The sequence below is a fragment of the Triticum urartu genome, chromosome 2, assembly GCF_003073215.2.
Source record: "Triticum urartu cultivar G1812 chromosome 2, Tu2.1, whole genome shotgun sequence".
In the NCBI taxonomy this organism is placed as follows: domain Eukaryota; kingdom Viridiplantae; phylum Streptophyta; class Magnoliopsida; order Poales; family Poaceae; genus Triticum; species Triticum urartu.
Window position 1 is genome coordinate 271,734,269 of NC_053023.1, and position 71,859 is coordinate 271,806,127.

General features: G+C 45.6%; 3 protein-coding genes and 1 pseudogene across 8 annotated transcripts; 1 reads left to right on the top strand and 3 right to left on the bottom strand.

Moving 5' to 3' along the window:
• Positions 1 to 17,654: 17,654 nt before the first annotated feature.
• Positions 17,655 to 22,025, bottom strand: LOC125537017. Of its 6 annotated transcripts, none has more exons than XM_048700300.1 (5): positions 21,595 to 22,015; positions 21,291 to 21,454; positions 21,099 to 21,131; positions 19,351 to 19,558; positions 17,655 to 17,881 (listed from the first exon to the last, which is right to left on the bottom strand). In XM_048700300.1, exons 2-5 carry the CDS (start codon positions 21,421 to 21,423, stop codon positions 17,755 to 17,757), a joined length of 501 nt encoding a protein of 166 aa, XP_048556257.1. In that variant the 5' UTR covers positions 21,424 to 21,454; positions 21,595 to 22,015; the 3' UTR covers positions 17,655 to 17,754. The 6 variants fall into 6 exon arrangements, 4 of the variants coding, with proteins under 4 accessions (XP_048556257.1, XP_048556259.1, XP_048556256.1 ...); XM_048700302.1 differs by having other exon boundaries at positions 19,351 to 19,587; XR_007295496.1 differs by having other exon boundaries at positions 19,369 to 21,131; positions 21,595 to 22,025.
• A 101-nt stretch (positions 22,026 to 22,126) lies between these two features.
• LOC125536183 lies at positions 22,127 to 24,149 on the top strand (annotated as a pseudogene).
• Positions 24,150 to 24,967: 818 nt separating this feature from the next.
• On the bottom strand, positions 24,968 to 29,360 carry LOC125537018 (cysteine-rich receptor-like protein kinase 6). Its single transcript, XM_048700303.1, has 7 exons — positions 28,110 to 29,360; positions 27,169 to 27,300; positions 26,583 to 26,713; positions 26,303 to 26,513; positions 25,915 to 26,152; positions 25,691 to 25,841; positions 24,968 to 25,528 (listed from the first exon to the last, which is right to left on the bottom strand). The coding sequence occupies exons 1-7, from the start codon at positions 28,942 to 28,944 to the stop codon at positions 25,187 to 25,189; spliced, it is 2,040 nt and encodes a 679-aa protein (XP_048556260.1). The 5' UTR covers positions 28,945 to 29,360; the 3' UTR covers positions 24,968 to 25,186.
• A 3,051-nt stretch (positions 29,361 to 32,411) lies between these two features.
• Positions 32,412 to 36,076, bottom strand: LOC125537019 (cysteine-rich receptor-like protein kinase 6). The gene is made up of 7 exons (XM_048700304.1): positions 35,151 to 36,076; positions 34,613 to 34,738; positions 34,417 to 34,544; positions 34,131 to 34,341; positions 33,551 to 33,788; positions 33,322 to 33,472; positions 32,412 to 33,237 (listed from the first exon to the last, which is right to left on the bottom strand). Exons 1-7 carry the CDS (start codon positions 35,983 to 35,985, stop codon positions 32,896 to 32,898), a joined length of 2,031 nt encoding a protein of 676 aa, XP_048556261.1. The 5' UTR covers positions 35,986 to 36,076; the 3' UTR covers positions 32,412 to 32,895.
• Positions 36,077 to 71,859: the final 35,783 nt, after the last annotated feature.

Below are 71,859 nucleotides of genomic sequence, written 5' to 3' on the forward strand. Positions count from 1 at the left end.
GTTTGGTCTCCGGAAGGGTTCCGGAATTCACCGGAAGGGGTTCCGGATGTTTCCCGAAATGTTTGGGTACGAGAACACTTTATTTGGGCCAAAGGGGAAAGCCCACAAGGTTTTTGGAAAGCGGAAAAGGAGGTTTTGTGGAGTCCAGGGGCCAGACGCCAGGGTCCCTGGCGTCTGGGTCCAGACGCCGGGAACCCTTGCGTCTGGCCCTGGAGTCCGAGAAGGACTCTTGCCTTTCGGGTCAAACCGACTTTGTGGAGGCTTTTACTCCAAGTTTTGACCCCAAGGCTCAACATATAAATAAAGGGGTAGGGCTAGCACCCAAGACACATCAAGAAACACCAAGCCATGTGCCGGCAACCCTGTCCCCTCAATTTTATCCTCCGTAATAGTTTTCGTAGTGCTTAGGCGAAGCCCTGCGGAGATTGTTCTTCACCAACACCGTCACCACGCCGTCGTGCCGCTGGAACTCATCTACTACTTTGCCCCTCTTGCTGGATCAAGAAGGCGAGGACGCCATCGAGCTGAACGTGTGCTGAACGCGGAGGTGCCGTACGTTCGGTACTTGATCGGGACAGATTGTGAAGGTGTACGACTACATCAACCGCGTTGATAAACGCTTCCGCTTTCGGTCTACGAGGGTACGTAGACATACTCTCCCCTCTCATTGCTATGCATCACCATGATCTTGCGTGTGGTAGGATTTTTTTTGAAATTACTATGTTCCCCAACAGCCCCTGCCTGGGTGAGCGAGTTTATTGATCGCACGATAGCAACATGGAACTGTGAGAAGCTTAAGGAGTGTTTCCCGCCGATGGATGTGGAGGCGATCTTGAACCTCCATTTGTCGAACAGGAACCAGAAGGACGAGTGGGCTTGGCACTATGACTGCAAAGGGATTTTTACAGTTCGATTGGCATACAAGATCGATGCCTATGCATACCAAGACAACTAGGGAAGCTTGACTGGAGGGGTCAGCTGCTTTGTCCGATACAAAGAAGGTAGAGAAACAATGGACTTCGCTTTGGCAAATCCACGTTCCATCCATAATAGAAGTGTCTCTCTGGAGGCTAGCAAAGCACTCTCTCCCGACAAGTGATGTTCTTGAACATAGAAATATGGCAGTGGAAGATAAATGCGCAATGTGTGGTGAAGATGACTCGTAGAAGCATTCTTTGATAGAGTGTATGATAGCTAAACAGGTCTGCGTTTTGGCTTTGGCATCGGAGGAGGTTGCGGAACAGGTCTCCATGACGCGTCAAGGGAATGCGAGGGACTAGATTTTTTAGCTCATCGTAAAATTTCCCTCACGTGAAATGACAGAGGCCTTTGTCACCTTATGGGCTATCTGGCACGCAAGGCGGAAGGTAATTCATGAAAATCTATTCCAAAGTCCATTTTCTACTCATTTTCTTCATCAAGAGTTTCATGGAGGATCTAGGAGTGGTACAGATCAAGATGAAGAAGGAGGTACAAGCAAGACAAGTAGAGACCAATGTCCAGTAGTGGATCCCCTCGCCGGCCTGGTGGACAAAGATAAACGTGGATGGAGCCTTGGGAAAACATGACGACAATGTGGCCATTACGGCTGTTGCACGAAGCTATGAAGGTGAATTCTTGGGAGCTTCTTTTGTTGTTTTCATAGGAATTTCAGATGCAGAAACCGTTGAAGCTCTTGCGATAAGGGAGGCTCTCTTGTTGGCGGATGACTTGCTTACTCGAAGAGTTAAGGTAGCCTCTGATTGCCTTAGGGTGATCAATACCCTGGATAAGGACTCCAGACCAGTATATTATCACATCACACAGGAGATTAAGGCCAGAGGTGCGCAGTTGGATGGCATTATTTTTTGTCATGAGAAACACAGTTCAAACTTTGAAGCTCACAACCTTGCTCGATCATCCCTGAGGAATACTGTTGGCCGGTTTGTTTGGCTACTAGATCCGCCTGAGGGCTTGTGTATCCCTAGAACTCTTGTAAATTAATGTTTGGAGGGGTACATTACCTCTAAAAAAACAGAGCCATTGGACACTTATGACTGCTAATAGCACCAATAATATAAGAACAAGTGTTGCCACGCTATTTATTTCCACAATACCATCTATTATATCACTTACTTTTGAATTATTTAAAAAGAAGTCATGAATTTGAAAAGGTTCATCAGTTTTGAAGAAAAAATCGCAAAATTAAAAAAGTTCATCGATTTTGAAAAAAGTTCATGAAAAACAAAAAAATAATGCTTTTGAAAACAAGTTCATCGAGTTTGACAAAAAGTTCATCAAGTTTGACAAAAAGTTCATCGATTTTGAAAGTTCGTAAATTTGAAAAAAAGGTCATCAAATCTGAAGAAAAAATCATCAATTTAAAAAAAAATCGAATTTGGAAAAACGTTCATCAAATTTGAAAAAAAAATCAGCAAATTTGAAGAAAAAATCATGATTTTTTAAAAAGTTCATGGAACCAGGAATAAGAAAAAAAGTAGAAAAGAATGAAAAAGATGTAAGTAATCATGTGGGTTTGGCGTCGGGATGGCTAGTGCGTAGTACTTCAAAGGAGGACGTTGCCGGTTTGATTCACACCACATGTGCATTTTTTTTGCGTTTTGGAAAACAGAAAAAGGTAGATGGGCCGGCGATGGGCGCTAAAGGCGTCAAATAGGGTTTGCCGTAGAGAATACCTTCGTTTGCTAGCCTCGTTGTACCTTTATTGTGTTGGCCCAGTAGCCCTGCCGCGGGGGGGGGGGGGGGGGGGGGGGGGGGGGGGGGGGGGGGGGGGGGATGCGTGTTTTGTCCCATGGTTGCGCCCAAAGCGTTGACTAGGAGGTCTCTGTCGAGCTGGGCGCCCACTTGTCAATCGGGACGAGAAACTGTTAACTTCATTCTTGCATTGATTCATTTCCACTCTGCCCACGAATATTTTTTAAAAATCATGAACATTTTTTTATATTCAGAACATTTTCTAAATTCATGATCAATTTTAAGTTCACGTTTCTTATATTTTTGAATTCCTGAACATTTCTCGAAATCCGAGAACATTTTTTTGGATTCTAAATATTTTTAAACTCATCAACGATTTGTAATTTTGATAAGATTTTTAAGATTTCGTGTATTTTAAATTCATATTTTTTTGCAATTTTAGAAATAATTTTAATAAGAAATCTTCCTGAATTAAAAAGGCGACTAAAAAAGCCATAAAAAAGCATAGAATACTTATGTCTGCTAGCCTCGTTGTCCTGAGAAGCCATACTGAATTAGGGTTTACATCCATGCTTGCAGGAATGTTGGGCCATTGTTGGTGCTAGAGTAGTAGGTTGCTTGCTTAGTTGGTTCCTTGGGTTATGAGGTATGCCTTGAGAAGTATTATTATTTTACTGTGTTGTTGATGAGAATATTGCTAGCTAACATCATGTTTGCTCAAGGAATTGCAGCCATCAAAACTTATTGAATACAATGATGAGGTCAATAGATTGGTTGGTTTGCTTCTTTCCTCTCTACTTTTATCTATTTATTTATTAATAGGATTCTGAAAAGCAACAAGATTCATAGGAGGCATCCATAAAAAATTCACCATTTTAATCGAAAATCCAGCAAATCAAGTCCAGTTCATAGATCTTTGTGTGTTTACTTTCTTACAATTAATAATGTGTAGGTTATGACCACCTGGTAAAATTGATTATGGATAAAGGGAGAAAGGTTAATGAAGAATGTGGTTAAAAGCATGTTAGTTTAGTACTCTAGAAATGTGATGAAACTATACAGTGTTGGTCATATTGCACAATTTTTCTTTATCTTCGGTACAACATAGCAGCAAAGGTGCCCCTGTACATATTTTCTGCCACGTGACATGGATCATAGAAAAGCTGCCTATGTTCATCTGTTGTGCATCTAACTGAGGGCCATTTTGTTTGTTCTCGTGGTTGAAAGGAATTTCTGCATTTTTGTTACTTGCACTTCCCTGGACCCTATTGTATTTGTCTTGCTTCTGTTATGATTGCATTTCCTTGATTTGATCTTGTGTTGTTTGATAGTTCTATGTGTTATACGGTGAACATAACTCGGCCGTGCCTGCGCCTGCAGATGGGCCCGCAATTCTGACTCCATGGGCGGTCGCCGGAGGTGAGTCTCCGTACTACCGTACATTTCAAAGTTCAAACTAATGCTAAACCTACGAAAGAGTATACGTAAGGTTACGAAACGTTCCAAACTAATCTAAACATCGCCTGATTTTCAGAGGGTGGACCCCTCACTCCCCTAAATACTAATCCTATTCTTCTACGTTGGTGAAAGTGCAACTATCCCTAGGTGGTTTTGGTAATTCATAACAACATATAGCTCATTGAGCTAATGCTATTCCAAGATGATTATTTCAGGAAAGCTCAATGATTGGCATGGCATGGATGTGAAAGTGGAACCCTCAAAATGCTAAGGACAAAAGATTGGCTCAAGCTCAAAAGCTCAAGACTCTTCATTTTATATTTTAGTGATCCAAGATCACACTGAGTCTTTAGGAAAAGCCAATACTATCAAGGAGGGATGAGGTGTTGCTTAATGAGCCTCTTGCTTCATGTGCTTAGTGATATGCTCCAAAACCCTCAACTACTTTCCCATATCCACTTATGACCTAAACCCTAAGCCAAACTCGGTCATACCGATTCTTTCTATCCGGCGCCACCGAGTTTCACTTGTCATAAGCCACTGCCAAACCCTAGCAAATCGGTTCTACCGATAGGGATCTCGGTCTCACCGAGATGGGATTGCAAACTCTCTGTTTCCCTTTCGTAACTTTTCGGTCTCACCGAAAGAGCGGATCGGTCCCACCGAGATTGCAATGTAAATTCAGTGTTTCCTTTTTGTAACTTTTCGGTCTCACCGAAAGAGCAAATCGGTCCCACCGAGTTTGCCTGACCAACTCTCTGGTTAGCTAATTACCAAAATCGGTCTCACCGAGTTTGTGTAATCGGTCTCACCGAGATTATGTTATGCCCAAACCCTAACCATATCGGTCCTACCGAGTTGCATGTCAGTCTCACCGAAAATCTCTAACGGTCACTAGGTTTACCTTTTCGGTCCGACCGAGTTTGTTGATTCGGTCCCACCGAGATTGGAAAACTGTGTGTAACGGTTGGATTTTGTGTGGAGGCTATATATACCCCTCCACCTCCTCTTCATTCGTGGAGAGAGCCATCAGAACACATACACAATTCCAACTCATATGTTCTGAGAGAGAACCACCTACTCATGTGTTGAGACCAAGATATTCCATTCCTATCATATGAATCTTGATCTCTAGCCTTCCCCAAGTTGCTTTCCACTCAAATCTTCTTTCCACAAAATCCAAATCCTATGAGAGAGAGTTGAGTGTTGGGGAGACTATCATTTGAAGCACAAGAGCAAGGAGTTCATTACCTACACACCATTTGTTACTTCTTGGAGAGTGGTGTCTCCTAGATTGGCTAGGTGTCACTTGGGAGCCTCCGACAAGATTGTGGAGTTGAACCAAGGAGTTTGTAAGGGCAAGGAGATCGCCTACTTTGTGAAGATCTACCGCTAGTGAGGCAAGTCCTTCGTGGGCGATGGCCATGGTGGGATAGACAAGGTTGCTACTTCGTGGACCCTTTGTGGGTGGTTGCTTCTTCGTGGACCCTTCGTGGGTGGAGCCCTTCGTGGACTCGCGCAACCGTTACCCTTCGTGGGTGGAGCCCTCCGTGGACTCGCGCAACCATTACCCTTCGTGGGTTGAAGTCTCCATCAACGTGGATGTAGGATAGCACCACCTATCCGAACCACGGGAAAAACATCCGTGTCTCCAATTGCGTTTGAATTCTCCAAACCCTTCCCTTTACATTCTTGCAAGTTGCATGCTTTACTTTCCGCTGCCAATATACTCTTTGCATGCTTGCTTGAATTGTGTGATGATTGCTTGACTTGTCCTACAATAGCTAAAATCTGCCAAGAACTAAAATTGGGAAAGGGTTAAGTTTTTATTTGGTCAAGTAGTCTAATCACCCCCCCTCTAGACATACTTTCGATCCTATAGTTGGCTGATACGTAAGCTTAAGTAGTTTATTTACGTAAGTGTAGCATTGTTCATCTAGTCTCGTCGTGGCATCCTTGGATACGTGGTTTCTATCAAGGGTCTATTTAGGACACATCTAGATGTGACATAGTTGCGTCACATCTAAGTTGATGTACACTTTATTCGTGGTATTTTTTTGTCTAGATTTTTTAAATTCTTGTTGTTGTATTATATATTTGTGGGAATTTAGATGTGACATCTTTAAAAAACATTTAAATATGAATTAGACAAACTATTCTACCAAGCCCATTTTTCTAATGCGTGTTTTGAGGAATAACCACCCAAAACTACGTTTGGTTAGCGTAACAAATTCCCGGATAAGTAAAACTCGTTTCCCGTAAAACCAGAAAAACGAGCTTTTGGAAAAATGACTATTAGTCGTTTTTGTATAAACGAGTTTAGCTTATAAGCCGGCCGAACTCATAGTCACATGTCCGCTGAAAGACACTACCGTCGTTTCCTGTGAACCCACGCCCATCGCTCAACGAACGCAGAGTTATTTACCCAAAACCACCACACTTGAGGCTAGGGTAACCGGTCAGTACCACATTTAAGCCATGTCACAAAAAACCACCAACTCTGGGACTAATCGGTACCGCGGAGCACTGACTGGCCGTTTTAGCCACGGAAACAGCGAAACCGACAGGTCAGGCCCACCTGTCGGGTCGACGTGGCGCGGGCTGACGGACGCCGTTAGACGGAGGGGGACGTCCGTTTCCGCGCCCGTGTATTAGTGGGCCGTGCGGGTCGCTGGTCGGACCAGACTGCACCAGAGCACATCCGACCCCTCTGTCTCGACCTCGACGACCTCCGCCGCCGCCACCGTCGTCTCGCCGTCGTCCGCCGGTCCGCCATGGTTTCCTGGAGCGAGGGGTCAAGCTCTTCTTCTTCGGACGACAAGTCAGTGACTAGCCAGGTATGTTCATTTGGGGATTCCAACATTTAGGGTTAGGGTTAGGGTTCTCGAGTTGGGGATTTCTTACCAACTCACTGATTTCTTCAATCTCTTTGGTTTTAAGCTTCCTAGGATTATCCCATGCTATGAATGGAGTGGCATTGCTCATGAGCTCTCCTCTCGATGTCTGCATCGCGAGCCTTGCCTCAGGCTAGTAGCATTTGAATCTACGGACACGGGCCGCCGTTTTCTTGCTTGCGCTGAGGAGAAGGTATGTTGGTTAGTACTGTATTTAGTTAACCTTAGTTAGTTTTTGCTCCATTCAAATGCCAGAAGGAAATTTTGCTCTGCTTATTAGTGTGAACAATTGTCACTGCCCACAGTTGGATTTAATTATGCTCTGACAATAGTAAATTATGCTATGCCAGTGTAATTGCTCCAAATAATTAAGTAGTGTACAACATTGTTAGTGCCAGTAGGAAATTATGCTATGGCAGTGTAATTTGCTCAAATAATTAAGTAGTGTACAACTAGTGTACAACATTGTTAGTGCCAGCACTAAATTTTGTTGTTATAATGACAACATATATTTAGTTTATATGCTGTTAAAAGTGACAAAAATTTCGTATTGAAAACACCTATTAATTTGATAGGCTTTCTTAATTGTTTGTGCATTTAAATGAACACAATTTCTTACTGAGAACATCTCTTGTGTAGTATGATTGACAATATTTTTTCTGAATTATAGGCTGAACTAAAGTGCAACTATCTGGAGTGGATAGACCGTGAGTGGTCAGTGGCTTTGCAGTTCTGCCTAACTGAATTGTGGAGCATGTATGACAAAGAAATCAATGACAGGCTGAGAGACAATGTTCAGCTTGGTGAACATAATTACAAAGTAGTTGGAAAAAAAGAGGAAGATGGAAGAAGAGCTGAGATTTTTCAAACTTGATTTTGCAAAAATGGTGGCTGACAAGGAGGATGCTATTACTGAGCTGGGCAATACTAGGTTGGCTCTCAATGATCTGAAAGAGGAGATGGAGAAGAAGAAGCTGGCAGACCATGGTTGCACAAACCTACATCAGTTACTCAGGGCAAAGGCAGAGAAAGAGAGGGACAAAATTGTGGTAGAGAGAGACCAAGTGCTCACAGAGAGAGACCAACTAAAGGAAGAGAAGAAAAAGCTAGAGTACATCATCTCTGATTTGCTGAAACAGAAGCATGGCTACAAGGACAAGATCGAGAAGTTGAAGGAGATCTGTGATGAATTTTAATTATGTAATGTGGCATTGTACTGGTGCAGTTGTGTTCTGTTGCACTGAATAATCAGCCCTACTAGAAGTGCACTATACTGTTGTGATGGTTAAATTTGTACTGAATTATGCAGTTTATCTGCAAGTCTAGAATTTGAACTTATGGCATGAATTTGAACTTAATTTGTAGTGCTATCTCTTGTATCATATTGAGTACTCTATTATATTTACTTCACTCCAGGTGAAACTGGTGTGATAGTCAAATTATTGTGCACAAAAAAATTTGAAATACTAGTAACTTATGGCATGAGTATACCAGGAACTTTCTGGCATTATTGTTATGCACATAATGTGATGATCAGGGAGTGCAAAAAACATAGCAGTACAGAGTAAATGTAGCAGTGCAAGCACATAATTATAGATAGGTACATGATGATTGAAGCAAGCCAACATAGCAGTACACAAGAATAATAGATAGCAGTTCCTCATAGCATAAAACAAAGATCCATACATAGGTTTAGCATAGCATTACACAACAGTAGTTCATAGTGGCACACATAGGTTCAACACATCATTACATAAGTTCAAATTTAGTCTTGGCATAGATAAAGTGCTCTAGTGCCTGATGGAGCACACATGCACTTGGATACATAGTCAAACAAGAACTCTCAGTAGTTCCCACTGGCATAGAAGTACCCCTCCATCCTTTTGCTCATGTATCTTGCCCTTTTCGGCCTATTTCCTGTTGGCTGGCTGGTTGAAGCTTCTGCAGTAGTTCTTGGAGGATTGAAGGTTCTTGCACCTGTTTTTGCACCTCTCCTTGCAGCAACAGTACCAGCACCAGAAGGAGAAGAATTTGCAGCTCTAGCAGATAAACCAGCAGCTCTAGCAGATTTGCCCCTTGAAGCAGCAGCATCAGATCCCCTTGAAGCAGATGTAGAGCTTGCACCCCTAGGAGTTGTTGTACCAGATGTTGAGCTTCCACCTTGCTGCCATGCAGGGGCTATCCTGTTTTCCTGCAATTATTTTTGTTGGATAAATTTCAGTGATACTTAATGAGTGATGAGATAGAGAAGGAAGTCAAAAATAACATACCATGTGTTTGTTCTTCCTGATTTGCAGATCTGGCCTCAATGGCTTTGCACAACTTGTGTATTTGTGTCCCTGCAACTTGCAGTTACTACAAGTTATTGTAGCCATCCTTGATGTCTGCTTTGCTTGAGGAGGCTCAAACCTGCCTTTCTTCCTTTTCTCTTCTGCTGGTCCCTTCTTGTCTTCTTTGAACTGAGGTGGGTCAATGTCAGGAGTTGCAGTTTTCACCCAACAATCAGGACTAGGAACTGGGTAAATGATAGGCTTGTATGACTCCAAGTACATAGCTTTTTTGAAGAAAACATTTACATGGTCCTCTGGTAGTTGTTTGGACCTGTAGATGGCAGAACAACCATGGTTGCAAGGAATTCCGGAGATGTCCCGCTTCTTACAACCACATGTTTTCAGATTAGTGTCAATAGAGTAGGTCTTATCCCCACTACTCACTTGGAAAAGACCTGGTCCATCTATCAATGATTTGTAGCCCCTTGCATATCTCTTGTTCATCTCTAACCTCTCAACATAAGTTGGTGCAATTTCCCATCTTGAAACTAGTCCACCCTCTCTCTTTTGCTGATACCTTACCAGAAGTTTGTCCTTGATCCCATTGATCATGGTGACAATTGGCTTGTTCCTTACATCAAGTATGTACTTATTAAAAACTTCACTTAAGTTATTGACAACCTGATCAGTTTTGCAGTTAGTATCCATTGCATGTCTTGACTAAGCTTTTGGAGGAATCCTTGACATCCACTCCCAAGCAGCCTTGCACTCAGCCTTCATGCTCTCCATTTCCAACTGAAAGTCATGTTCAATGTAAGCATGTGCAGCTGCATCCATGCATTTCTTCAAGTCTTCTCCTCTGAATCCTGCTCTCTGAAAGTTGGCATAAATGTGCCTCAAGCAGTACCTATGAGGGCAGTTGGGAAAGACTGTTGTGACTGCATTCAACAGACCCTGCAAAGGATTTTGAATTTGTTAAAATGAAATAAATTATCAAAAAAAATTAATTCAATTTAATTGTTGTAGTAATATTATATTGATTTAATATTATGTTGATTAAATTCAATTTAATTGTTGTAGTAATATTATATTGATTTAATATTATGTTGATTTAATTCAATTTAATTGTTGTAGTAATATTATATTGATTTAATATTACATTTATTTAATTCAATTTAATTGTTGTAGCTTGTTCTATGTTGGCCCATAAGGGTCACCCTAGGCTACCTTGACTGAAGTGTCGACAAGATGCGTTACCACTCGACACATGCCAACTAGGGTAGGTGGGAGGTTGGTTGGGCTATGGTGGCCCATAAGGGTCACCCTAGGTGACCTTGACCGAAGTGTCGACAAGATGCGTTACCACTCGACACATGCCAACTAGGGTAGGTGGGAGGTTGGGTGGGCTATGGTGGCCCATAAGGGTCACCCTAGGCTATCTTGACCGAAGTGTCGACAAGATGCGTTACCACTTGACACATGCCAAGTAGGGTAGGTGGGAGGTTGGTTGGGCTATGGTGGCCCATAAGGGTCACCCTAGGCTACCTTGACCGAAGTGTCGACAAGATGCGTTAGCACTCGACACATGCCAACTAGGGTAGGTGGGAGGTTGGTTGGGCTATGGTGGCCCATAAGGGTCACCCTAGGCTATCTTGACCGAAGTGTCAACAAGATGCGTTACCACTCGACACATGCCAACTAGCTAGGGTAGGTGGGAGGTTGGTTGGGCTATGGTGGCCCATAAGGGTCACCCTAGGCTATCTTGACCGAAGTATCGACAAGATGCGTTACCACTGGACACATGCCAACTAGGGTAGGTGGGAGGTTGGTTGGGCTATGGTGGCCCATAAGGGTCGCCCTAGGCTATCTTGACCGAAGTATCGACAAGATGCGTTACCACTCGACACATGCCAACTAGGGTAGGTGGGAGGTTGGTTGGGCTATGGTGGCCCATAAGGGTCACCCTAGGCTATCTTGACCAAAGTATCGACAAGATGCGTTACCACTCGACACATGCCAACTAGGATAGGTGGGTTAAAAGAAAGGTTGTTTAGGCTATGGTGGCCCTTTTGGGCCACCCTAGGCCCTCTTGACCTAATTGTCGACAAGATGCATTACCACTATACACATGCTAACTAGGGTAAGTGTTCAACAAATTAATGAACTAAATACACTAAATGCAGAACTAATTAGACTAAATACACTAAATGCAGAACTAATTAAACAAACTAATGAACTAATTAGAGTACTAATTTAGGGACAAGTGAAGATGTAGATGAACTCACCTTCTGTCTATCAGACATGAATGTGTACTTCCCAAATTTTCCCTCTTCAGTCCCTCCTAGGGCATATTTGAGTTGAGTCAAAAACCATGACCAATTTGGTGTGTCTTCAACTCCAACCACTCCAAATGCTATGGGGTACATATTGTTGTTTGCATCCCTTCCAGTAGCAGCTAGTATTTGTGCCCCACTAGTTAACTTAATGAAACAACCATCTGGGCCTATGAATGGCCTGCATCCATTCAAAAATCCCTCAACACATGCATTCAAACAGAAAAAAAGACCATGAAACCTTGGTCCTGCAGTTGGGTTTTTTCTTCTTTTTTCACTCACAGTACTGACAATGCATCTTGATCCAGGATTTGTAGCCTTCATAGTCTCCAAAAAATCTCTCAGCCTCTTGTATTGCCTCTTGTGATCTCCAAGCACAATCTCCTTTGCTTTCCTCTTTGCTCTCCATGCCATCATCTTGGGCACCTCAACACCAAACTGCCTCTTTACCTTGTCAATTATAGTAGGTACAGTAGTGTTGGGGTCTGATCTGATAGTTTCAAGCATTTTGTTGCCAAGCCACTTGGAGCTGATCCTTGTCTTCTCAGATTGGGTGGGACATGTGTGCTCCAATACCATCTTCTTAATGCAGAAAGTGGGCTCATTACTGATCTTTGCTGCAACCATGTGGAACTGACAGCCCTCTCCATCACAACACACTATTACCCCATCACTGCAGTTTCTGTGATATTTGTATCTTCTAAGTTGTTTCATGCAAATTCAAAAGAGCCTCTCTAAATTGGTACACATCTCTGAAACAAAGCCTAAGCTAGAATTGATGCTCTGGATGCATCCTGCGCTCATCATACCAGACCCTAGGTGGTCTTTTCTTAGCTCTGCTCTTTCTACCAGAGGGGATTATAAAAGACATGGGTTCATTGCCATCATCATCAGCTTCAAAGCCTGTATCATCCTCTTCTGAAGATGGATACCAGTCCTCATTCATGCTTCTGTTAGCACTAGAGTGGGACCTACTAGTAGGCCCAGGCCTCTTTATCTTCTTCTCAACAGGCTCAGGAACTGCTATCTCTTGACAGTCATCATCCTCTTCCTCCAAGTCTATGTCATATAAATCTTCAGGGTCTGTGTCTCCTTCACAGTGTGTACTGCTCATGTATTGAGCTCTCTTTCTCTTAATGTCAGCAATTGTGTCATTTAGATCACTGTCCACTTTCCTCATATGTTCTTCTTCTCTAGCTACATTATCTTCTTCTTCACAGTCCATGGAATCTGAATCTGCATCTGGGAGGTCTTCATGAGCTACAAAGTCTTCATCAAATACTGAGTCATCATCTTCATCAGATGTGTCCTCATTTCCTGCATGCTCCTCCTCATCTGTATCAAACTGGAAATCTGCATAATTAACACTAACTTGAGTGTTAACCTGCTGCAATGCATTATTTTCCTCATCTGCATCTACCATCTCTGGCTCAATTGGGTGATCTTGTGTCCCAAGCAGTAACTGGCATGGTGGAGGAACTGATTTTATTGGCATATGGTTCACACTTTCTTGTGTACCAACAAAATATGATGAGCCAACATGATCAGTGTTTGTTTTGTGCACAACACCTGACTCATTAACAGCAAATACAACTGGTGGGTCCACTGTTAAATCTTCAATTGTTTCATCTGGGTCCACTTCTTCATCTTCTGCACTTTTGTTAACTGGTGCTTGCTTTATATCTAATTTCCCCTCTTTAACATACAAACACAGTGTCTGACTGCTTTTAAACTGCTTTATCATCTCATCCACTTCAGTGTTATTTCTGATGAAAGTAATCCCTTGCAGCCCTGTGCAATCCTTCCTCAAGTAGCAAATACTGCATCACTTCCATATCCATTTTTGACCATCACATTAAGCAAACTGCCATAAGTGATGTCTCTCTCATACATCTTCACAAGGGCATATTTTTGGCAGCATCTTTAGAAGGAAACTGAAAATATAATGACCATGGCTCCTCAGGCCTACAGAACACAAAACATATTAAAACATATTAATGACCATGACATTTTCAGTAACATTTTCAAGCCTACAGAACACAAATCAAATTCATGACCATGACATTTTGAGTGCCACAATAAAAACTATGACATATTCACATATAAAACAAAGTAACAGCAATAAGATCTATGCCACAAGAGCCAACAAATGCAGAATAAACTATGATACATTTAGTAATTCAGAAAAAAAACAAAGAAAAAACTTCATCTAGGCATAGGAGCTTCCTCCCCCAACGAAGCAGTATTGCTAGAAGTAACCCTAGGCATTCTAACTAAGCGAGTACTCTAACTAAGCAGTATTGCTAGAACCCTAACCCTAGATTTTTGCACTGAGATTTACCTGGGTGGAGATGGATGCCCGGGGGGTACTTCCTCCCCTAACGAATCAGCCGCCGCCGACGCCTTCTCTGCGTCCGCAGCAGCCTTCTCTGCCTCCTCTGCATGCTGCGACGGTGGCGGCAGGACAGCTTTTCCCTAATCCGTCGTCGAGTGCGAATCGCCATCAGGGTTGGGGCCCAATTTGCCAACGGGGTCGCATTGCGGGCGGCGGCCACTGGAAGAACGACCACCGCCGCCGGAGCCGTTGAGACCTTCTCCGCCATAGCCGCCGCCGGAGCTGGTCACCATGAGCAGAGCGGGAGGAACGCGCGGGAGGAAAACTGAATCGGGGATTGGAGGACGAAACGGTAGGGGCGTGACCTAATACACGGGCGCGGAAACGGCCGTCCCCCTCCGTCTAACGGCGTCCGTCAGCCCGCGCCGCGTCGACCCGACAGGTGGGCCCGACCTGTCGATTTCGCTGTTTCCGCGGCTAAAACGGCCAGTCAGTGCTCCGCGATACCGATTGGTCCCAGAGTTGGTGGTTTTTTGTGACATGGCTTAAATGTGGTACCGACCGGTTACCCTAACCCCAAGTGTGATGGTTTTGGGTAAATAACTCGCGAACGCACAATCAACGGAGGAGCTCACCATGGACGTCTCGCAACCAGCCGATTCACACTGAATCGACCGTCAATGTGCCGATAACACCGTCATTATGCCCACCGAGCGCTGAAACACCGCCACGGGCGGCACAACACCGGAGGGGCACCCACGAACGGCAAGCGGCCAGTTAGTCCGCCCCGACAGCATCATTGTTGTGCCCGCTGAGCGCCAAAACACCATCGTCGTTCCGGCGAACCTACAGCTGCCGCGCGAATCGAACGCCCAACCATCGGAGGAGTTTGTCATGGGCGGCACAGAACTAGCCAGCTTGCCATCAATGGCAGCGATCCCATGCGCCGTCGGCGAGCTGGTACCGGATGGGATGGTACGAGAAGCATGGTGTCCCCGCCTTCGAATGCACCGCCGGCGTCCGCGCGTAAGGTTGTTGAGGCGGAGACGAGCAGCGGCGTCTAGGAGACGGCCAGAGCATCAATTAGAGATGCAGCTTTGAACGCGCAAGTTTGGGGAAAAAGACGACTTCGACCGTGAGGGGAGAATGGAATCCTCCAAACAAGGAATTGCATAGAGCTGTTTTACACTTTCCGAATCCAAATAACTTTTTCTACAAACTGATTCTTCGTAAAAAAGTAAGTAAAACAGATTTTGCAAAAAGCAGGCTAAAACTTGTTTTCTATAAATCCATGGAAGATTGTTATTAGTGCTCGTTTAGCAATCATTCAGTGGCTACTCCTATACACAAAGATTAACATGCTAGGCTGTGTCATCTCCCACTCTCCCTATCTATCCATCGTTGACAACTTGACATGCATGCATCTAGAAAAAAGAAAAATCTACGTACGCCATCTATAATTTTGTTCACACACAACATTAGACTTGCACAGTGTTAAGAAAATTTCAGCTTTTTTAAGAGGATGTACCTCGGCCTCCGCATCTAGACGATACATGCAACCATTTTATTAATTATTCTCAGGAACTTACAAAGCATTACATCAATAAGCCTGAAGCCACCATTTTGACGACACATGTCGGTACACCTATCCCTTTGATACAGGGGTGCCGAATGTCCGAGCCTAATACGAAACAGACATCGCACCAAAATCTAACATCTAATGCCGGATGCCCCATCCCAGCTACATACTAGGAATGGGTCACACACCGGTCCGGCGCACTCACCAAGGCTACCGCCGCCATCATCCACCTAACCATCTTCAGAGCAGGTACCGACGCAAAGACCTTGCCAGGTCAGCTGTTGACGCCACCATGACGCCAGACAGCACCACCGCCCTACGCTCGTCCATCCAGCCACATCTGTCGTCGATATCCAGCTGCACCATGCCGCCAAATACTCGTCGTCCTCGACATGGTAGAAACAACGCCGCACCTCCTGGCAACCTCCACATCGTCACCGCTGCTGGAGCTACACGGAGCCCATCACCCAGAGCATTTCTCCGCCGAACAGCAGAACCTCCCAAGATGGCGCCTCCATGGAGGGTACGACACAAAGGACACCGCCGCCGCCCAATCCAGACTGTATTTTGGATTTTCGTCCGGGAGGGGTTCGGAGGTGGATATGAGAGACCTCGACATCGCCTCCACGAAGGGTAACAGCGTCGAGAGACGTCACCGATGCCGGACCGAACAAGCCGATCAAAGTTTCCTCCAGTCCCCATCCTATACCATCAAACCTCTGTCGGCTCCGGATCCGGCAACGGACCACGAACCGAAAGCTGCAGAGATGAGAGCGCCATGGGGCTCAACCCACCATGAAGGAGGATTGAGAAGAATCCATCATAGATCTCCCAGCGCCGAATCCGGCGATCCGGCGAGGTCAGTGACGACCACCACCAACCCGCGGCGGCCGACGGTGTTCATGGCCAAGACCCAGAATTGGATCTGATCTGAACCCGACAGCGCCCGCGACCACCGATCTTGCCCATTACGCAGCCGTCACCACGCCGCGAGCAGGCCACCGCCGCCGCGCCGCGCACGACGTCACCAAGAAACCCGCCCGCCGCGCTGCCCGGCCCCACGCTAGCCCGACGTGTCGCCTGATCTGGCTGCCCCGCACCAGCCGCGACGAACAAGAGGGAGAGACGCCCCGCCGCCGCCCAGCCGGCCAAGCTTTGCCCGGCGGCGCTGCAGACGGCGGTGAGGAGAGGCGGAGGCGGAGGAGGGCCGAGAGGACGACGGCTAGGGTTCCCACTGGGTCGCCCGTGGGGGCGACACGAGGGTACGAGGAGAAAAAAGCGAAAGGGAGCTTTTTGTTAAAGAAAAGCTTTTAGGAGTCATGGCGTAGTACTAGTACACGGCAAGTTAGATAAAATGTTAAAGAAATTGGTGGCGAATTATCTTTGGGACACTCATTTGCGGGTGGGCATTTTGTCAATTCACAGAAAGGAAGTTCATCGTTATTGCCACGGTCCTTGTTATTGTGCTGCCTACCATCGCAGCTCTGGTGATAATCAACCTTCTTGTTTGGCTCTGTATCTGGAGGAGGATGAGGAGGCCACAAGCAGGAGCAACTCAACCATGTAAAGCCCTGCAAAATCCTCAAACTTCACAGCTTGAAAGAAATACTATATTGGAGTATGCCCTTGCAGTATGCCCTTGCATTAATAACTAATAATTAATTAATGCGTCTACCTCATCAGATTCTAGTCGTGAGAACATGGAAAGCGTAGAATCGATGCTCATTGACATTTCTACGCTGAGAGCTGCGACGGGGGGTTTCGCAGAGAGCAACAAGCTTGGTGAAGGCGGATTTGGTGCAGTGTACAAGGTACCAGAGGGTGTCGCGCGCTTTGCCGTGCCGTACTTCAGTCGGTCATGAGGTAAGATTATTTTTTACCTGGGCTCTTACGGTTGATTTCTTTGTTGTGTGCTTCACCTGACAGAAAATCTGAGTTGGCAGGCTTTTAATTATAGGGCTGAAATCAGTATTGCTCGATATAACAATGATAAAAAAAACAGTTTTGCTAAAGCACATGATATCAACAAGGTCTGTTTGTAGCCTTCCCAAACATTCCCAGCATCACCAACAGTTCATATTTGTAACAAAGTACACATAAACTTCATAGATTTGGTTAAATTTGTAGCCTCCACAAACATTCCCAATGTACATCACTATGGGTTTATAACCAGATACAGATATTGAAAAAATCAAAGTTCCTGGACAATTATGAGACACAAATACAGATACACTTGAGCTACACCTTCGGACCTCCCCATTTGACCTATCCATCGTGTCCAAGACTTGTAGTTGCTATGGCATCCGAGAGAAAGTAGGCTGTTAATTAATAAGGTCATTCATGAGATCCCAGCGACAGTACAGACAATAAAACACTTTTCTGAAATGCTATAGTTTCCAAATCGCATCAAACAATAAATCATTTTGTGATACAGAAAGGAATCTAGGATTAATTTCTTCGGCTTCATTGACGCTCATAATCACATTACTGGTGTATAAGTGATTAAGCGAAAGGAATAATCAGTAGAAGCTCTTACAAGCATTTAGCTATTAACAGTCCAAAAACTTAGGTTGCCTGGCAACATAAAGAAAAGTACTACATGATCCAAATGGTAAGTTGGCAGTTGTACTAATCCAAAAGCGGAATCTGTCTCAAAAAAGAAAGGAATTGAAATGTAATACCTGGACATTTTAAGAAATGCAGTCAGTGAGACAAAGCTATTTTTTTTTCAGAAATGCAGTCATTATATAGAGCTGAAGACTATTGCTTGATAACATAGTTGCAATTGAATGGAATAAACTTTGAGCGAAACTATGACTTAAAATTTAGGTAAGCATGGCCAATTATTTCTGCTAAATTGCAAGAAGCATTATAAGCAAAGCAAACATGTAAGGCATAATTAACACTCCTCCGCACGATACATACTCAAAGACGAGTCCAGGGATTGATGCATCGATATTTACTCATGCGTTATAACTGTGTACAAATGCTTATACTCAGAAGTTGAGGCTGAAGCTTATATTGCCTTGCTATCATCACAAATATTTTATTTCCGAGGCATGGACAAAATAATATTGCTAATGTAACTACTCTTGTACTTAAATTAGAAATGTGTCTCAATCTATTAGAATTGATTATCACTATTCATTAGGAAATACTCCCTTGGTGTCAAAAAATGTCTTATATTTTGATACAGAGGGGGTACTATGCAACATTTTCTTCGCAATTTCAAATGGCCACCAAACAAGGGAAATTTCAAATTGATAAGAGATATAAAATATGTAGTTACGTATAAAACAGAAGGGTGCCTTCTGAAATGTCAACTGAAAGTCACCCAATGATGTTGAGAAGAATTTATAGTGCAGAGTTTGATTCCTTCACTGAACAAAAGGGGCAAGCATTTGATATGATCTTTGCTGCGTTGAGTTGACTCCAAATTTCACCAATTCAATACACACTCTTACGTTTTCAACTTTGGTATCTGATATTGCACTACTTCACTATATATTCAGTTGACTTTCTGAATTACTTACACAAGCTGAAATACAAACATGTACATTGCATCTGATAAATCACTAAAAGCCTACAGTACATGGCTTTTACACCACAAGAATAATATATTTTTCTATTCTAACTATCACAAAATAGAGATGCTTACATCCCACATCAAGCAAGAACTAAGAAATCAAGAGCTGCTCACGCTGAGCTACAAATTGGCAAACTACATGGAGTTTTGTTCACCAGAAGTTCATCCATAATTAAGTAAAGAGAAGAAAGCTTGCAATACCTCATGGAGGGATGGTACCTGGCACTGGTGCAGTAATGAGGCATCTCCACCAGAAACTTGACAGGGAGCACGAGGAAGCCATGGAACTCCGACCCCACTACAAACCTCCCCATGGCCACGATCTGCTGCCATTTCTGCACATCCACCTTCTCCCGACGCCATCCTTCTTTCCCATGTAACAGCCACACGAATCTCCTGTTGCCGCTCTCTTTTTTGTGCAAAGCACGTGAGACCATACTATTTCATCAAATTTTGCAAGTGTACATTACAGTTATATCATGATTATCATTCATGAAAGTTTTCAACAATTACAACGTTTGAAAGGAGCAACAGAGAGTGACAATATTATTGCTGCACACAACCAATATTACTTTCATAAATTTTGCGGCAATTACCTTCTAGGTAAATAAGTGCGAGGTGCATTATATTGACTGATATGAACATACTCGCGAATAAAAATTGTTACAGACTACAGAAATTGTGGTCAACGAAAAAATTGCTACAGAGGTTAGCAGATGAAATACAAAACATGTAGAAAGAAAGTCAATCTTCATGTATATTCTTGTTTGTATCTACTGCAAATAAACTTGGTGTAGTACTGTTTAAATTGCTGAGAATAAATGTGCCTCTTACCTAGAGTTAGCATTCAGATAAATTGAACAATATCGATAATTTTAACTTGTAGAATAGAAAAACTCCATATCAAATTTAGGTGTTGAGCATTTATCTAGCAGTGCAATTGTCTCTTTGCCAGGAAAAACACCTTATCATTCAAATATAAATGAGGTCTGCTCCTTTTTGTAATGCACAGAAGTTGGAAGACCGTTACTAAAAGGATATTACTCCCTCTGTAAAGAAATATAAGAGCATTTAGATCACTAAAGTAGTGATCCAAATGCTCTTATATTTCTCTACGGAGAGAGTACATGAGAAGCTAGTCCCAGGTAAATAAGCCACAACATGATACTTCTGATAATATGGTTGCAAGAAACTGTCAGCAGCATGAAATCTAGCATGTCCACACGATTAACATAACCAATATACTGTAGATGCGCTCAATGCTGAGTATTAATTGCCGTGGCTGCTCTAGAACAGTTTCTTGCAGACCATACTTCATAATTTATAAGGGATGCAGATTTCAACAACAAAAACTATAGGTCTCTCAGTAAAACAGAGAAAAAGAAAAGGTTAATTAATCTACCAGAAAATCATGATGACCAGAACACATTTGCAGAGCATACCGCAATTAATGATTGAGATGTGCATATACATTATACGTTGCTTGAGGAATACTAACGACAAAAAGGATAATTACAAAAAAAAATAGTTTTCCTAGGATTGTGAGCGTAACAGTTAAGTGCTCCCCTGTAATTTTTGGCGCAACAATTTACATATTTTTAGTGCATATGTTGAGAAACATTTGAGATCATTTCTAGCTTTACCATATTACCAGTTGATTGAACGAAATCCTCAAAATTCTTCTCTAGAATTGAAGGATTGGAACGTTAGCAATTCAACAAACAAAGTACATTGCCCAGCATCCGAAAAAAGTAGGAACCGGAGAAATAGAGAAGAATCTGAACTGGACAGACAAAGTGAACTTTTGCATAATTATATGTTGGCTGGATGTACTAATACAACGCTACAGGTCGAACCCGCCTTCAGAGTTCAATTACAGTTCGGTCCGGCAGCTTGCACGGCATGTGCATGATAATATGGTGTGTATTTTCAAGCTTGCTCAAACTGACCTTGCACTGCAGACTCGTCCTCTCCTTTGTTTGCTGCATCGCCGAAGAGACAGCCCAGGAAGTGCGACAAAAAGAAAAGTTGTCTGAGAATGAATCACAGTTCTACTTTTCGGAAATTGAATTAACCCCAAATGAGCCATATCCAATTTCTAATCCGTCTGAGAGAGAGCAGGGGTAGGATGGGATGCAGACCATGGCCGGTTAAGGAAGATGGCCGCGACAGACATTCCCGCCTAGCACCGTCGGAGTGCGTCATGGGCGGCGGTGGCGAGGGCCTTGTTGGCCTCCTGCAGCTCCCCCCACCGCCTGCTCCTTCAGGCTCCATGTGTCGCTGTCAGTTGGCCATTGACTCGTCGCTGCAGTTGAGAGAGATTGAAAATACAGCAGGCAATTTATCAAACACCTAGCTGGCACATACGGGATGATAGCATGTCCAATCAAAATCTCTAGCCAAAATAGAACGACACCAAGAGGGCAGAGAAGATGGAAGGCTCACCAGGCCAAGACCGTCCGGCCCGTGGGATGGAGCAGGAAGCAGGTGCAACACACGAAGACATGGGTGATGCGGCGGCAGATCACGGACAGAAGGACGACATTCCACCTGAAAGTCGGCGCCTCCTCTCCAACGACCACCTCGCCCAAATCGATCCTCACCCAAGATGCCAAGCACCGGTGGTTGACCTCCTCCCCCAAATCAGCCCTCCTCTCTCTCTCTCTCTCTCTCTCTCTCTCTCTCTTGAAACACAAAGCACAATGCAAGCCCAACACGGACATGCGGCGTGAGGAGTTTGACCAGACGTTGTACGTCGGTTGCGTGAGCTAACGTCGGTTGCATACTCGTGCGCTAGCAGGGGAGCTGAAATCACGAGAAAAAAAAACACAAGATCGCTCCCAGTCCCAGGGCTCTATTTCCTGAGAGCTTAGAGCATTTCCAGCCGGCTCTCCAAGAAGCCTCTCAGAAACATTTTTTTAATGCCGGCGCATAAAAAAAGTTTCAATCACGTTCTCATGATCTCACTTTTTGCCGGATGAGTGCAAAAATACAGCCGGCGAGACCAGACGAAACCCATGATCCCGGGGGGCAGCTGGGAGGCACCGGCGCTTTTCTGTTTAAAAGTAATGGCCTATGTCATCATTGACTTTGACAATCACACTATCTTCAGTAACAAATTTTTGGATCCACTGACGCCTTCTCAACTCATTATGATGCGTAGATAAAGAGAAGCGCGGTCAACTTGATTAGGGAAAGAGGTACAAGATCATAGGCGAAATCGCTCGAGGCCTACGGTACCTCCACGAAGACTTGCAGCTCAAAGTAGTCCACCGCGACCTTAAGGCGAGCAACATCTTGCTTGACACCAACATGAACCCCAAGATTTCCGACTTCGGCCTCGCGAGGCTCTTCGGGGGAGACCAGACGCAGGGCATCACCAGCCGTGTCGTCGGAACATAGTGAGTAATGATACCGTAACGCACGCAGCAATGCCGCGGCAGATGTTGCTAAACTAATCTTTCCATATAGGCAACTAAACTTCAACGCCATTTTTCTTATTGACCGTCGTCAGTGGTTACATGGCACGGGAGTACGTGTTGCGTGGGAACTACTCGGTCAAGTCGGACGTGTTCAGCTTCAGCGTCATGGTTGTGGAGATCGTGACGGGAAAGAAGAAGAACGACTGCTACACCTCCCGGCTATCGGAAGATCTGCTGACGCTTGTGAGTGATGTTCGTGAACATATTCTGGATAGTTGTCTCAAGATCGTTGCAGCACAACTCTTGACTGATCGCCACGAGCTCAATGATTCAGGTGTGGGAGCAGTGGACGGCCGGGTCGGTATCCGAGCTGATAGACCCGTGCTTGGCCGGTAGCTTGAGACTCCGCGGGCCGGCCGGCGATGTCGTCGGTGGTCATGATGCTCGGCAGCGACACGGTGTCTCTCCAGGCCCCGCCCAAGCCGGTGTTCTACGCCAGGAGAAACGGCTCGGCCACGTCCTCCAGCATGTCCACGGCGTCAGCATAGGGCCCAGTCCTGCAAGTTCAGAATAATGTAGCTGCAGGCTGCAGTTGCCAAAGTCTAGCCCCGTCCAGTTTCAGAAAATGTACAGAAGGTCTGTCGTTTCAGAAAATGTACAGAAGGTCTGTTTGGATGAGAAATATTTTTCTTGGAAGTTCCGTAGTTTGCCCCTTAGGAGTTTAATCCAATATTAGGATCAAACAATGGTTTCATCGGTAGGGGTGTCAGACTGAACACTACTTTGTTATAATGTTTGCCAGGTTAGTCCTTGGATGACTTGGAAAAATAAAATACTGGAATCTTGTCAAGTTAGGATTAAGTAAATTGTTCGTTGGTTCACCCAGGATGCGTCCCCAAATGTACAATTTCAAAAAAAAAATCAAGTAAGGTCGTGATGGGAATGATTATTTTGTGCGGGCTTGTAAACCGGTTTCCCCGGTACTTGGCTGTTTACAATACAGAACTGTACAAGTAGGAGCCTTTGTTCTAGAATTTTCCACATTGGAAAACCTACAAACATATTATATAATCTAAAGCATTGAGTTTATCTATTTTCTAAATAAGAAATAAGACTGTTTCGGTGAATGGAGAAAAATACCAAAAATGCGAGTGAATTGCAAAAAACATCGACACTTCAGGCTAGGTTTGCAGGTACCACACATATACGAAATTGTGCCAAAAAGCACTAATTTTTTTCATAATTTTTTGCAAAAAACACTAGTTGCTTGTTTGGACCGTTTTAAGTGCGTTTATGACAAGGGGGGCCCGCATCCGTCGACATGGCAACACTGTTCACACGGCAACGCCGTTAGACGGCGTTACACGCCGCTAGCGCACCGGTTCGAGCCGGGCCGCTTAGTCTTCGAGCCGTACCCCGCCCGGTCCGCTCCTCTCACTCTCTTTTCCTCCCCCGCACTCTCTCCTCTCAGTCATGGCGACGGCTGGCGGCACAGGTGGCGACTGCGGCGGCTCTGTCGGCGCTGGAGACGATGGTCCACCTGTGAGAGATATATGCGGGAGCTCAAACCCTAGCTGGCCGTCGGATACGAGCAGCCCCAGCCAGAGCCCCCAGCACTGTCTCGAATATGTGGCGGCAAGATCTTGGGCCAGGGCAGTGAAGGAGAATCCGTCGGAGAGTCACCGGATTGCCTCGTCAAACCACTGTCAAGTTCTGAAAACCAGTCAACTTCACTGTCAAAGCAAAGCAAATTGATCTCTCCAAGTACAGTACCCTGCTAACTACTCTGCTGACTACATCATCAACTAGCTACTCTGCTAACTACTCTGTCAACTAGCTACTTTGTTAACTACAAATCAACCGCAACTAAATCACAATTAAGAGAGCACCAATTAACAGTGCCAAAAAACCTAACCCTAACCCTAGAATCGATCTACGGGAAGAGGGAAGAGGGGAGAGGGAAGAGGAAACTCACTAGACGCCGCCGAATGACGAGGCAATCCGATGACTCTCCGACGGATTCTCCTTCACTGCCCTGGCCCAAGATCTTGCCGCCACATATTCGAGACAGTGCTGGGGGCTCTGGCTGGGGCTGCTCGTATCCGACGGCCAGCTAGGGTTTGAGCTCCCGCATATATCTCCCACAGGTGGACCATCGTCTCCAGCGCCGACAGAGCCGCCGCAGTCGCCGCCTGTGCCGCCAGCCGTCGCCATGACTGAGGAGAGAGTGCGGGGGAGGAAAAGAGAGTGAGAGGAGCGGACCGGGCGGGGTACGGCTCGAAGACTAAGCGGCCCGGCTCGAACCGGTGCGCCAGCGGCATGTAACGCCGTCTAACGGCGTTGCCGTGTGAACAGTGTTGCCACGTCGACGGATGCGGGCCCCCCTTGTTATAAACGCACTTAAAACGGTCCAAACAAGCAACTAGTGTTTTTTGCAAAAAATTATGAAAAAAATTAGTGCTTTTTGGCACAATTTCGTATATGTGTGGTACCTGCAAACCTAGCCTGAAGTGTCGATGTTTTTTGCAATTCACTCCAAAAATGCAGCAGCAGAAATGTACTAGGGCCTTCATAAGATGATGATAACAAACCGACTATCCTTTGCAATCCTTCCCTCATCTTGGTTCAAGCTCTGTGATTGAAACTTCATTTGGTGACGCCATAGCTGACTTAGCGGTCGACTGAGAAGCCGTAGGGTATGACGACCCCGAGTATGGAGTTGAGTATGTGCCGCTCTTGGCGATGAAAAATGATGGCTTGGATGGAGACTGGAGAGACACAGTGTTACTGCTAAGCATGACATTTACTGTCGACATCATGGGCCTATCAGCTGGGTTATCTTGAACGCAGAGCAGCCCGATGTGAATAATCTTCACCATCTGGTCACCTGGTGCATGACTTCTCAGAGATGAGTCTATGATCTCTGACATTGTCCCCGTGCTCCAATGCTCCCATATCTGTATCAAATTAGCAGTCAGTATTTTTTTTTACAAAAGTTACTCCCTCCGTCCCATAATGTAAGACGTTTTTGCAAGTTATGTTAGCTTGCAGAAACGTCTTACATTATGGGACGAAGGGAGTACTTCCTTAAGGAGTTCAGAATCAGCACAAGAACTTACTAGACTTAAGAGGTCTACAGACTCGTCGAAGTTAAAGGAGCCACTGCTTCGTCGTCCGGTCACAAATTCTAACATCAAAATGCCAAAGCTGAAGACGTCCGATTTTATAGAATAGTGACCGCGCATTGCATACTCCGGGGCCATGTATCCGCTGCAAGAGGAGCACAATGTCATTATAGTTGACATATGTTTGAGTATCGTCAGGCCAATTGGACCATACTTACTATGTTCCAACAACACGGTTTGTGACCTCCCGTGATTGATCTGCTCCAAATAGCCTTGCCAAGCCGAAGTCTGAAATCTTCGGAGTGTAATCAGAGTCTAACAGAACATTGCTAGCTTTAAGGTCCCGGTGGATTATTCTCAGCTGTGAATCTTCATGAAGATACTGCAATCCTCTAGCAATCCCATTTATTATCTTTAATCTCTTTCCCCAGTCTAGCTCCTTTCTTCTCTCCGGATCTGGCATTTGAACAAGAAACCGTGAATGAGTAAAGTTCAGTTTTCCAACACCCAAGTGTTTGGACAAAATAATTCCTTCGGATTTTTCCATGCAATGCTTGGCTTTAGTAGTTGTTATGCTATTGCTGAAATAATGATCGGAATTAGTACCAAAAAGAATGGTGTCAATGCTTCTATTGGGCATGTATTCGTACACAAGCAGTTTCTCATGCTCTTGCAAGCATACGCCAACAAGCCTGACAAGATTCTTATGCTGAAGCTTGGCGACCAAAACAAGCTCATTCTTGAGCTCCCCTATTCCTTGCCCTGAATTCCTGGAGAGCCTCTTCACAGCTATTTCTTGACCATCAGGAAGTTCTCCCTGCATAAGCGTAAGCACTCATTTGTTGAAGCTGAAAAAAGTATGTTAATGAATCGGTATGGCTGGTACCTTATAAACTGCACCAAATCCTCCTTCACCAAGCTTATTTGCCTCAGCAAAGTTACCCGTCGCACCACGTAAGGTTGATAGATCAATGATAAGTGAATCAATGCTATCTATGTCTTCATGATTAGTCGAATCTGTCAGAAAGCACATAGACATAGAGATGCATTATATATAGGCACCGGCGCACCGCAGCCAATTCCACCATATGCATGTTTCATGACTCTTTATGTTTTTTAACTAGATGTAAACTGTTTTATTTTTAGGTGATAACAAAATTCAATCTAAACAGAAATTCAGTTCTATCAAAAGTAGATGCTAATGTCCCCTACTAGGGACCATTTCGTTAAGAGCACTATGGATTCAACTCCTAATGGTTCAGTTCGAAATTCCCGAAGAAGTACTAATTTTTTTCTCGAACACACAGAAGAGTTGTGTATCATTTCATTAAGAAAGAGGAATATGTACAAGGAAGAGGAAGAAGTACTACTCATCCAAACATCCCTTTAGTAGGTCGAAGCCGACGGTAAGTTCATTGGTTTTCTTCCTACCTATTCATGATTCCAACTGTCAAGAGTTTAAGACAACATACCATGTGGTAGCTTACTCCTCGCTGGTATTCTCCTCCTCCTCCTCCTCAAATAACAGAGACAAACGGTAGTGATAGCAAGAATTGCGGCAACGATAGGCAGCACAATAGCCAGAACATTATTTGCCGATTTTCCTGCAAACAGATGGCATCAACTTCAGAAATAGGTATTCAGAATACCATAGAAACGGCTCAGAATATTCTGAAATATTTGGCGCTGGTAGCTAATACATTTGCTGCAATCATGTTTGCTTTGTAAAGATGCGTAGACTCTTTCTCCTCTTGCAGTCAATTTTGACGTGCAAAGCGAAGGCACTAGGAAGCTTAGTGCAGCTTGGCCCATAAACATGATAGAAGTAACTTAGTAATGTAGCACTAACAAGTCACAATGTGCTATTCAGGATAGGTCCTAACAATCCAAAGAAATCATGGTGTCAAACATGAGATTTGGACTAACTTAAAAAATTCATTCAACCACGTGTAGTGCTAGCTTCTAATACCGTCATTTGAAATATAGCCGACTGTTGAATGCTTCGCAGAAAAGTCATTGTGGATTGCATCCTAAAGCAATACCAGTCAAACAAGTAGCAAATGATAGGGACGGAACTGCAGACATGTTTACATCATTAACTAAACAAAGCCGGTCTGTATCTCTATGGGATTATCCTGATAATGACCTCTACCCAAATTTGTTGACATCTTAGTTTCCAGTTAATCCATTGTCAGTAATTCAGGTGTTGCTCGGTTGCCTCAAATTTTGAACCGGAAATTTCTACTAAATAGTAGTAGTAAGAAGGTGCTCTAAATCAGAAAGTATCAAAAGAACAACATTCTCCAGAAAATCAGAAAGGAATAAACAATGCACCTGTATGTTAAACTGAATAAGCCAAACAGGTGTGCTAGAAGAAACTGCAAATTGAGGATATTTTGTGTTTGCAATTCACCTCCTGGGGTCGCCGTCGGCGTCACGTTAACAGGCGCAGGAGGAGGAGCCGGCGGCGCTGGAGGTGCCGGCAATCGCAGCGTCGGGCTCCCGGAGAAGAAAGGGACCACCTCGTACCTGAAATTGCACCGCACCCCAATCAACCTCCCGCCTATGCTCCCGCTGAGACGCTGCGGCATCCGCGTAATTATGTCTCCGAGGCAGCTCCGGCAGTCGGCCGGTGACATGTCGGGCGTGCACTGCACGAGCCCGTAGATGGTGGGGTTACTGGTGTCGAAGCCCTCCTCCCCCGTGGCGAACCGCCTGGACGAGTTTGCCGCCGCGTAGTCCCCGGTGGCGTTGAGGAGTGTCTGGACGGCGGCGTCGAACACGTCCACCGGCGAGCTCACGCTCTGCGAGTTCTTGAGGCCGATGAGGTTGTCGTTGCTGGTGGTGGCGAGGAAGTTCTGGTTGGAGAAGCGGAGGTAGCAGGGGTCGTAGATGACGGTGGCGTCCTTGTTGAAGGCGCAGAGCTGCTGCGCGTCCTGGAAGGCGGTGGTGACGCAGGCCTCGCAGGCGGAGGCGTTGCCGTCGCCGCGGCAGAGCGCGAGGGCGTAGGCGATGTCCGGTAGGGAGCCGACGCTGCCGGTGGCGAAAAGCGTCCGGGAGGCGGAGGCGTTCTTGGGGAGGGTGGCGGAGAGCTGCCGGATGTTGGATTGGTAGGTGTCGTTCGCCGCATAGTTGCCGCTCTTGCCGCAGATCTGCCACGGCGGCTGCGCCGCGGCCAGTGGTGTGAGGAGGAACGCAATGAGGATTGTGGCGGCGAGGCGGTAGAACGTGCGGTGGCGCGTCGCCATGGTTGTCGCGGAAAATCTCCGGCGTGGTCACCGTTAAAGAAGAAGAAGAGAGGCCAAGGTGGTCACGGCTTTGACTTGCAACGTGCTGAAGAATTAGTTTGAGCCGTGAATGACGCGCGGGACCCACTCTTCGAAGCTGTCAGTATATTCATGTACCACAGGAGAAAATTGTGTGGTTTTATCACGCTCTCCTAAATGTTACTTCCTCTGTTCTAGTCTACCAAAAACGTCACAATGGTGGTAGTATTTTTCTTATGTCCATGCTAGGTGTAAGCAGATTGCTCCGCAACAGTCATATCTTCGGCCCAATAATCCTAAAAGTACGGGTTTTTACAGGCATTTTCTTAAATCTCTTCGGACCCCCCTGATTTCTACCCAAGATAGTCTCGCCTCACTCTTCTTCTACCAATTTTGTTAAGCTTTGCCTGTAATTACCTGTACGTGTAGCATTGCTCCTTGCGGCCTATAGCCATTGGATTGAGTTTTCCCACCAGCATAGATTCCTCCTCGCCTTCTTCTCGGCATATCCGTTGCTACGAGTTGCTCCATTGCAAAACAGGTTGTCCTTGCCCAACACCGGCGTCCTCATCCTTGCAGCAGCGTTGGTGCGGTGCCTCGGCGCTGCAACATGCTCGCCACCTCACATCATCGTTGTCATTGAATCCCTCCCTCCCCCGCGTTGCTGATGCCTCATCACCGTAACAATGTAACATCTATGGCCACTATCACAACATCCCGCCTCCCGTTGTCGGTGCTTTGAACATCTCCGCCCTTTCCTGCAGCACCTTAACACTCTACAACACCGGTGACGCTACACCGCATATCGCTCTACAACACTGGGTGCCTCACTTGTGACACTGCACCCTTAGGGCTAATTCGGACTCAGCACCAGCGCCGCGGTGTTGACTGACACCACAACAAAATATCACACATTGCTACTGAGAGAGCAGGTTGCTTCCTTTTATTATCGCATTCTTCCCTGATGTTGTCGACGACCCACACTTGCGGTGTTTGCATCCTGATGCCTTGCGGCAGCATGACAAGTGGTGTTGTCGTCTCAGAAAAGTGAACGCCTTGCAACACCTCGACAACAGTGCCGATAGTCATCGTCATGGAAGCACTAGCAACTTGGGAGTCGTGGGGCACATGGTGTGGCTGTGAAGGAGGGCGACACGGCGAGATAGTGGTGGCGACATCAAGATCTCTGCAAGGAGGTAAGAGAGAAGGATGTTGAGAGAGAGGGCCTGAGTATGTGGGAATCAGGGGATGAATTGGGGGGATAACTGATGAAGAAAATGAAAGGATCAGGATGGAGCTAGAGGGAAGTGAATAGATACAATTACAAATTTTAATTGATTATTAGCAAGTTAGGCAATGCGGAATATAAATGTGGGCCTAAACAATTGCTACGATGAGGTAAGAAACACAATGTAGTGTATTCAACAATTTATAGTGAATGCAAGGTCAACTGACCAAAGAAACCACAAGTAAAGAGATAGGGTTGAAGATAACACGGAGACGAGGATGTATCCCAATGCTCTCTTCTTTGGAGGGAAGCTAATCACAGTTGGAGAAATGAGTGTTAGCACAAAGTCAGACCAAGATCACAAAAGACTCATCCTATTCTCCTTAAGTTATCACAACGAATGTGATTCTCAATCACTAGTGGTAAACCTTGAGACGGCCTCCAAACCTTCAAAGACTTCTTGGGTAAATCACAACAAGTTGATTCCTCACCAAAGAACTAACACCTAGGAGTCTCCAACCTCCAAGACTAACAAGACAAGTGCCTAGGATCCAAATCAAGCTGAACTAAAAAAGTAATTGGTCAATGTGTGAAGAATGAGTGGATCTTGCTTTTGGGATGATTCCCTATATAGCGATAAGTGAAATCTGCCCGATATGGTCCAAAAATGACATACTGGAAAGTCAGGTCGATCTAGACCAGACAGTCAGGTAACAGACTATACAAACTAGGGTTTATGAAGAGTACATAAAATTTGACCTACTGAACAGTCTGGTTTATCCATAGAGCATTCTAGTCGGCCAAACAGTTGACCGGACAGTCCGAAGGGGCAGACTGTCTAGTGGCAGCATAAGGTTTTGGGGTGATTGGATTGGGCACCAGACACTCTGGTCCTGTGGATGAGATAGTCTAGCCCCAACCACCACACAATCTGGTCACTACCGAGAGCTTCAGCCGGTTGTAAATGACCTCCTGAATAATGTAGTCCGAGGATCAAACAATCTTGCGGTACTAAAAACTTCTAGATATGGTAGATCATGTGAACTATTGGCTTTTTTTGTGGCTAGTCCCTTTTGGTGATCATGTGGGCAATATTTGAAATGCGGAATGAGCTCAATCTTTCACCTTCATATGTCCCTTCTTAATAGTGTGGGATCTGTATCTACTCAATATCATAAATAAAGGGCTACTCTAAGTCTTCGAGGATCCACGACTACATCTTTAATTTTGGAGAGGAGGGGTGGGGGGTCGACGATCCTCCATCAACCACCATATATGTCACTAATACCTGAGATATATTTGCAAACTACATTAGTCCATATAATGTGTGTGTCATCAATACCAACATCACATTAAGTGCATTGTGTGCTTTTAGAAAGAGAGATAGAATATAGGGATAAGGACGCGGGAGGAAGGGGATGCGGTGCATGGGCCCTACGCGACCCGTGTCGCTCGAGTGAGGCAGCTAACACGGCGTGAGCAATCAGACGGTGTTTAAAAGCCTTTTCTCCTTATTCTTATCAAACCCTACCACATCAACAAGTTATCATATCGACCATGTTATTAACTAGTCGTCTCATCATAATTATTCCTTGCGATTATTCTTACTTTCTCCGTCACGGTTTAGAAGGCGCGCTTGGAATTCTCTGGGACCTAAGTGGTTATCTATTGATTATGAGATGGGCTAAAAAATAGCATTCACACTACGCATGCATATAGAAATAGTATATCGGAGTACTAATTAGCTACTAGAAATAAATGCAATGCGCCCTAAACCTTGTCTATTGTGGAAACGCACACAAATTTAACTGTGCCTTTTAAACTGTGATGGAGAGAGTACCATCTTTCTTAGACAAACCCACATCATTAACCTAACCATGTTATTAGCTAGTCATCTCATCATAATTATTCCTTGCGATTATTCATATCATCTTTCTTAGACAAACCCACATCATTAACCTATTATTCCATTCAGGTGATACGCACGATTTTTGGAGTTGGCACTTCACATCAATTGTTAGATTTAGATTTAAGAGTTGAGGAAGAAGGGCATACTTACCTATTATTTAGGCGACTCATCTATTTCTATATAGTGAGCTAATCTTTTGTACAAGAGTTTTTGGATATGGACTTAAGATAATGAAACAGAGGAAGTAATAGTCGGAGTACTAGAGATAAGTTCTCCATTAAGTACTTGAATTTAACTTATTGCGGAGCTTCCTCGAACTGTTAAATGCTAATTTAACACAATTTATGTTAACAGTGACTATAACAATATATCATAAATATATGTCTCTAAGCATTCTGTATTGGATCATTACACCAGTTTAGACCTCCTCAATCAAACATCTACATAGTATCAAGACACAATTTAAGATTGATGACAACCCACCTTTATGTACAAAAGAAAGCATATTGTCTATGATAAGTTGCATAAATATTTCTGGAACTTCTTCAAACCTTTGGATAGATACTCAACGTTTCTCGTGTTCAGGTTTTCATATATAACCTACATCTTAGGTGGATGGTCTTCGCAAAACAATATATAACCTCCATATTAAAAATTGCACCCATTGGAATACTACAAGTTTAGGCATGTGCAACTCTAGTGATTGACATTTACAAATTTTCAGGCAACTGTGAATTAATAAAACCATAGAAAAACGGTGAGTCCTAGTCATACTTGTAAAGCTTCAGGTTTCAGCTTATCTAGGATAGGGATCAGTATTAGTGACCTCATTCACTGAGAAATTATCCTCCACGATGACATCAGATTTGTCGTATATATAATTGCCATGTCTGGTATGTTCGAAAACTGAACTGGAGTCTCTCGCAAAGAAAAATGCTGGTTGTCGTGGTGGCTGTAGTTTTACTCTGTCTCGGGTTAGCATGAGAACAACTGAGGATATGTTCGGTCTGTCATCTGGATCCTCTTGGATGCAAAGAAGACCGATGTGGATGCAGCGCAATACTTCACTTTTGGAGTATACATTGAGCGATTTGTCAACTATTTGCAATGTCATATCCTTAGTCCAGCAGTTATATACCTGGCAAATGAGTATATGTTGTACAATCAGGTTATCAATTTTAAAGTATCCTTGCACTATAAAGTAGCTGAAAGTACTACTTACATCGCTTAGGAGATTCACTGTGTTATTGAAATCATCCGAACTGTTATTCTTTCTCCTAGTTACAATCTCGAGGATTAAAACACCGAAGCTGAAAATATCAATCTTGGGAGACACATTTCCAAATATTGCATACTCTGGTGCCATATAACCGCTGTGAAAGATTAGGCATTAAACCTAGAAAAACAATAGTGTATAATATTCAACAATGCGTTAATCTGTTTCCACTTACTATGTTCCAGCAACATTAGCTGTCTTGGTCTGAGTATGGCCTCCTCCTAACAGCCTTGCCAACCCGAAGTCTGCAATTTTTGGATTCATGTTCTCATCCAGCAAAATGTTATTAGATTTCAAATCCCGGTGAATGATTCTTATGCTCGAGTCTTCATGAAGATACAATATTCCCTTAGCAATTCCAATAATGATATTATACCGCCGGTTCCAACTTAATTCCCTTCCCTTCCTTTCATCTGTTTCAATAAAGTCAGAAACTTAATCATGTGGCTCTCTGTAAGAACAACGGGAATCACATTAAAATAGGAGATAAAATCTACAGTGAATGATGATGATGCACTTAAAATACAACTCTAATATTTCTTGGTCTTATCACAAGTAGTTCCTTCACATTTATTGTTTCAGTAAAGTTTGTAATGACATTCATAGATTCGAAATCAACAAATTCATTCATTATGCACATTACAAATTATTCCCACTGCCCTGAATTTTCAGAGCACGGACAATTTCAATCTGCAATGACAAGTTAGTTATGGCAAAAACGTTCATGCTCGATCGGTAATTCCAGATGAAATTACCAAACAGGAAGTTGTGGAGGCACCCGTTTTTTACGAACTCGTAGACAAGCATCACTTCATTCTGATGTGAGCAATACCCCAGTAACCTGACAAGTTTTATGTGCTGGAGCTGAGCCAAAACTTGCACTTCATTGTGCAGCTGATTCAGCCCCTCTCTACTAGCCTGTGAAAGCCTTTTCACTGCCACTTCTTGCTCATCTGGAAGTGTTCCCTGCAATGAACCCACCTTCCTTAGAAAATAATAAGAGCATCATTGTGTATATTGCACCTACACTTGTTTGTTTACCTTGTACACAGTACCAAAACCGCCCTCTCCGAGCTTGTTCTCCTCGGAGAAGTTCTCTGTTGCCTCTTGCAGTGTAGATAAATCAAAGATCATACATTTTCCTCTCGCAGCATTATGAAATGCCATTGCTGCAAGAATAAAGAGCATCAATAAACTGTAAACTCATGGACTTTGAAATCTACAAAATGCTTCTTACCTGGCTGCTTCTTCAAAGGTTTTCTTTTCTTGAAGCAAATAAAAGCAGAAGCAGAAAGTATTAATACCAAGACAATGGTACAGGCCACCGATGCAGAGATCTTTGCTGCTGATCTTTTCCTCTGCCCTGAAGAAAGAAAGAAATTTATCTTGTGATTCCGCCCTAAGACTTTTTTATTTTAGAAAATCTTATTTTGTTTTACCATATTTGGCCCAATTACTGGCTGTTTATGGTCCCACGTCAGTCGTCAGTGCTCCTAAATAACGGTCAAGTGTGCATTGTCCAACCTTCAGTATCTTATCTAGTTTTGTTAATTCTGGTACGTCGACAAGAATCTACTAATAGCGACAGGAGTATGGGAGAAGTCTATGAAACAAGGAGTCAAAGGTATTGAACTGGAGTAGCATGTGGACTTGTCTAGTGAAGAAATTTGACAAACACCATGTGGGCAACAGCCACCCCACCGGCCCATTGATATTTCTGAAAATTTCGTCAAAAATAGTAATGATTCCAATCAACCAGTCTGCCATGTTATTACCTCTTTTATTCGACGGCGGTGAAATGTCCACCGGTGACGGCGGGGTTCCAGCAAATGCCGGCACCGGAAGCCGCAGAAGAGGGCTGCCTGAGAAGAAAGGATACAGCTCGTACCGGTAGTTGCATCGGATCCGAAAAGCCCTTCCGCTCTGGCCCCCGCTGAGATACTTGGGCATCTTCTGAATTATATCCCCGAGGCAACTCCGGCAGGCGGCCGGCGCCAGGTCCGGCGTGCACTGCACCAGCGCGTAGATCGCGGGGGCTCCGCCTGTGTCGAACATCTCCTCGCCCGTGGCAAACCGCTTGGACGAGTTCGACGCCGCGTAGTCGGCGGTGGCGTTGAGGAGCACGCCGACGGCGTTGTCGAACACCGCCGCCGGCGCGGACACGTTCCGCGCGTCCGTCTGGAAGATGAACTGGTTGCCTTGCCCGTCGGCGTCGGACAGGAAGTTGTGGTTGGAGAAGTGGAGGAGGCAGAGGTCGTAGAAGACGGACGCGTCCTTGCTGAAGGCGCAGAGCTGCTGCGCGTCCTGGAAGGCGGTGGTGACGCAGGCCGCGCAGGCGGAGGCGTTGGTGTCGCCGCGGCAGAGCGCGAGGGCGTAGACGATGTCCGGCACGGAGCCCACGCTGCCGACGGCGAAGAGCGTCGGGGACGCGGACGCGTTCTTGGGGAGGGTGACGGAGAGCTGCCCGAGGTTGGACTGGTAAGTGCTGTTCGCCGAGTAGTTCCCGCTGTCACCGCACACCTGTGGTTGCGCGGCAGCCAGCCACGCGAAGAAGAAGGGCACGAGGAGCACGGCAGTGAGATTGGCGAGGGCGCGGTGGCCCGTTGCCATGGCCGGCGGTGCCGGTGCAGTGGTGTGGTCGGTGAAGAAGAGAAGTTCGTGACGACTTCCATCGTGCCGTGCAAGCTCTTAGGATATGGATGGTTTGACTCGCAACGTGGCGTTGTTTGACATTACAGAGCAAGATGAGAATGACGCATGGGACCCAACGCTTACAAAGCCAAGCTCCTATGGTTGGGAGTGTCAAGCTCGAGGACTTTTAACTGTTGAATATGTTAGCACTTTAATCCCAAAAGTAAATCATAAGCATGGAAAATTTGGTATGAAGCTCATACCGAAACATAAACATGTGAGCCCAAGCATAATAACATAGAATTGAAACATTTATGAACACAGTACACCCGAGCACATGACAATGTAAATAGGGGATGAACGAATCATACCCTCCAGTCGGCTAGGCTAAGGCCCCAGCGGCGGTTTCGCCCTCGGCCTTCTTCTTGGTGGCGACGTCTTCAACCATTTGCGTCGGTGTCAGAAAAGTAGTTGAATCTGAGGATGAAGACAAGAACGAACCGGAAGCAGTCGCGCCGAGACGCTCCCTAAAAACACTATCGCCCTTAACCCGGTGCAGGATCTCAAAGGACGGTATTCCAGAGGCTTGCTCTCCTGTTTGGATGTGCACATGGCTGGCGGGATGGGACCGTCGGAGGCAGCACACAACATGGAACAGTGAATGACAACTAGGGTCGTGCAAGGAGGAATGAGTTGGTTTTCTCTCTGGCCGACCAACGCCTCCTATGTATAAGCATCCGGGTAGGAGTCATGGGCTAAAGTCCACGACAGAGTTAGCATGCAGTCGGGAATGCCCACGCCCAAGTCAGTGTGCAGTCGGGTAGGTTCAAATCGGAATCAACGTGTAGCTGGGTCCAATGTATCGAATAATGGCATCCATTAGTGACTCATAATTAATCCAAAATTAATGAACCATTTCTGATCGACAAAAAATAAGCGCAGAAGTTTGAGTTCAGTTCGGCTCATTCACGAAACACGACACACGGGGAGGGAGGAGATGGACGGCGGAGTAGTGTGCGTGAGCCACTCCACTTCCTAAGCTCCAAATGCGCAAATGGAAGAGTAACCCTTTGTGGTGGTGTTCTCAGGGCAGATGCCATGGGATGGCTTATCGAGAGTGGTTGGGGCCGATATGTGTCGGTGGGTTCCGGAGGCGAGATTGGGCACGGGCAATGCTAGACACAAGACGTAACCAGATTTGTGGCCCTCCAAGGGAGGTAATACCCCTAGTCCTACCGGATCACTATGAAGATCACAAGGGCTACAAGGTTGCTCATAGAGCTTTTTTGAGTGGAGGAGGAAGAAGGAGCTAGCTCTCCTCTCTACCTCGTGTGTGTGTGTGTGTGTGTGTGTGAATGTATGGAATGAGCCGAACCCCTCCTAGGGGGCTCATGGGAGGTCTTATAGTTGGATCTCCCAGGTTACATACGATAAAGAAAGAGGGGCAGGACCCCGTTCCCAACGTCTCTGCCCTTCAGTAGGGCCCGCTGGCTACACGTCACTGTAGCTAGTCTGTCACGGCGTCATGGAGTAGTTGGCACTGTGCCTCTATAGCGCCCGGCCGCGCTGGCGTCAGCGCCGCCCAGCCGACCCATAGCTGGGGAGCCAGCTGGAGGGCCAGCCGGATTGAGGGGCCTTGGCCGCCCCAATGTTTTGAAAAAATGACTTATACTCCCGAGCCTACCCGGGGGTTATCCCCCTGACACCCTTATAAAGGGCTCTCAGCTCTTCTCAACTTGTGAGGTTTTTTAGACAACCTCGTGAAGGTTTTATTAACTCGTCACAACGTTTATAGGTATGGAGGCAAGGTATCCAGGGTGCCCTAACCAAACATGGTGGCCACCCCGAGAGATAAAGCATGCTTCGCTAAGTTGTGAGCTTCAAAATTTTGAGCTCCTAAATTCATGACTAATTTTACAAAATAACAAAAGCCAAAGAGTGTGGTCCATTATTTCATGTATGATCACTCCATACCTAGCCAAGTTTTCCTTCTTTAAGTCATCAAACACCACCTTGCAATCCGATGTCACGTGGATTCTGTTGGGGAACGTTGCAGAAAACAAAAAATTTCCTACGGTTTCACCAAGATCCATCTAGGTGTTCATCTAGCAACGAGTGATCGGATTGCATCTACATACCTTTGTAGATCACGCGCGGAAGCGTTCAAAGAACGGGGATGAGGAAGGCGTACTCGACGTGATCCAAATCACCGGAGATCCTAGCGCCGAACGGACGGCACCTCCGCGTTCAACACACGTACGGTTAGCGTAACGTCTCCTCCTTCTTGATCCAGCAAGGGGGAAGGAGAGGTTGAGGAAGATGGCTCCAGCAGCAGCACGACGGCGTGGTGGTGATAGAGCTACAGTACTCCGGCAGGGCTTCGCCAAGCACTATGGAGGAGGAGGAGGTGTTGGAGAGGGAGAGGGAGGCACCAAAGATGTGTTATGAGAGGCCCTCCTTTCCCCACTATATATAGGGAGTCCAAGGGGGGGCGCCGGCCCTAGGAGATCCAATCTCCTAGGGGGGGTGCGGCCAAGGGAGGAATCCCTCCCCCCCAAGGCACCTAGGGGGTGCCTTCCCCCTTTGGGACTCTTCCTTTCTTGAATCCTAGGCGCATGGGCCTCTTGGGGCTGGTGCCCTTGGCCCATGTAGGCCAAGGCGCACCCCCTACAGCCCATGTGGCCCCCCGGGGCAGGTGGCCCCACCCGGTGGACCCCCGGGACCCTTCCAGTGGTCCCGGTACAATACCGGTGACCCCGAAACTTGTCCCGATGCCCGAAATAGCACTTCCTATATATAATTCTTTACCTCTGGACCATTCCGGAACTCCTCGTGACGTCCGGGATCTCATCCGGGACTCCGAACAACATTCGGGTTACTGCATATACATATCCCTACAACCCTAGCGTCACCGAACCTTAAGTGTGTAGACCCTACGGGTTCGGGAGACATGTAGACATGACCGAGATCGCTCTCCGGTCAATAACCAACAGCGGGATCTGGATACCCATGATGGCTCCCACATGATCCTCGATGATCTCATCAGATGAACCACGATGTCGAGGATTCAAGCAACCCCGTATACAATTCCCTTCGTCAATCGGTATGTTACTTGCCCGAGATTCGATCGTCGGTATCCCAATACCTCGTTCAATCTCGTTACCGGCAAGTCACTTTACTCGTACCGTAATGCATGATCCCGTGACCAGACACTTGGTCACTTTGAGCTCATTATGATGATGCATTACCGAGTGGGCCCAGTGATACCTCTCCGTCATACGGAGTGACAAATCCCAGTCTTGATTCGTGTCAACCCAACAGACACTTTCGGAGATACCCGTAGTATACCTTTATAGTCACCCAGTTACGTTGTGACGTTTGGTATACCCAAAGCACTCCTACGGTACCCGGGAGTTACACGATCTCATGGTCTAAGGAAAGGATACTTGACATTGGAAAACTCTAGCAAACGAACTATACGATCTTGTGCTATGTTTAGGATTGGGTCTTGTCCATCACATCATTCTCCTAATGATGTGATCTCGTTATCAATGACATCCAATGCCCATAGTCAGGAAACCATGACTATCTGTTGATCAACGAGCTAGTCAACTAGAGGCTTACTAGGGACATGTTGGTGTCTATCATTCACACATGTATTACGATTTCCGGATAACACAATTATAGCATGAATAAAGACAATTATCATGAACAAGGAAATATAATAATAATCCTTTTATTATTGCCTCTAGGGCATATTTCCAACAGTCTCCCACTTGCACTAGAGTCAATAATCTAGTTACATTGTGATGAATCGAACACCCATGGAATTCTGGTGTTGATCATGTTTTGCTCTAGGGAGAGGTTTAGTCAACGGATCTGCTACATTCAGGTCCGTATGTACTTTACAAATATCTATGTCTCCATCTTGAACATTTTCACGAATGGAGTTGAAGCGACGCTTGATGTGCCTGGTCTTCTTGTGAAACCTGGGCTCCTTGGCAAGTGCAATAGCTCCAGTGTTGTCACAGAAGAGTTTGATTGGCCCCGACGCATTGGGTATGACTCCTAGGTCGGTGATGAACTCCTTCACCCAAATTGCTTCATGCGCTGCCTCCGAGGCTGCCATGTACTCCGCTTCACATGTAGATCCCGCCACGACGCTCTGCTTGCAACTGCACCAGCTTACTGCCCCACCATTCAAAATATACACGTATCCGGTTTGTGACTTTGAGTCATCCAGATCTGTGTCGAAGCTAGCGTCGACGTAACCTTTTACGACGAGCTCTTCGTCACCTCCATAAACGAGAAACATTTCCTTAGTCCTTTTCAGGTACTTCAGGATATTCTTGACCGCTGTCCAGTGTTCCTTGCCGGGATTACTTTGGTACCTTCCTACCAAACTTACGGCAAGGTTTACATCAGGTCTGGTACACAACATGGCATACATAATAGAACCTATGGCTGAGGCATAGGAGATGACACTCATCTCTTCTATATCTTCTGCCGTGGTCGGACATTGAGCTGAGCTCAATTTCACACCTTGTAACACAGGCAAGAACCCCTTCTTAGACTGATCCATATTGAATTTCTTCAATATCTATCAAGGTATGTGCTTTGTGAAAGACCTATGAGGCGTCTTGATCTATCTCTGTAGATCTTGATGCCTAATATATAAGCAGCTTCTCCAAGGTCCTTCATTGAAAAACTCTTATTCAAGTAGGCCTTAATGTTGTCCAAGAGTTCTATATCATTTCCCATCAAAAGTATGTCATCTACATATAATATGAGAAATGCTACAGAGCTCCCACTCACTTTCTTGTAAACGCAGGCTTCTCCATAAGTCTGTGTAAACCCAAACGCTTTGATCATCTCATCAAAGCGAATGTTCCAACTCCGAGATGCTTGCACCAGCCCATAAATTGAGCGTTGGAGCTTGCACACCTTGCTAGCATTCTTAGGATCGACAAAACCTTCTGGCTGCATCATATAAAATTCTTCCTTAAGGAAACCATTAAGGAATGCCGTTTTGACGTCCATTTGCCATATCTCATAATCATAGAATGCGGCAATTGCTAACATGATTCGGACGGACTTCAGCTTCGCTGCCGGTGAGAAAGTCTCATCGTAGTCAACACCTTGAACTTGTCGATAACCCTTAGCGACAAGCCGAGCTTTATAGATGGTCACATTACCATCCGCGTCTGTCTTCTTCTTAAAGATCCATTTATTTTCTATGGCTCGCCGCTCAACGGGCAAGTCAGTCAAAGTCCATACTTCATTTTCATACATGGATCCTATCTCGGATTTCATGGCTTCTAGCCATTTGTCGGAATCCGGGCCCGCCATCGCTTCCTCATAGTTCGAAGGTTCACCGTTGTCTAACAACATGATTTCCAAGACAGGGTTGCCATACCACTCTGGTGCGGAACGTGTCCTTGTGGACCTACGAATTTCAGTAGGAGCTTGATCAGAAGTATCTTGATCATCATCATTAACTTCCTCTCTAGTCGGTGCAGGCACCTCAGGAACATTTTCTTGAGTTGCGCCCTTTTCCGGTTCAAGAGGTAATACTTCATCAAGTTCTACTTTCCTCCCACTTACTTCTTTCGAGAGAAACTCTTTCTCTAGAAAGGACCCATTCTTGGCAACAAAGATCTTGCCTTCGGATCTGAGGTAGAAGGTATACCCAATAGTTTCTTTAGGGTATCCTATGAAGACGCATTTTTCCGATTTGGGTTCGAGCTTTTCAGGTTGAAGTTTCTTGACATAAGCATCGCATCCCCAAACTTTTAGAAACGACAGCTTAGGTTTCTTCCCAAACCATAATTCATACGGTGTCGTCTCAACGGATTTCGACGGAGCCCTATTTAAAGTGAATGCGGCAGTCTCTAAAGCGTACCCCCAAAAAGATAGCGGTAAATCGGCAAGAGACATCATAGATCGCACCATATCTAATAGAGTGCGATTACGATGTTCGGACACACCATTACGCTGAGGTGTTCCAGGCGGCGTGAATTGTGAAACTATTCCACATTTTCTTAAGTGTGTGCCAAACTCGTGACTCAAGTATTCTCCTCCACGATCTGATCGCAGGAACTTGATTTTCCTGTCACGTTGATTCTCAACCTCACTCTGAAATTCCTTGAACTTTTCAAAGGTCTCTGACTTGTGTTTCATTAAGTAGACATACCCATATCTACTCAAGTCATCAGTGAGGGTGAGAACATAACGATAGCCACCGCGAGCCTCAACACTCATTGGACCGCACACATCAGTATGTATGATTTCCAATAAGTTGGTTGCTCGCTCCATTGTTCCTGAGAACGGAGTCTTGGTCATTTTACCCATGAGGCATGGTTCGCACGTGTCAAATGATTCGTAATCAAGAGACTCTAAAAGTCCATCAGCATGGAGCTTCTTCATGCGTTTGACACCTATGTGACCAAGGCGGCAGTGCCACAAGTATGTGGGACTATCATTATCAATCTTGCATCTTTTGGTACTCACACTATGAACATGTGTAGCATTACGCTCGAGATTCATTAAGAATAAACCATTCACCATCGGAGCATGACCATAAAACATATCTCTCATGTAAATAGAACAACCATTATTCTCGGATTTAAATGAGTAGCCATCTCGAATTAAACGAGATCCTGATACAATGTTCATGCTCAAAGCTGGCACTAAATAACAATTATTAAGGTTTAAAACTAATCCCGAAGGTAAATGTAGAGGTAGCGTGCCGACGGCGATCACATTGACCTTGGAACCATTCCCGACGCGCATCGTCACCTCGTCCTTTGCCAGTCTCCGCTTATTCCGCAGCTCCTATTTTGAGTTACAAATGTGAGCAACCGCACCGGTATCAAATACCCAGGAGCTACTACGAGTACTGGTAAGGTACACATCAATTACATGTATATCACATATACCTTTCGTTTTGCCGGCCTTCTTGTCCGCTAAGTATTTGGGGCAGTTCCGCTTCCAGTGACCACTTTCCTTGCAATAAAAGCACTCAGTCTCGGGCTTGGGTCCATTCTTTGGCTTCTTCCCGGCAGCTTGCTTGCCGGGCGCGGAAACTCCCTTGCCGTCCTTCTTGAAGGTTTTCTTACCCTTGCCTTTCTTGAACTTAGTGGTTTTATTCACCATCAACACTTGATGTTCCTTTTTGACTTCTACCTCTGCTGATTTCAGCATTACAAATACTCCAGGAATGGTCTTTTCCATCCCCTGCATATTGAAGTTCATCACAAAGCTCTTGTAGCTCGGTGGAAGCGACTGGAGGATTCTGTCAATGACCGCGTCATCCGGGAGATTAACTCCCAGCTGAGTCAAGCGGTTATGCAACCCAGACATAGTGAGTATGTGCTCACTGACAGAACTGTTTTCCTCCATCTTACAGCTAAAGAACTTGTCGGAGACTTGATATCTCTCGACCCGGGCATGAGCTTGGAAAACCATTTTCAGCTCTTCGAACATCTCATATGCTCCGTGTCTCTCCCAACGTTTTTGGAGCCCCGGCTCTAAGCTGTAAAGCATGCCGCACTGAACGAGGGAGTAGTCATCGGTACGTGCCTGCCAAGCGTTCATAACGTCTTGTTCTGCAGGGAGAACAGGTGCATCACCTAGCGGTGCTTGTAGGACATAATCTTTCTTGGCAGCTATGAGGATGATCCTCAGGTTCCGGACCCAGTCCGTGTAGTTGCTGCCATCGTCTTTTAGCTTGGTTTTCTCTAGGAACACGTTGAAGTTGAGGACTACGTTGGCCATTTGATCTACAAGACATATTGTAAAGATTTTAGACTAAGTTCATGATAATTAAGTTCATCTAATCAAATTATTCAATGAACTCCCACTTAGATAGACATCCCTCCTGTAATCTAAGTATAACATGATCCGAGTTAACTAGTCCGTGTCCGATCATCACGTGAGATGGACTAGTCAACATCGGTGAACATCTTCATGTTGATCGTATCTTCTATATGACTCATGCTCGACCTTTCGGTCTTCTGTGTTCCGAGGCCATGTCTGTACATGCTAGGCTCGTCAAGTCAACCTAAGTGTTTGCATGTGTAAATCTGTCTTACACCCGTTGTATGTGAACGTTAGAATCTAACACCCGATCATCACGTGGTGCTTCGAAACAACGAACTGTCACAACGGTGCACAGTTAGGGGGAACACTTTCTTGAAATTATTATGAGGGATCATCTTATTTACTACCATCGTTCTAAGTAAACAAGATGCAGAAACATGATAAACGTCACATGCAATCAAATAATAATAGTGACATGATATGGCCAATATCACATCGCTCCTTTGATCTCCATCTTGGGGCTCCATGATCATCTTGTCACGGGCATGACACCTGATCTCCATCATCGTGTCTCCATGAAGTTGCTCGCCAACTATTACTTCTACTACTATGGCTAACGCGTTTAGCAATAAAGTAAAGTAATTTACATGGCGTTTCTCAATGACACACAGGTCATACAAAAAATAAAGACAACTCCTATGGCTCCTGCCGGTTGTCATACTCATCGACATGCAAGTCGTGATTCCTATTACAATAGCATGAACATCTCATACATCACATATAGATCATTCATCATTCATCACAACTTTGGCCATATCATATCACAAAGCACTTGCTGCAAAAACAAGTTAGACGTCCTCTAATTGTTGTTGCAAGTTTTACGTGGCTGAAATAGGGTTCTAGCAAGAACGTTTTCTTACCTACGTGAAAACCACAACGTGATTTTTCAACTTCTATTTACCCTTCATAAGGACCCTTTTCATCGAATCCGCTCCAACTAAAGTGGGAGAGACAGACACCCGCTAGCCACCTTATGCAACTAGTGCATGTAAGTCGGTGGAACCGGTCTCACGTAAGCGTACGTGTAAGGTTGGTCCGGGCCGCTTCATCCCACAATACCGTTGAAGCAAGAAAAGACTAGTAGCGGCAAGAAAGTTGACAACATCAACGCCCACAACAAATTGTGTTCTACTCGTGCAAGAGAACTACGCATAGACCTAGCTCATGATGCCACTGTTGGGGAACGTTGTAGAAAACAAAAATTTTCCTACGGTTTCACCAAGATCCATCTAGGTGTTCATCTAGCAACGAGTGATCGGATTGCATCTACATACCTTTGTAGATCACGCGCGGAAGCGTTCAAAGAACAGGGATGAGGAAGGCGTACTCGACGTGATCCAAATCACCGGAGATCCTAGCGCCGAACGGACGGCACCTCCGCGTTCAACACACGTACGGTCAGCGTAACGTCTCCTCCTTCTTGATCCAGCAAGGGGGAAGGAGAGGTTGAGGAAGATGGCTCCAGCAGCAGCACGACGGCGTGGTGGTGATAGAGCTGCAGTACTCCGGCAGGGCTTCGCCAAGCACTATGGAGGAGGAGGAGGTGTTGGAGAGGGAGAGGGAGGCACCAAAGATGTGTTATGAGAGCCCCTCCTTTCCCCACTATATATAGGGAGTCCAAGGGGGGGCGCCGGCCCTAGGAGATCCAATCTCCTAGGGGGGGGGTGCGGCCAAGGGAGGAATCCCTCCCCCCCAAGGCACCTAGGGGGTGCCTTCCCCCTTTGGGACTCCTCCCTTCTTGAACCCTAGGCGCATGGGCCTCTTGGGGCTGGTGCCCTTGGCCCATGTAGGCCAAGGCGCACCCCCTACAGCCCATGTGGCCCCCCGGGGCAGGTGGCCCCACCCGGTGGACCCCCGGGACCCTTCCGGTGGTCCCGATACAATACCGGTGACCCCGAAACTTGTCCCGATGCCCGAAATAGCACTTCCTATATATAATTCTTTACCTCCGGACCATTCCGGAACTCCTCGTGACGTCCGGGATCTCATCCGGGACTCCAAACAACATTCGGGTTACTGCATATACATATCCCTACAACCCTAGCGTCACAGAACCTTAAGTGTGTAGACCCTACGGGTTCGGGAGACATGTAGACATGACCGAGATCGCTCTCCGGTCAATAACCAACAACGGGATCTGGATACCCATGATGGATCCCACATGCTCCTCGATGATCTCATCGGATGAACCACGATGTCGAGGATTCAAGCAACCCCGTATACAATTCCCTTCGTCAATCGGTATGTTACTTGCCCGAGATTCGATCGTCGGTATCCCAATACCTCGTTCAATCTCGTTACCGGCAAGTCACTTTACTCGTACCGTAATGCATGATCCCGTGACCAGACACTTGGTCACTTTGAGCTCATTATGATGATGCATTACCGAGTGGGCCCAGTGATACCTCTCCGTCATACGGAGTGACAAATCCCAGTCTTGATTCGTGTCAACCCAACAGACACTTTCGGAGATACCCGTAGTATACCTTTATAGTCACCCAGTTACGTTGTGACGTTTGGTATACCCAAAGCACTCCTACGGTACCCGGGAGTTACACGATCTCATGGTCTAAGGAAAGGATACTTGACATTGGAAAACTCTAGCAAACGAACTATACGATCTTGTGCTATGTTTAGGATTGGGTCTTGTCCATCACATCATTCTCCTAATGATGTGATCTCGTTATCAATGACATCCAATGCCCATAGTCAGGAAACCATGACTATCTGTTGATCAACGAGCTAGTCAACTAGAGGCTTACTAGGGACATGTTGGTGTCTATCATTCACACATGTATTACGATTTCCGGATAACACAATTATAGCATGAATAAAGACAATTATCATGAACAAGGAAATATAATAATAATCCTTTTATTATTGCCTCTAGGGCATATTTCCAACAGATTCACCATAGATATAGGTCATCTCTGAATGCGGGAGCCTCTCTTATTGCTAGTGCTTAGAGAGTTTGTGGTTCCACGATATACCTGAAAACAAGCATCGAAGCTCCCATGAAAACCTCTCTGAGTGAAAGTGCAACTATCCCTGGGTGGTTTTGGTAATTACTAACAACATATAGCTCATTGAACTAATACTATTTCAAGATGATCATTTCAGAAAGTTCAATGATTGGCATGGCATGGATTAGGAATGTGGACCCCTCAAAATGCTAAGGACGCATATTGGCTCAAGCTCAAAAGCCTTCGAAGCCCAAGAGAAGCACCAGAAACATTCTTGCTGAAGAGAAGAACAAGGCCCCAGTGCCTGAAGTTGAAGAAGAAGATGATGAAGCCCAAGTGCTGAGAAAACTGAAACCCAAGATTCCAGATCACAATGACACTCATCCAGTGGCTGAGGACATGAACATCAGAAAGGATGCAGGATTGAGACTTTGGAGGGAGTCTGATCCATATGCTATAAGAAGGAGAACTGCAGTGGACTATAGGTTCCACACCAAAGAACAACATGGCTTCTATGAGACCATTCTGCTTGACAAGAAACCAATTGTCAGTGATATGAGATGGGTCGATTGGGAATTTATTAATGAGAATGAAGATCACTTCTCAGGTGTACATGAAAGCTTCAAAGCTTGTGGAGTTGACAAGTTTGTTGAACAGAAGCTCACAAAAATGGAATGATGAGCTAATCATGCAATTTTACTCCACTGCTCATTTCTATCCATATGGGAGGATAGTGTGGATGTCTGAAGGTACACTACAAAAAAATACACTTCCGTGATGATACGTGTTTGTCACAGTAGGTCACGTTTTCTGTCATGCATGTACACCCATGACAAATTTATGACAGAATCAAGATAGTCATACATGTGCTGTCGTAGAAGTGTTCCATGACATTACCAAAATTATCATCATGGAAGTGTCCAATTCCATGACGATAAATCGCGCGTCACAGAAGTGCTTTCGTCAAGGGTGACCGACACGTGGCATCCACCGTAATGGAATGCCGTTAAGCTATCGGGTCCGGTTTTGGATCCGATAACCCGTTAACAGTCCCGACCAATGGGTTTTTTCCACGTGTAAAATCATCATTAGCTGGAGGAAACACGTGTCGGCTCAACGTTGGGACAGATGCCATCCACTCATTGGACCCAAAGTGCCTATGATACGTCGACACGTGGCACGGCCCAACAGAGGCCCATTCCTGTGAAAAGGCCGGCCCGTTTGACTTGGTCAAAAGGTGGCGGGCTGGCCCACAGCAAGCCTGTGAACGGCCTGTTCGCATATAGGCCATTTACAGCCCGCTAACCCAGGGCCCGTTTACGGCCTATCCGAATTAGGCCCAGTAGCGTCATCTGGGCCGTCCAATATAATTCCAGCCTGTTTTAACTTCCGGCCCATGTATGGCCCATGACATCTTTCGGTCCATATGAGGCCCTTATTACTCTCGCCCATTAACGGTCCGTGGTAAAACTGGCCCATAATGAACAGTATATCACTTTATACCCATTAACGTCACGTGGTGAAACTGGGCCGTAATGAACAATGTATCACTTTATACCCATTAACGACCCATTATTCCGTTGGGCCATTTCCAGCCCATGTTATCTTTCGGCCTTCTCGGGGCCCATTTATTCTTGGGCTCATTTCCACATTCGTTTACTTACGGTCCGTTACTGTCATTTTCTGCTTGTGGGCCAAATTTAGCCCGTGGTTACAGTCGGCCTGTTTGTGGCCCGATAATACGTTGGGCCGTTTTCATGTCAAAAAAACCCGTTGGGCTGTTTTCATAGAGTTATCAAATACGGCCTATTAACGGCCTGTTATTGTCCATGAAAGTACGGCCCATGATTGGCGAAATGATGATACGCCTCGTAGAAGGCCCATGGATCCTACGGCCCGTAAAAGGCCCATGAATCGTACGACCCGTAGAACGCCCATGGATCCTACGGCCCGTATAGAAGGCCAATGGATCCTACGGCCCGTAGAAGGCCCATGGATCATACGGCCCGCAGGAGGCCCATGGTTACAATAGTCCGTGTGTTGCCATGATTATTCTAGCCTAGTTTCCAAAGATAGGTTATTGTGGCCACTAGAAAAACCCAGAAAAAGAACTGCAGTGACTACAAGCAAACAACTAAACAAGACAATAAGGAAATAAATAAGCAAGCAATTAACGCTAGCCTATTACCGCTATTACACATATTACATCCACTGGGCTTCAAAGTTCGCCACCAATGCAAATATAGGGAACAAAGCAGCATATTACATACACTGGCCGTCAAAATTGGCCACCGGTGCAAATAAACGCGGTAGCAAAACAAGAGCATAACTGAAACAACTTCAGAAGAGCTCAAGAAACGTGGTATCCACCATGCTGGCAATAAGCTTAGCAAGCTTACTAGCTTTGTCCTGTTTGGCGCTAAAATCCTCCAACGCTTGCTGTTGCACCAGAAAGTATGCATCTGAATGCTCCAGGGACTTCCGCGGTCCTTCCGCTTCTTTGTCGCAGCACAGTTGATCGATGTCTTTCAGCTTGTAGTTGAGACTCAAGAAACCGAACTGATTCAGACAATGAGTTTGAATAGCTTGTGCAAGTGGTAGTGGCCAGTAACTCGAACACTAAACCAAGACAGGACTTTGGGGTTGTCTCACTGTCTTCGAGATAGTCTTCCTTAGCTGTTTTATCAGCTTTGTTGGAGACCAACAAGGATGTGTCACTATCCTGAACCTTATCTGCATTACTTCCTTTACCATTGCTTAATAAGGCACTCTTCCCCAATACTCTGTCAGCATTCTAAAAGAAGAAACAAGCAGACACATAACAGTTTAGCATGTACTAGTATATGAAATTCATTTCGGTGAATCAGTTGATTAGTAAGGTGGACAGGATTAAACTACCAAGTCTTCTATTGCCAAGTACTAGTACATAATAAAAGCATCAAGCAAACATATATCTATGTCCTATGGTCACTGCATTGTCTTGCCAAATCAAAATAGAGGCATGGTTCAAATCATATTAGTTCAAGACAAAGCAGCAGTGAAAGAATACAAACCATGGGAAACTACACGGCACAACAAGATTTCAGATGGGTACCACGGGTCTACATGTACAATAACACTACTGGCTCTGTTGATGCTAGTAATGTGCATGATATGAGAAGTCAACTGTATACACAATTGAAATTGAAATCAACAGAGCTATTGATAAGAGCAAGCCTGTTAAAGAAACCTGCGTGAATATACCTGCTGTGCCATTGCAGTTTCGATTGGACCCTTCAATTTAAAAATAAGTTTGTATGAGTAAATACAGTGATACAAGAGCAAAGCAGTATGCACGATAGCAATCATAGTTAAAAAAGGCACGCCTAAGCGAGCGCTTAAGCGCGCCTAGGCTCTAGGCGTTGGCGAAACACATTGCGCATAACTACATTTAATCTGTGCATAACTGCGCATAAGCATGCGCTTTGGTCAGTAAAGCGCAAGGCGGTGGCAAAACGCACAATTAACGCCCAGCGCTTTTTTGAACTATGATAGTAATGGAATCTTAAATTAGAATAGTTGTTCTTCAGGTTTAGGCACTTGTTCTACATGAACAGAGTACAGTAAGACACAAGAATATAGTACTTAAAAGTAGAAAATGAGCTCATAGACCTTACCACATTCTTAGTTCGGGACCAGTACAGAACAAGGCGTTCCCAGTCATCGTCCAGTAAATGTGTCTTAGGAGAACATAAGGGAATTTGATGAGTTTCTTTGCCGGTGAAGTACATTTCTTCAGGTAATTCCGATACTGCCACCAAGCATTCTTGAAGATAGCAGAGGTATTAGCACAGGTTACCTCATCCCGAGTTTCCAAATCGGTCCTTCTCTATAGAGAAAATGGGAAAATTTGATGTATTATAACCATCATGGAGGTAGGATGTATGGGACAAAGTAAAGTAATTGCCATAAATAACATTACTTACACATAACTCCTGGACAAACACCTGCAACTGGCATTTTCCTTCATCTTCAGTATAATATTTCCAAGATGGGAAGATACGCACATATGATTTAACAACATCAAATGCGATAGATGCTAAACTACGACTACCTGGTTGTGCTTCCTCCACAGGAATAGGCGTACTAACTGGTGGAGTTGGGGTTCGCCGTGGTAGTACTGGCCCTTTGGGAACTGGAGCTGCCTTACTAACTGCTCTTGTTTGGGAGCTCTGTGGTGGAGATGGTGTTATGTCAATAGGAACTGGGTTACTATCTGCTGGGGTGGGGATTAGATTGGGTGTAGTTGGTTCTCTGTCCATCACAGTAGGGGTACAATCTGCGAGAGTTTGGCTTATGTGTGGTAGGGTTGGTTCTCGTGCATGTACAACCGGGGTGATATCTCCATCAAGAGGTAGCACTGTTTTATTTGAAGACCGTGTTTTTAGTCCGCTAGATGCTGGCATCGCCCGCTCCAATTCAAATGACTGATAAACAGGAAACATAGTTGGATGTATAGACATTGTATGAGAGACAGATGCAATAGATAGTGTGGAAAAAAGATGTCATGAAATAGTTGACATGTATATTGTTTAACTAAAACGGATAGCATGACATAATTCCACATATATGATGTCTATCTAAACTGGATAGCATAGCATAACATAATTCAAAGATATGATGAATAACTAAACAGGATCGCATGACATAATTCACCTACATGTTATCTAAGTAATCAGGATCGCATCATTTAATTCACATATGTGATTTATATGCTAAACAGAGGGCATTAGATATGATGTCTGAACTAAGAACATGGTGTTGAATATTGTGTATATGATGTCTAATCTATGCAATGCAAGACACCATATGCATGATGTGAGTAGTATAACCGTGCCAAGTTAGAGCATACACCTCGGTGGGGGAATAGGACTGGTCATCTATCTCTGAATCCTTTTCTGAGGAGCTATCGGGACCCAACAAGAGATCTGCTTCGACAGGTAGCACTGTCTGATCTGAAGGCCTTGTTTTCACTCCAGATTTTTCAATCTCCCACCCAAATGGCTGATTCACAGGAAGAGTAGTTTAATGTACAAATATTGTCGACAAATGGAAATGTAATGAAGAAAAGGATGGGCAAGATATCATTCAAATATATGATGCCTGGTTAAACAGGATGGCATTGCACATTTCACGTATATTATGGCTGGCTAAAAGACACGAGACTGCACAATTCCCATATATGATATAGAAACTAAATAGGTGGCATTAGAGAACATGTCTAAACTAAGTAGATGACATATATGATGTCAAAAGTAGGCACTGCAAGGCAACATATGCATGATATGACTAACATCATCATGCCAAGGTAGAGCAAACACCTTGGGGGTAAATAAGAGTGGTCAGCGGCGTCTGAATCCGCCTCAGAACAAATATCTTCCTCTAGATTACAATCTGGAGAGGGGTGGGGAGGGTTTGCCATTGAACCCACCATGGAGCGATGTCTGCATGACATTGTATTGCCGTGCAAAACTCTTCTCTTTTTCTCCACATGTTCAGCATGACTGTGTACAATATCTGACATGCATACGAAAAAAATATGGTGAGATTATGTAAGGAGAGCATGCAGAAATTTAGAGTGATGGTAACAATCAGTGGATGGATCCAAAAATAATGATAGCAGGCTGATGATTGCTTTAATTTAATAAAAAAGACAGATGATGATTGATTTACTATTTGTTTCCCACCCAATATGAACAACATAGGCATACCCTAGGTGAACCAGATATTAGACAGAGATACTATTCATTGCTTCCTCGATACGTGCCCCACAACTAATTTAGAACTCAAATTTGAACATTAATTTGGACCTGACTTTGAGTCCAAGAGGTGAACATGACGATAAAGTAGTAGGTAATTTTAAGCAATGCACAACATAAGCAGAATCAAAAGAGTGCGACCTCTCTTGTGGACCCGTGTACTCCTCAGGTTCATCTGCTGAGTCAGTGATGGTGATGCCGTTACGGTGGGTGCCAGCGGCAGGGAAGGAGATCTGAGGCGGCGAAAGATGGTCAGGAGTCATGGTGTCTGGTTTGGTGGATGTTTCTGTCGATGGAGCACCTCAGGTGAGGTGGACGATGTCGCGGCAGGAGCAGGACAAACCACACAAAGTTCCCTTCGACACCTACCTGTAACTGAAGTAATTCTATAAGGGCTCATTTGGCTTGCATGATTCTAAAAACGCAGGGATAGGAAAAACACCGGAATAGGATAGGAATGCACATGGTAAACAGAGCATTTGTAAACACAGGATTTCTGTCAACTTGGGTGTTTGGTTTACAGGAATTGGAAGAGCAGAGGAATGCAAAGAAACATGGCCAAAATAATGTGAAACCATATGAAAGCGTGTACAGTTAGAATGTTATTCTGCCACTAATGCACTTGGTATTGTTTTCATGCATAGGATTTTGAAAAGTAGGTCTAGGTGGACGTTTTGCTTCATTCCTTTCAACAAAATGCATGAATAATTGAATACTAGAGTGCCATTGGAAAATTCCCTATTGCTATGTTTTTCCGTCGAGCCAAAATAGCCCTAATGGATCGACATGAATGTATAGTAATAAGTGATGCAACAAGTGTACAACCTCTTTTCTGTGGCCATGTCGACCTCGGCATCATTGGGTTGGTCGCTGAAGCAGTTAAGGCAAAGGTGGCTGTCGGAGCTGTGGAGGAAGATATGAGGAATCTATAGATGGCGTCCAGGGCACTGCTCTGTTGTGATGGATCATTCTGTCGTTGGAGCAGCCCTGGTGAGCCATAAGACGTCAAGGCTGAAGCAGCACAAGACAGACATCGTCAATCTCAAGTGGGATTCTAATAGAATCTCCAATAGATGATGTAAAATAGATGTAAAATTTACATCACCAAAAACCACCTGACTACAAAAGATGAGGTAAAAACTGTTGACTCTGAACTTAACTGTCGAAACTGAACGCAATGGTAGCAGAGAGGCACTTGACATGTAGTTTAGGGAGGGCCTGTAGTTCTTCTTCAACCTGCACCCCCGTGAGCCGCCAGCCACCCCCGGCCGAACCGCCGGCCCTAGCGCCGCCTCGCCACCCCGAAGCAACTCCCCACTGCCGGTCCGCCGCCGCCCCAGCCAGCCTTATAGCCCCCCCACCCCCACCCTGAACCCTAAGATAGATAGTGGGGTACCTCTCCGGCGAGCCCCCATCCCCGCTGCGGTGGTTCTTCCTTAACTCCGGCAAGCCCCCCACCCCCTAAAAATCAATTGACTCAAAAGTCCATTCAGTCGACTGAAGTGTAGCTAAATCAGAGCAGAGCAGCAGCATGAGTGAGGGGGGGAGCAGCAGCAACAGCGCGAGCGAGCGAGCGAGAGTCGGAGCAGCAGCAGCAGATCCGGCTGGTATGGCCGCCGCCGCCGAAGGGGCCTCGCACTAGGGGAGAGCCGCCGTGGAGATGTTGCCCGCAGCGCCGGCTTCAAGGTAGCCGCTCCATGGGGGTGCGGGATGGAGCACCGTCGGCGCCGGGAGGTCGAGCTAGGGAGAAGGTGCGATGCGATGAGTGTACAATCTCTTTGGTGGCGCCGAGTAGGCCTCGGCTTCGTCCGAGGAATCGGTGAGGATGCTGCGGTTCCGGTGGAGCAGGTTAAGGCAGCGCTGTGGGGATGGAGCAGCCATGATAGACGAGGCATTCGTCGGAGCAGCTCCTTGGAGATGGAGGACGGGGCGGCTGAACCGGCGGGACGACGGATCTTCATCCGGGGAGGTGGACGAGGGACGTCGAGCTGTTGCGGTGGACGACGTCATCAGGGAAAAGGCTCCGGCTGGGCAGCGGTGAGGTGGCGGACGGAGAAGGGTGGGGTTTCACGGCTGGAGCAGAGAGGTTATGGCAGCCTGGGATTTCGAATGGCGAAAAGGAGGCGATTGGAGGGGTGAACCATGACTTAGGGACGCGCTTGTCTAAAATGTAGGGTGTGTTACAAAAATACCCCACTGATTTGAACTAGCGGCCCTTTCGGCTCAGGGTTAGAAGGGGGATTTCACACGTCGGGATTTGGCAGCCGGAGGGAGTTTTTGCGCGCGTTGTAATATCGGGATAGCAAGGCGCGGGTTGTGAAGGCGTCAGTTTTGGGAGCACGATATCTGAATTTTCGGGATATAACAAGGCACGGGTTGAATTTTACGGACAAGCCTAACGTGTAATATTGTATTTGTACGTATCAAATCAATTCGCACTTCCCTCAGCCAAAAAGAAAACGAAAAAAGTAAAACTATTCACACCACACAAGGAGAGAGTCTTGCCCCGTTTTACTATAAAAATGCTATTTAAAGCTACTCATACCAACAATTTAGTGCAATTAAATGCTATTTAGTAGTACGAATCCATGTTATGTCCAATTAAATTTTTTCATTTGTTGTATAATGCATGTAACCTACTCATATCAACATTTTAGTGCATTCCAAATGTCTATACTACCGCTGCAATTCGAACTGAATTTGAATTTGTTTCTCTATTTCAATAAGAATCTACAATCATGATTGTTGCCAACTTCAACCATCATTCGTGTATTACCTTAATAACACACCGCATGATTACTATAGAGATAGATATGAACTATGTGTACTACATGAACTCAAATTCTATTTTTTGAATACACTTGATGTTGATTCCAAATAATAGTACATTTGATGTACTAACTATATATTCATAATCTAAACCATGTTCCATACGTGTACACCGTGTTTATCACACATAGTATAGTGCCCCGCCCCCTACATTATGACAAGTATTTAGACCTGAGCTGCAAAAGCCACACATTAGCCCAAATTATGATCAATGTTCTATATGTTATACGTAGTACTAGCAAGATGCCCATGCATTCCACAGAACATCAGCATGATCAAGGGGAGGCCTAATTTGCAAATATGGAGAGGGGTGTGGGTATCTTTTTTCAAAATTGGCATAGTTTCCTTCCTATCCGTCAGATATAAATCGGACGGCCTATATTGCAGGATGGCACCATCATCAATAACTCCATTTTTATAAGAGTAGAGATAAAATATATTATATGCGGTATAACATGTTCATAACCACACCATGTGTATCACCGTTATATATATTCACACATGCGTCGGTTTAAAACACTGATAAATTCTTCAAATATCCGAATTTGCTTTTTATAATGAAGTCTGATCTCTATTCGTCTTTTACACCCACACAATCCTCTTATCTTTGTAGCTAGCTAGCGCTAACTTTCTCTCGTGCATGCAGATGCCCGCATCCCTCTCACCCTCCCTCAACATTCTCTAGCTCCATCGCACAAATTCGTCTTTTCACTTTAGGCCGTTCACCCACAGTGTATGTAGGCCCCCCAGCTCCTTCTTTACGGCACACATTGATCGATATGCCTCTCTAGCCAGGTGTGCCTAGCACAAACACAAGCTTCCCCTCTTCTCTTATCACCGTCCATGCCTCACTCCCACCACTCTTTTCATCGATCTCGTACTCGCACACTCCTTCCCCCTTGATATAGTATGACTCTCGCTCCACCTCCTAGATGCATCCCTCTCTCTCTATCCTTCTCCCCGTGCCTCATTTTCTTCTAACACACACATGCATGCATGTATACCGATCGATCTCCCAACATATACCTAGGTCGACTTTAACTATTCCCCCCCCATCGATCGACGTACCTCACAAGTTATGTCTCTCCTTTATCTGACAAAGGACGATTGATCTTCCTATGTAGTTATGTCTGCTTACCACATCCATATCTTTCCCCCTCATCAGTCGTGCATGCCTCCTGACCCGTCTCTCACACGCACGTGCACAGACAGGCAGCCATCCCCTCTCTTATTGATATTGCAGGCGTGCCCTCCGGTTGTCTAGCAAGCCTATCCCACCATTTGTTAGAAACAACTCCACTACCACCCCCTCCAACACTCTAGCTCCGTGTCTGTCCCAACCTTATTCATCTCCTACACATATGCATGGATGCCGATCAATCTCCCTTAATACATGAGGTAGGCCTCTCTTCTCCTTCACACATATACCAGCCATTGTACCTCTATAGTTAATTAGGCCCCCCCACCACACACCGATAGTCAAGCGTTGTAGGTAGGTATCCATGCCACAGAGACAAACCGCACCTGTCCCCTCTCTCGTTCTAGTACGCCAGCCACTCTATATCTTTGACGTGGGCACACACAAATTCAATGGCACTCTTTATCGACCGCGTGCGCAGACACACACATCACCCCTCTCTTCGATTCTATGGACACCTCAAGTCGATGATACCTCCACTCTCTTCCCGTGGATCGCCCCCTATATATATGATATATCCAGGACTCTATTTCACACACATTGCATATGTTACTTTTTTGATTGACCCCCCTCCCCTAAAAAACTCTCACGAACCCACACACTATATCTCTCTACGTTTGTATCTCTCTCACATAACCCCACGTAGGTGGTGTACGTATACAAGAAGAGAATAGGTGCACCGTGCACACATACTCACGCTTCGTGCCCAACCACACCCGCGCAGGTACACGGTGGAGCTCATTTCTGTACGAAATGGCAGCCCACGTGCTAATTTCAACGCGTGTAGCGGTTGTTTACCTACTGAGGTCGTGTACCAAGTGTGCACGAAACAAAGTTCGACTTGATGCGTTGGCGCGCTATTTTTAAATAAAGTTATATCGCTCAATGGCACGTATACAGAATATAAAATGATTTTTATGGAGAAAAAGGTATTCCGCTCCACTATATACAACGGAGCCTGGTTTGTCTCTCTTCAGAGTATCTCACACAAGGCTGCGGTGACCTCTCTCTCTCTCTCACCGTTGGTCACTGATTCGGCCGCATCCCGTCTTCCGTCGGAAAGGGAGGACGTGCATCGTTTCTCCGTTCGACAGCGCCGAGGCAGCACGTCCCGATCTGCGGTACACGCCGTTCTCTCTGACCAAGCTCCGACGCGGTAGGGCCTACGCCACCTGCTCGTTGTCGCAGTATGGGCAGATTCCGCCCGCCGCCGCTCACCTAGTTACATCCCGACGACCTCCAGGTATCCCCTCCGACCTTGCTCCACTGCCCGTCTTCCCACGTCGCTGCATGTGGATCTTCCATAGTTCTTTGCACAAAACGTAGCTTGTTCGGCGTACTTTCCATATTGCAATCTCGTCCTCACACTGTTTTAGACAAACACAACCGTGTTGTTATCTTCCCTTAGGACAAGGAATATGCTTCTTTTTTGTCGTCGCAACTGTCATCAACAATATTTGTCTATTTACAAATTTCAAATGGGCATATTTTAGAGTGTAGATTCACTCATTTTGCTTCGTATGTGTACTCCCTCCGTTCCTAAATATTTTTCTTTCTAGAGATTTCAACAAGTGACTACATAAGGAGCAAAATGAGTGAATCTACACTCTAAAATATGTCTATATACATTCATATGTAATAGTCCATTTGAATCTCTAAAAAGACAAATATTTGAGTAGTCACTCGTTGAAATCTCTAGAAAGACAAATACTCCGGAGTATATTTAAGAACCAAGGGGGTAGTGCACAGCCGCATGAGAGACTCAAACCGGTCGTTTCGCCGCATTAATAGTGAGTAATGAGCAGTCAAATCATAAGCCCCACCTTTCCCACTGTAAGTTGCTCGGAAGAAGCAACCATCAATACGCTCTTCTTTGAATCCTCTCATACTACCCCATCCGTCACTGTTTATAGAGCGCGCTTCAGAAAAAGAGAAAATCTCTGGGACCAAGGCGACTAGCGATCGGCCTGAAAAATAGCATTGGTAGTTATAGCACGGCGTCTATTACTAGAGGAAATAATGCGCACACACATGCATGCAGTGCTTCCACCCCGGGTACATACATGCATGCACGTACTCCACTCTGTAGCACTACATCGAGAGAAAATTGTGGTTACCACGCCCTAATTAATTGAGCATTAAACCGAACGCGTCTAAAGTCTCTCTGGTGGTGGAAATGCATTGAGAGAAATGCATCATAATGAAGCGCGCCCTGTAAACTGTGATGGAGGGAGGAGTAGTATGAAGGTGCAAAACCAAGTACGCGTATGGCTAGTCGGCCAACGCACCTCCTCTTGGCATATCACCGACATGTGGGACCGGAGTGTGAGCAAACCGATCTCAATTGACGACAAAATGGCCAACCCGCCGTTCCTTGAGAGAGACGAGGAGCGAGAACACATAGACGGGCTCGCACGGAGGCCAAGATATATTCGAGCATGGTTGATCGATATCATCATTACATGTTGGGCTGCCGTTTTCCGCCCTTCTCCGGAATAAATGTGTACTTTATTAGAGATTTAAAAAAATAAGAGTACAGAGGCTCCACCATGCGGTTCTAGTAGTAGTACTACTCGTACTACTAAACCTTGCGCTTGGCTCTTCGCCTCTTCGTGAAGTCGAACAATGATGGTACTCCGCATGTTCGGTACTACAGTGTATGCCTTTGGCAATCTGACACCGAATGAACTGATGCATGTCCACCGCCTGGGCGAGGGTACGTTGCATTAGTCAAAAGGTGTAAGCGATCTTCACCTTGTCCTGCAAGCTTCTCCTCGTTCTTCGAGTTGACGGGACACACCAACAAGTAGTGCTAGTCCATACTCCCTCCTTTCCGGTTAATATGGCTTAATTTTTTTTGCGGGTAAATGAGAGAGCTTTATTCATATATAAGCATTCTTAGGACAATCAGCCAAGACACTCGTCACTAGGAAGCAAGGTACCCCGCAAAAAAGAAGTAGGAAGCGAGGTGTTTCATCAAGCCAGCTCTCGGCCACATTCAAAGTGCAGCAAGCACGGTTCGCACAAAGATGCACCGCAAGGTTTGCTGACCTGTTTACATGCTGGATAACAAAAAAAATAGGAAATATTACCGAGCGCTCCTATTTGTAACAGGATATGAGCCAGAATTCAGTGAGAATTGTGGGAGTGTTCCATGCAATCAACTTCCATTATCACATGCGAGAACCCTCGAAGAGAACCAAATGTGTTGAAGATTGCTTTATCACATTTTAAAAATACAATAAGAGTGCAGACGCTCCTCCATCCGGTTCCTAGTACTACCTCTATAGACTATAGTATTAGTACTAGTAAACTTTGCGCTTGGCTGTTCGCCTCTTCGGGAAGTGCAACAATAATAGTACTACTAGTGTAGTGTATGCTTCTGGCAATCTGACACCGAATTAACTGTTGCACGTCCACCGCCTGAGCGAAGGACATCTTGCATTAGTCGAAAGTTTCTCCTTGTCCTGCGAGCCATCGCGCACAAGCTTCTCCCGTCCTGCAAGCTTCTCCTCGTTCGGCAAGTTGACGGGACACAACAAAGTAATGCTAGTCCATACTGCCTCCTCTCCGGTTAATATGGCTTAATTTTAAACGAGATAAATACATTGTCTGTCACTGTATATTTGTAAAAATACGGTCAGTGAACTTTATAATACGCTCATTGCGCTCAATATATACATTTTCTGGTGTTTATACGGTCACTAGCTCACCCTGGCTGAGTATGTGTGTGCATGCACGTGTAGGTTGAGCACTTGAGCGTGACCGTGTGTGTTCTGTCGTCTGCTCGGACATGCATGCATTAGGGCATCGCACGTGTTTTTGCGTCCATGTGTACGTGTGACTGTTGCATACACGTAGGGGGACTACGTGTAGGGGCCACTAAAGGAGCAGTCAAATCACACAGTAAGTTAGTCGGAAGAAGCAACCATCATTTCACTCTTCAATGACACGTACGCAATATAAAATGGTTGATATGGAGAGAAAAAGAAAACCACTATATATACACTAGCAGGAGCTTAAGCTACAAGCCTGCTTGCTTGGGTTGCTCTCTTCACAAGCATAGAACGATGGTGGCCACACCACTGGTCACATATCCGACCTGATCCTGCAGCTGGGGGAAGGGAATAATGTTCTGCGTAGACGCGGTCGACATCGGCGAGGGAGAAAATCCACAGTCGGTGTGTCCCAATCGGGGGTCACCGCGGTATGGGCCGATGCCGCGTCCCAACCGCCCTTCTAGCTACAGCCCGACACCCGTTTCGAAAATATTAGTGCATGTCAACAAAAATTCTATTCCGTTTCGAAAAAAGCATATAAGCTGTTACTTCTTACCCAAAGGATGTTTATATCCAACAGACACAAAATATCCATTCGACTGTTCGAAATTATTTTCACTGCTGATCTAATGTCGAGGTAATTGCTGCATCGCCACCAAAACCCACCATATCTTAAGCTAAAGTAGACCGAGCTAACCCCTATATTAGCATATTACTAAGATAAACAGAAGGCACTGTAGAATCATTTAGGACGTGAGCTTGTCAATCTGAATGTGGAAGGACACCAGCTTAGCCCCAGCCAGCAGCTTGGGCGGAACTGTGAAGAAGGTCAGCTCCTGCACGACGACGTCGCCAGGATCCCTGCTGCTTGTCACCTCCATTTCCACCTTGACGGCGTCGGTCCTGCCTTTGGGCTCCCCCGGCGGGCCGTTCTCCCACAGCTTGGACACATAGTGCGGGAGTGGGGACGCCCCCGCTCTGATGCAAACGACAGACACGGCGATAGGCGCGCCGATGTCGAGCACGCCGCCGACCAAGAAAACATGCAGCTGTCCTCCTCCGCGAACAGCAAGAGTCGTGGCTCCGATAGTGGCACTTGCAGCTGGAGCGCCTTGCCGTACTGGATCCTGTGCACGAGCATGGGATGCACGGTGCTGATGTGGTGGGAGAGCACCAGCGGCGGGCCTTCGTAGCCGTAGACGGGCACGGGGCATTTGCAGGGCATGAGCGGACACACGCTCTGGTGATCGGCGAGCTTGTGGTAAGTGACGTAGAGCCCACCACCTTCGTGCGGGCACTCCACCCTCACCGAGGAGAGGACGGCGTCCACCACCGTGTTCCACACGTCGAAGCCACCGCCGCGCTCGCACTTCTGGCACTACCGCTGGTTCCCGGGGCGCTCGACGCGGCAGTCCGCGCAAGCCAGGTGCCCTCCCTTGCACTGCACAAATCAATCGAACAACACATCAATCAAGAAACCTGCACCTTGCTCGATCAGCCGAATGGACGAGGTGTATTCGAACCTCATACACTAGAAGCTTCAAGGGGTGGAGGCACAAGGGGCAGTGGAGCAAGGTGAGGTCCATCAAGACCATAGAGAGCTCCATCGTCGGGTCATGTTCCGTCTGCATGATCTCGCCCTCCTCGTGCACAACCATCTCTCGCTTTATTAGGGCCGGGGCATTACAAAGCTTTACCGTCACATATTCATACTACTTCAAGGTGCATTAAATCAACACATGCAAGTATCAAAAGGAGAGTCATGGTATGCATGCATGCGTTGTAATTAATGCATAGGTAAACGCAAATTATTGAAATATATCGAGTGCAGTGCTTTGATGTGAGGCGTCAACTGGTACAAGACCGAGAAGTTTGATTACTACAACGCCCTCTCGCCTTAACCACAACTGTCTTTGGCTGCATGGCAGGTGGGCTACCGACCTGTTGGGTCCACCTGTCATGGACGCAAAGGCAGGAGCAGTAAGTCAATGAAGCTGCGTCCCTCCCTCGCCCATGAGCATGGTGGCTGGCACGACTAGGAGAAGCTTTCGTTCGCTACACGCTCTCCCTCCCGTACGCGGTGGACATGCAGCAGTTCAATCGGTGTCAGATGGCCAGAAGCATATTGTAGCACTCCTCCACTGCAGTAGTACTCCATCATTAGCCCTGTTTGAATCCACGGGTTAGAGTTAGTTTGGGTTAGTTTGGACTCAACTAACCCAAAAATATCCAAACAGGAGGGTTAGTTTGGGTTAGATGCATCTAACTCATCCAAAAATTCTGACCCACCCAAGAGGTGCTTATTTGGGTTAGTTCTTCTCAAGACCACTAAAAACACCTTTTTCTCTCGCTCTTCCCGAGGCAGACCCGTCCTCACTTCCTCGAAGCTTCTTGTCCCCTACCTCCCTCCCTCTCTCCCTCTCGCACCGTCCGTGAAGGCGCCTCGCCGTATCCACGCTCCATCTAACCCTACTATCCAAACACCTTTTTGGTTAGAGTTAGTTCAGGGTTAGTTCTGGGTTAGAATCTAACTCTAACCTCTAACTGAGTTAGAGTATCCAAACAGGGCCATTGTTCGACTTCCCAAAGAGATGAAGAGCCAAGTGCAGCCCGGACACTCGTGTGGCAGTTTCATGTGTAGATTAGTATAGGATAACGTGTACCGTGCCTGTAAGCTTAAGGGCATGTTTGGTTCCAAATAAGTCACCAACTTATAAGTCAAAAAGTGAAAAAGTGACTTATTTTGCCAAACAGACCCAACTTATAAGTCACCCCAACTTATAAGTCACCCCTTTTGCGTGGGTCCCATCACCTTTACATAAAAAAACAAGGTGAGAAGGTGTGGTCAGGTGACTTATAAGTCAGATGACAACCAAACAGGCATGACTTATAAGTCACTGGTTTTAAGTCACCTGACTTATAAGTCAGTTGAATTATTGGAACCAAACAGGCCCTAAAATCGTTGGGTCAGCTCCATGCTATATTTTTGGTTAAAATAATCTTCTGGCCCTACCTGTCATCCTGGTGATTCTAGTTTGCACGCTCATCTGGTCAAGACAAGAATATATATTTTAACTTGTGGTGAGGTAAATGTTAGAGGTTGCAGCAAATGGAGTATTGTACACTGCGGGTCTTTCAGCCAAGTTTAGAGGCAACCATGTGGGGCCAGTGCTATGATGTGTCGCATCAACTCGTACAATGAGGAGAATCTTGATTTTACTACTACTACACGCCTTCTCCCTCACCCATGCGCGCGGTGGCTCGCAGACGAGGACAAGCTTTTGCTTATCCCTCCCGCTCGCGGTGGACGGACATGCAGCAGTGTATTCGAACATGCAACAGTGGATTCGAACATGCAGCAGTGGATTCGATACTGTAGAAGCAGTAGTAGTAACATCATTCTTCGTCTTCTCGAAGAGGCGAAGAGACAAGTGCAACTCGAACGTGGCAGTTGCGAACCTTGGAGCACGCATATAGCCAGGCTCTTGCATGAGACAAAATTGCTATGTGAGCCCACTATTGTAGTACTACTTGCTAGTATAGCCCTGTAAATCAGAAAGGAGTATTTTCCTTTCTAGAGATTTCAACAAGTGACTAGACTGCACCGAGACGGAGTACATATGGAGCAAAATGAGTGAATCTACACCATAAATAAATACGTAGTTCTCTCGTTTTCCTCATGGCCTTGGTCGCGGTGCACAATATTGAGTATACTAGTACTATCATCTTGAAATTTACGAAGTCACCGTAGGCACCTCATCGTGGACAGGAACATCTCCTGACACGCGATAGACGCGAGCGGCAGTCGCCTCGCCTCCACATGTGCTTGAATGCCAAGGAGGGAGAGGGTAGCGGTTCCCGAGACGTTGAACGGTCAATGACGCATCCTCAAATTACTCTACCTGCAGAGGGAATTAATTGGAGAAGCAGAATAGAGCCAGCACGATGTGAATGCAACAGAGTTTGGATTCTCATATAAAGGCTCCCCACCACTCCAATCCATCTACTCCTTAGTCTCTGCGCAACACTGCTCACTCCAATCCAAGACCAAGTGACCAGGAGCCAGAAGCACCTATGGAGGCGATGGTCGCGAGCGGCAGTCGGCTGTGCCAAATCATCCAAGGCGCCGGCCTGCGGCCCCGCACCGCGCAACGTTTCTAGGCGGTGCTGGCGACCGCCGGCGTCGTAGCCCTCGCCGGCGCCGGCTTCTCCTCTCGCATGGACGACATGATGGTCAACTCCATCCGCAAGTTCGCAGCCGTCAAGAAGCATGTAGTGAAAACTCCTACTAGTCCTGCCAGCCACCACGCTCATGCGCGAGGAAGGGACACGGCTTCATTGACTTACTGCTCCTACCTTTGCGTCTATGACAGGTGGGCCCAACAGGTGGTTGGCCCACCTGTCATGCAGCCAAAGGCAAGTGCAGTTAAGGCACTAGAGCTCAGTCCGCGAGGGAGAGGGCGTTGTAGTAATCAAATTTCTTGGTCTTGTACAAGTTGACGCGACACATCAAAGCACTGCACTCGATATAAGTCTTTTTACACCTTTCAAATGGACTACTACATACGGATGTATGTAGACATATTTTGCTTCGTATATAGTCACTTGATGGAATCTCTAAAAAGACTTATATTTGGAAACGGAGGGAGTACAACGCATGCATGCATGCCGTGACTTCCCTTTTGATATTTGCATGTGTTGATTTGATGCACCTTGCCAAATTTTGACTATAAATTTAACTAACCAAATTTTCATGCATGTCACAAAAAATTAGGGCTATTTGGATTGTGACTATGTTTGTCTTATGTTGCCACATTATTTTTCCCACACTTTCCACACTTGCCTAACTTGAGTTGCTCAAATTGTTAGACACAATTTGGCTTGCCTAAGGGAATCTTGCCGCACTTTTTGTGTCTATGACATGTGGGGTTCACTGCTAATAAAAAAATTCTTTTCTTAGGTGTGGCTAATAAAAAAGACTTATATTTAGGAATAGAGGGAGTAGAAAATATAAATAATAATGCATGTTGGGGCAACCCACGTTTCCGATAATTTTAGCCGTGGGCTTGTTCACAATTTTTACGAGGGGGTGGTTGTTCATTTAATGGAGGGAGTTGTACCAGACTTGAACGATACAAAGTGCGACCTGGCACACCGTAACACCACTTGGAACAAGCGGGTAGCTATCTCAAAAAACAATCAACAACTAAAAAAATGGCGACTTGGCACGTAGTACACAATTTTAAACGATTGTTTTGATGGAGTGAAAAAGGAAAACTACCCCACTACGTATATATAGGCCAGAGCCTCCGCGCTTGCTTGCTAGGGTTGCTCTATTCACACACTCTCATCCTCTCCAGATCTAAACAAGATAGGGGTGGTAACACTGTCTTTCTCCCTTCAAAAAACAATGTCTTTCTATCCTCACCGCTGGTTACAGATCCGGACGCATCCCCCTCCGTCAGTGAAGGGGAGGGGGGCAACGTTTAGGCCATCGTCGACAGCGAAGGAGGAGACCCACTGTCGGCCGCACCGTTATCTCTGGCCGAGCGCCGGCGCGAGAGGTCCTACGATCCCTTCATCGTTGCCCTAGTGTGGGCGGATCCGGCCTCCCGCCGCCCACCTATCCACATCCCGACGACCTTCAGGTATATCTTCGTTCGAAGCCGCCTTAGCTCTACTTCCCCAGCTCGCTACGTTGCTGCATGTGCATCATTTTCTACCTCTCAGCCCCTCTCGATCGGATGGTCCAACGTCACCTATTTTTCTTCTTCTATTGTTAGAGGTAAAGCTACTTCATGGAGTCGAATATTGTACTTGGTTCAAACAAGAAATAAAGTTGGGGTGGGGGGATTTAGTATGTAGTACATCGGACTTGGTACAAACAGGAAGGAAAGGGGATGAAAGTAGTACAGACTGGTCATCCAACCGGTCTCTTGGTCGTAAAGGGAAATATAGGGGTAACGCTGTACACAGTGGTATGACCAGGACTAGATTTGCTATCCACACATAGGAGTAGGTGGCTAGAGTGAACAAAGATGGGACCAACCCAGATATGTTTGTTGGATGTTTGTTTCTCGGGGCAACAAACTGTGAATCACCACTTTATGCCCCTGGTTAGGTACATGGTGTTGGACTGCTGGTGCACCCATTGTCCCATGCCCTTATACCAAATATTTAGTTGTTCTTAATCTAATGCCCCTGGTAAAAATGAAGCCATGCCACTGTTATAAGCCATGACAAGTTTAGCCAAATGTTTTTGCTTGTAATTGTTTGAGACTCTGACTGTTTCCTCTGTAGCTTTTTGTGCAAACAGGGATATCCATTTCACCTGGTTGCTGTTGTGACCTTTTGGTGCACTACACAAAACTCTTCTTAAAAGAAGTGACTTTTGTGTTGTTTAACTGGAATGTCAGAATGGAACAGTTGGTTCATTTTGGTGGAACTGCACAAAGGGAGATCTGTGTTCCAATCCTCATCATCCATATTGGCACGATAACCTTCCTTTAGGTAAGAATGATATTTAATGCATGTGTTCATCTCTATTTTGCGACTGCCATGAGAAAATAATGCTATTTTTTACTAGTACACTTGTACTCCCTCACTGACAAAACCAATTCTGAAATAGAAGGCCAATCATGTACTTGGTTTCACCAACTGGTGAGGAGATTGAGAAACAGAGCATGAAGAGGAGGAAGAAGAAGAGTAAATAGTGCCAAGGCGATCTTGCTGAAGCGGGAGGCCTCAGTCGAGGCCATTCAAGGGCTCCGGCAACGACTACTTTACATGTGAGATGATCCTCGAGGGAGCCCTTCCACTTCTGTTGTCTCACTTAATTAATTAGTAGTACTTAAGTACCACTAATTTATTGCTGCCTAATTTTCCTGTCGGAGTTAAACAAATCTTTAGTAGCACCCTATGCTGAATCATGTATGTGTGTATGTTTGTCGATGAGGTGAATCATGTGGTGGAGCAGGGAGGGAATGATAACTTTACCCATTAATATAATGAGGGTGCTTCTATTTGTTAGTGTATGTTTCATCAACTAGTCCCACTATTATAGTAATCTCACTCTCTCAATATATGTGCCAACAGGGATGCTCAATTTTGGTGGCACTGCGCAAAAACTTTGGGTGCTTCATTGCCTCGACAGCTTCCTTCCTTTCCTGTTAGTCGCTAATCTCGGCTTGCATTCTTCCTTTGCTGTCAGTCGCTTGGCTTATCTCGGCTTCCAGTCAAAGGAAATAGTAATTGATATGTTACCTCACACAGGTTGGTACTGGTCTTTATCCTGATTATTGTGCTTTTCATATGTATTGGTAATTTGGTATTGTGCTACCATTTGCCGATTTCATAAAGGAGTAACTTGGAGCCTGAACTCGCAGGTAAATCATTACATCAGGTGATTTCAGTAGAACTGCACAAAAAGATTAGATGGACATGTACTTATGCTGCTGCTATGTACTCCAAAGTTCACTCAGACAAGCATCGATGTTGACAAGAAGAAGTGCCTATATTCATTCGAGTATCAACCGGTGTCAACCAATTGTCAAACTCCAAGTATTAGGAGAGTGAACACCAAAAATATTGCTTGGTGCATAGCCCAGAAAAACGCAGTCCAGTCTTTGGTCCCAACTTGTGCCTTTTGGTTGTCTGCACATATGGTAGCGAACTGTATGGCATGGAGTCTAAAGATTCCAGACAAGTTGGTTGACACATATATTCATCTGGCACTTAATCAGTCTACACGCCAGGGATGCTCCATTTCAGTTGAAATTCACAAAAAATTTGGGTGGTTCATTTTCTCAACCGCCTCCTTTCTCGTCTGCAATGTAGAATTTTGGCAAGATACAGGACCAAGATGAGCCAGTAAACTAGTTGGATGAAAGTAGTGGCCAAGTTGCTCAAACCTCCCTCGGCACGAGGCCACTATTTGAGGATAAACCTACAAGCAAAGTTCAGATTGTCTGTGCTGCCTCTTATGTACTCGAAAGTTTACTCATAGAAGCATTAATTTTAGCAAGAAGTACCTTCGACTGAACACCATTTACCAGTCTGCAATGTAGAATTTTGGCGAGCTACAGAACCAAGATGAGCCAGTAAACTAGTTTGATGAAAGTAGTGGCCAAGTTGCTCAAACCTCCCTCGGCACGAGGCCACTATTTGAGGATAAACCTACAAGCAAAGTTCAGATTGTCTGTGCTGCCTCTTATGTACTCGAAAGTTTACTCATAGAAGCATTAATTTTAGCAAGAAGTACCTTCGACTGAACACCATTTACCAGTCTGCAATGTAGAATTTTGGCGAGCTACAGAACCAAGATGAGCCAGTAAACTAGTTTGATGAAAGTAGTGGCCAAGTTGCTCAAACCTCCCTCGGCACGAGGCCACTATTTGAGGATAAACCTACAAGCAAAGTTCAGCTTGTCTGTGCTGCCTCTTATGTACTCGAAAGTTTACTCGTACAAGCATTAATTTTAGCAAGAAGTACCTCCGACTGAACACCATTTACCAGTGTGTACCCTAGGTAATTAAAGTTCGTCCATGGATCATATTGGCTGTGATCTCAATCATTTGGATGCATAAACATACTGAACATGTGTATATCTGAATCTTTTTGTGAATTATCTATGAATATTGTTGTGTGATCTATCAATCATTTGGATCCATAGACATGCTGAACTTGTGTATATATGAATCTTTTGAGTTGTTGATAGTGAATGTTGGCTATGAATATGAACGTGTCCTGTGAACCTGAGTTTGATACGAATGTTTACCTTTTTGTTGTGCTTGTGTGTGAACTTGTTAGTATGCCTACTGTGAGGTATGTGACGTGTGGGTGTCAACGGCACACCTTCTTCCCGAGAAGAATTGCACCTGCTTTGTTAGGGTAGCAACGGCGCATCAGCTCTTTTTAATCTTTTTGCTCTATCTTGCCCCCTCCCCCGCTCAACCCCTGCCGTAATGTTTTCGGCCTCAAAACAAACATAGTGTTGCATTGTTTTTGGGGCTTGATGAAAAATCGAGTGCTGGTTTCTATAGGTTGGCCCGCCCAGCAAATGGGATGTTGGTCTACCACGGACTGGGAGGCTAAAAATACAAGTTGTATGGTGCAGAGGCAAGTAAAAAAACGCCATCGAGAGCCATCCACCGAAGAAAAAAATCTCTCCTGATGTGCTTCTTCAGTCGTGCCGCCGCCCCCCTCTATAATCCAGTTCGCTCGGGGATATGGTATCATTTTTTCCCAGAGGGCGAACAAGTATTAGCTAGGCCTAGGTTTTGGATTTTAACATGCGTAGCCCACGACATACGGGTGGCAGTGTTTTCAACTTATTTTTTGAGGTCCATACCGGCCTATGGGCTTTTTCTTAAAGATCGGCAACCCAATGTATTTTTTAACCACATTATATATATTTATATTATTACTATTATCGTATATTTTATAGAGACTTATATATACATTATGAAAACATTCCACGTGTTATTAACTTATAAAAGTAAATGTTTAACAGAAGTTGGCAAGGAAAATCCTGGTTGTTTTTGACTCACAGGCAAGGAAAATCCTTGTAATTGCGTACAAAATCTTGCGAAGATTTTACGGACCAATGTAATAATAACGCGCTCATTTTTATTTTGAGCAATAACTCGCTAATTTGTTAATTATGTATATAAAAAATGTGCCTCTCCGATTTATTGTTGATATTAATTGCTCCTTCTAACATAACATTATATATATAACGAGCCCAACTAATTCGTGTATTTGAAGGAAGTGCAAATGGGCTGGGATTTCTTAGATAATATAAATGGGCCGTATTGACACAAAATTATTTGTTCACCCAGCCCAGCAAATGGACTATACATTCTAGAAAACATGGGTTAAATATATGCCACATTTTTGCAGGCTAACATGTGGGCTAATAGGACGAAGCCTACGCAGGGCGTTGTTAACTTGGTCGGCATGCACCTTCAATCTCTCGTCTTCTTCCTCCAGCGTCGCCGGGACCGCCTGGTTCGGCCTCCGGCGGCTAGCGGTTCTGCTTAGCACGCATCGCTGCGAAGCGCTACCCCACCACCGGCCAGGCTATCCCTCCACCCCTCCACACCTCCTGTTATTCTCCACCGACTGCAGCCCCACGCCGCACCAGAACCAGTTATAACCCTTCTCCTCCACTCAATCTGCGACTCCACTGCCGCATCTTCCCATCTCCGAGTCGTTCCCGTTTGGGGCCTCGCCGTCGTCCACCGCCTCGCTGCGCTCGGTGCGGCGTGGTCAACAAACGGGAGTCATCGGAAGAGGACTGTACGTGGAGAGCCTGACGGCTGGGACCCACGAGGTCCATGGTCGCACGCAAGGAAAGTTCCTCCTTATTAGGCTGAAAAAATGTTTCCTCCACCTGAGAGCTGGGACCCACCGGTTGTATCTTTGCACGGAAGGAAGTGCCTCCTTGTTATGCGAAAAAAATTATTCGTCCCGTTGACAGGTGGGACCCGTCAGATTTGGTGGCTGACTTGTGGGCCTACTAAGCGGACGTGTACGCAGGGCTTTGTCAACTTAATCAACAAATGATTCTAACAGCTCGACCGTTGGATGTTAATCCAACAACCGTGCTCCTTCTTCAACCTCTGTCCTTGCTCCTGTCTCCCGTGGGCGGCACCGCGGCTGTGCTGCCGCGCACCCGAACCAGTCAAGTTTCCCACTCTTCTCCATTAGCGACTCCACTGCCCCGTCTTCCCCATCTCCGGGTAGTTCCAGTCTGGGGCCTCACCGTCGTCCACCAGCCTTTGGTGCGCTTGGCACGGTGTGGTCAACGTGGTCAACAACCAAGAGTCGTCGGAACATGACTGTACGTGAGAGGCTGACAGTGGGGACGCACCACACCTATGGACGCATGCATGCAACGGAACGCGGCGTGGTCAACGTGGTCAAGGAACGACTTCCATCGGAAGTGTACTATACGTGGAGAGGTTGAAAGCTGGGTCCACAGCCGCAGCAAGGAAGTGCCTCCTTATTATGCGGAAAATAATGATTCCTCCACCTAACAGCAGGGACCCATCGGACGGGCCACCGTATTTTGTGAAAAAAATGTTTCCCCCCTGACTGCTGGGACGCACCGGACGGGTCACCGTATTTCGCGAAAAAACGTTCCCCCCGCTGTTAGCTCGGACCCACCGGAAGTGCCTCCTTATTACACACAAAAAAAAGAATACTCCCCTTGCTAGTTGGGACCCACCTTGGTTGGTGGCTGAATTGTGGGCCTACTAAGTTGACGGGGACGGAGTGCTTTGTCAACTTAGTCAATATGAACGATTCTAGCTCCAGTGACTGTACAATGTCCATCCAATGGCCGTAGTGCTTCTTCAACCTCTGGTCTTCTTGCTCCAGCCGCCCAAAGCAGTGCCGGTCGT

Bases quoted from the DNA above. Each gene is read 5' to 3' on its own strand.
- LOC125537019 (XM_048700304.1), bottom strand. From the start codon at position 35,985: ATGGCAACGGGCCACCGCGCCCTCGCCAATCTCACTGCCGTGCTCCTC. The intron at 34,739-35,150 runs GTAATAACATGG...TTCTTTCTTCAG, and splicing joins ACCGCCGTCGAATAAAAGAG to GGCAGAGGAAAAGATCAGCA. The intron at 34,545-34,612 runs GTAAGAAGCATT...TTATTCTTGCAG, and splicing joins ACCTTTGAAGAAGCAGCCAG to CAATGGCATTTCATAATGCT.
- LOC125537018 (XM_048700303.1), bottom strand. From the start codon at position 28,944: ATGGCGACGCGCCACCGCACGTTCTACCGCCTCGCCGCCACAATCCTC. The intron at 27,301-28,109 runs GTGAATTGCAAA...ATCTGTTTGCAG, and splicing joins GCCGACGGCGACCCCAGGAG to GAAAATCGGCAAATAATGTT. The intron at 25,842-25,914 runs GTAAGTATGGTC...CTCCTCTTGCAG, and splicing joins AACCGTGTTGTTGGAACATA to CGGATACATGGCCCCGGAGT.
- LOC125537017 (XM_048700299.1), bottom strand. From the start codon at position 21,238: ATGGCTCATTTGGGGTTAATTCAATTTCCGAAAAGTAGAACTGTGATT. The intron at 19,588-21,098 runs GTCAGTTTGAGC...TTGATGAAATAG, and splicing joins GGACGAGTCTGCAGTGCAAG to TATGGTCTCACGTGCTTTGC. The intron at 17,882-19,350 runs GTATTGCAAGCT...ATTAATTAACAG, and splicing joins AGGTACCATCCCTCCATGAG to CCTACTTTCTCTCGGATGCC.